Source organism: Equus caballus, chromosome 1 (assembly GCF_041296265.1).
Source record: "Equus caballus isolate H_3958 breed thoroughbred chromosome 1, TB-T2T, whole genome shotgun sequence".
Taxonomy (NCBI): Eukaryota; Metazoa; Chordata; class Mammalia; order Perissodactyla; family Equidae; genus Equus; species Equus caballus.
The window spans coordinates 186,397,412-186,469,500 of record NC_091684.1 but is presented as its reverse complement, the minus strand read 5'-3'; the positions used below and the strand labels follow the sequence as shown (position 1 = coordinate 186,469,500).

The following is a 72,089-nucleotide window of genomic DNA, read 5'->3' as shown; positions in this document are numbered from 1 at the left end:
TATTACATATGCAACATTTGAGCCTACTTTTTAAAAAAATTTGACAAGGTATCTGAAGTAATTTCTTTGAAACCATGATTTTTCTCAACATATTATTATAAAAATTTTCGAACCTACTGGAAAGATGACAGAATTTTATGGTGAACAGCCATATACCCACCCCACAGACTCTACCAACCAGACTTCAGTCTGTTTGCTTCATCTCATCTTTACTCCTCTATTCACCCCTCTAGCCATCCGTTAATCCATCTTATCTGTTTGATGCATCTCAAACATTGCACATATCACTACACTTCCTTCTAAATACTTCAGCATTTATATTTTTGACTGGAGTTTAATGTTAGTTGACATTTTTCTTTCAAGGTAAAGTTGATATACAATGAAACCCACAAATCTGAACTGTACATGCACTGAGTTTTGACAGATGCAACTCCTGTGTAACCCAAGCCCTTATCCAGGTATAGAACGTTATCCTTACCCCAGAAAGGTCCTTTCTGTTCCTTTCAATCAATCCCTAACCGCACCGCCACCTCCCCTCGTCTCGCTTTCCCTTGAACCTCGTATCGTTGGAATCACACAGTGTGGGCTCTTCTGTGTAAGGCTTATTTCTTTCAGCATAACATTTTTTGAGATTTATCCATTTTGCTGCGTGTATACACACACACACCAACAAACAAGCAGTTGTTTGTAGCTTTTCACTGCTAGTTACTATTGCATTGTAGAAATTTACCAGTTTATCTGTTTTCCTATTGATGAACACTTGGGCTGAGTCCAGTTTTTGACCATTATGAATAAATCTTCTATAAACATTCTTATACAAGTCATTTTGTGAACATACATTTTTATTTCTCATAAGTAAGCACCTAGGAGTGGAATCTCTGGGTCTAGGGTGGGTATGTATTTAGTCTTTAAGAAACTGTAAAACTTTGTCCAAACTGGTTGAACCATGTATGAGAGTTCCAATTGTTCTACATCCTTGTTAACACTTAATGTTTGTCTTTTTAATTATAGACATACCAGTGAGTATATAACGGTATTTCCTTGTGATTTTCATTGCTCTGATCACTAATGATGACGAGCATTTTTTCGTATGCTTATTGGCTGTTCATATATTTCTTTTTGTGAAGAGTCATCTAAAATCTTTTGCCCTTTTTAATTGGGTTGTTTGTCTTTTTATTGTTGAATTTAAGAGTTCTTTGTATATCCTGGGTATGCTTTGTCAGACATAGTGTTTTGTGAATATTTTCTACTGGTCTGTAGCTTTGTGTTCTTAATGGAGTTGAAAATGTAATCATTTAATATTCTCAAAAAATTCAATTCTATAAATTTTGTCATATTTGTTGAAACTCTTTTCCTAGTTTGTCCACAGCACTTCAAATGTTTTAGAGTTTTGAACTCCAAAAATACTTATGAGCAGAGGTTCTGTATTTAGACAGGCCTAAACCCTATAAATTAGCTATAGACTTGAGCAAAATAACCTCTCTCGACCTCAATTTCCTCCTCTTCATGCGTTTGTCATGAAAATAAAATGAGTTATAGAATTACAGTGCTTGACGGGGCCGGCCCACTGCTGCAGCGGTTAAGTGCGAATGTTCCACTTCAGTGGCCCCGGGACTGGGGGTTCGGATACTGAGTGTGGGCGTGACACTGCTTGGCACACCATGCTGTGGTAGGCATCCCACATAAAATAGAGGCAGATGGGCAAAGATGTTAGCTCAGGGTCAATCTTCCTCAGCCAAAAGAGGAGGATTGGCAGCAGATGTTAGCTCAGGGCTAATCTTCCTAAAAAAAAAAAAAAGAAAGATTAAAAAAAAGAATTACAGTGCTTGACATGCTATCTAGTATACAGTATGTGCTTAATAAATGTTAGACATTTATGATGATTTCTTCTATTGCTTTTGTATTTTTTAATGTTTTTGTTTTATTTGTTTTACCAATTCCAAGATAAATGAAATATTCACTTATATCTTCTAGTTTTGGGCTTCTTAAAAAATTCTAATGCATTAATCCACTTTATATAATCTTCAAAAAATTATTTTTGTCTCCTCCATTTCCATAGTCAGAGCTCATTTTATGAATCATTCAATTGATTTGATATTGATTGACTAGAAATTTCTGAACAAGGGCATATTAGTTAAATCTTGCTGTGTAACAAATTACCTCAAAACTCAGCAACTTAAAACAACGAACATTTATTATCTCACACAGCTTTTGAGAGTCAGGAACCCAAGATCATGCAGTTGGTGGTTGGGTAGTTGGGTAGTTCTGGCCCCGGTCTCTCATGAGGCTGTGATCAAGTTATCTGAAGGCTTGACTGGGGCTGGAGAATCTGCTGCCAATGTGAGTCTCGAAGAATTTGTGGACATACTTAAAACCATCAAAAACGGTAAATGGTGTTAATAGGAGGCATTCTTTCTGACCCCTATCTTTAATAAAAATACCTCTAGAATTTGTGTCATGACTCTTAGTTTGACAGAAACATTCTTTATCGTGTTAAGTACAAAATCTTTAATTCCTGTATTTCTAATAATTTCATTTTTGAATGTTTAATTTTGTCAGATTCCTTTCAATACAGTCATATTATTTTCCTCCTTTCACCTGTTCATGTGACAAATAGCTTTGATAAATTTCCTAACATTAGACCATTCTTGTATTCTCAAAATAAGCAGTGCCTGACTAAACAATTCTTAAATATGCTGCTGGCTTTGATTTGCTGAGATTGTAGTTAGAATTTTGTTTTGACATTTATGTGTGAATCCATCCTTTTATGGATCACCTATTTTCTTTTATATTCACGTCTTTTAAGCAACATAAAATTAAAATTTGATATCTGACACACAGCACAACATATACTTTAGCTATTAATATTTTCTGTGGCTTTAGGCCCAGATTTATGTTCAACATTATTTTTTGAAATATTTTTCTTTCAAAAAAAGTCATATTTTATTCGCTTCAAGGATCATGTTTTCATTGCTCATTTAGTTTTAACTCTTTAAATGGTTCAGATGTTTACTGTTAGTCCTTTCATGCACAATTTCTCCTATTTTTGAGCTATTTTTGATTCATATGTTGTTAGCTGGAGTACATTTTCAAATAAACTTTTCTAAAAGGATGGTACTCGCCTAGATGATGTTGCTCAGCAGGACAGCTCAGCAGCCCTGGGTCAGAGAGCTCCAAAGACCGATAGTAGCTTGAGGTCTTATAGCCACAAGGCTCTATGTTATCAATGGGTAACAATTGCCAAGTGAGGTTTTGCAGGATATGCAAAGCAGGTAGGTTCTAAGTGGTTAAAATTTTGCTCGTTTGGGCTATTTTTAAAATAATTGGATATGTAAAAGTTTGAGTTTAGTACTAATGGGCTTTTGAGCTAACAGGTCTCAGCCTGCAGTGAAGAAATAAACAACCTAGGGGCCAATATGCAAAGGTCATGTTTGGCTCATTTATATAACATTCTTTCTTGACTTTCCTGAACTAATTTTGTAAAGTCTGTATTCTTTGTCATATGTGGCCACTGAAGATTTGCTCAGTTACTTAGTGGTCAGCTAATGACTGGATAGAGATTTCCTTAAATGTCTGGAACCAATAAGTCTCCAGCTTTTGCTTTATTCAAATTCTCTTGTTTTTTGTTCATAATTGTGTTTTGTTTTTCTTCTACTTTACTGTCCACTCTTCTGTCTCTTTCGGTTATTATTTTTCAACTCTTCAATCTCTAAATACCCCGGGCAGGGCTCAGTTCTTGAACTTCTCTATCCATACTCACTTTATTAGTGATATCCAGTTTTAGGGCTCCAAATACCACCTATATGCTGACAACTTCCCAATTTCTATCTACAGCCTCCCTGTCTCACCTCAGTTTGACACTTGTATATCCAAATGCGTACTTAACATGTCATCTGGACATCTACCAGGCAACTCAGACTTAGCATATACATTCAAAACCAAGCTCTTGATCTCTCCCCTCACCCTCACCCATGCTTGTTCCTGACATAGTCTTCTCCACTGCAGTGAGTGTCAACTCTGTTCTTTCAGTTACTCAGACCAAAAGTGTGAAGTTGTCTTTGACTTTTCCTTCCTTGTATCATACACAGTCTGTTAGCAAATCACGTTGGCTCTGTCTTCAAGATTTATTCAGAATCCTGTCACTCTTCACCACCTCCATTGCTAGTTCCCTGGTCCAAGCCACCATCACCTTTTGTCTTGACGATCTCAACAGCCTCCTAACTAATCTCCCTGCCTCTGCCCTTGCTTTCTCCCTCTAAAGACTATTCTCAAAACAGCCAGAGTGATCCTTTAAAACTCACATCAAGTCACTCATCTATCCCAAACCTTTCAATGGCTGCCTATCCCTCTCAGTAAAGCCAAAGTTCTTTGAATGGCCTCCAAGGTCTACGTAGTCTAGTACTCTGTTACACCACTCATTTCCCAAATCTCCCCTCCTCACACTCTGTTCGGTCACACCTCCTCCTGGCTGATTCTGGGACACACCAGACGTGCTGAACTTGCGGTTTCCTCTGCCTGGAACTCTTGTCCCAGATATCATCATAGCAATTTCAGGTCTTAGCTTAATATCTTCTTATCAGTGAGGCTTTCCCTGGCTGTATTTTCAGAAAGTGACCTCCCTTTCCCCTTTCTAGGCTCTCTTTATCCTCCTTCTCTTCCTTATTTTTCTTTGTTGTTCTTGTCACCATCTACAGTTTTGTTTATGTGTTTATTCTCAGTCTCCTCACTCTAAAATGTAAGCTCCAAGAGAGCAAGGATGTCCACTGGTTACCGCTTTAACTTCACTGTCCAGAACACTGCTTGGCACATCATAGGTACTTATCTGTTTTAAAGCTGGCTTTAAAAACATGTCTTCAAGAAACTTGAATTTTAGAAAAAAAAAAACCTCCAACCCCACCCTGATCTGTGTCAGTCAGCTCCTTCTCTCTTCAGCTTGGGAGGCAACATAGCTTTATTAGTATGTGCAGGTTAGTCCCTGATTTGAGCTAAGAGCAGGTGCCCCACCTCAGTGATGCCCAGGCTCTGTGACAAGGATGTATTTAGATAGCTTTAAGATAGTACTATTTTGTGTATATTTATAGATGTACTTATATACATCTATACAGACAATCATTCCTTTAAGGTCATTGGCACTACCTTCCTACTTTTTTACAGAACGCCTTAAAATAGTTTTGTGTTTTTTTAAAGTAAACTAACAAACATTTATTTTAGAAAAATTTGAACATCAAAGAAAATATAAGAAAAAAAAGAATCACTCAGAGTCTCACTATGTAAGTACAACCATCCTTAGCATTTTATATTTCCTTACAGTCTTTGTCTATTCAAAGGATTTACTTTTTCGCATAATCCTAACAATCCCGATTTCTACATTTTTCATCTGAATCTATCACGGGTGAAGACTACATTTTCTAAGTACCGTAAATAGCTGCAACGATTTTGGGGGACTTCAGCGCAGGACTGGCAAACATTCAGCTAACCATTCTTTTAGAGGAAATCTGGATTGAGCAAATTGCTTTCCCAGAAGCCGGCTCTCTAGGGCAGCTGCTCAAGCCAGAGAGGCTAATAATTACATTGAAACCTGTACTGGATGGTCTCGTAAAAGGGTATCTGGTTTGCCATTAAAAATCGTAATTGCATTCACCTCATGCTTCCGGGAGTTGGAGCACTAAGGCTGACATTTCCCATTCCTTCCTCATACCTGTGACTGTGACTTTGCGGGGATGGGGCCTACCTCTTGGAGGGGAGTTAAGAGGGGACTCTCCAGCCGTTGTGAGTGGAATTACCACTTTAATTTAATTACGGGTTGTCTTCAATGGACCGAATGTTGTTACAGCGATTTTGTCTGTCATTTCTCCTGAAAGTTTGTGATCAGCTTGGTTAGTCGTTAGAATATTAATAGTCTCTTTCTTGATTCTAATTAAGTTACTAGTACCTAAGCAAAATAGCCATTAAGAGCTATGGAAATGTAATTGCTCCACCAACTGGTCAGCTATAATATTTTATTACAGCAATAGAAATGAAAACAATATTGTTTACCTATGGGAGAATTTATTAAAAAGTAATTACACATAAAAATAGGAGCAGGTTTCTAAAAATAAGTTATTCTTTGAAACCCACAGCTGTGAAATCAATTGCTTTTTTTCCTTCATGCTGATAAATATATTTTTTTAAACATTTTCCTTTCCAAGTTATATTCCAAAATCCAATGTTTCTTAAATTCACATCTGTGTTCCTTGTGTGAATGAGTGACTGAAGTGAACTTAAGATGGGATGTTTCCCAAAAGTATTTAATGTTAAAAAGGAACTCTTTATCAACCCCAAAGCATACCTAATTAATTAATTAATCTAAAAAGTAAAACAAAAGACCACCTAACTGTTTAGATATGTGTAGTCTTCACAGATATTGCTCATGGCAAATGTCTTTGATTTTCAATTTAAAAGAATATTTCTGATAATTGTCATTTGATCTTTTTATTTGTTTATTTATTTACCCAACACTTTATATCACTAAACCATCTGTGTAAAGAAAATGGTTCATAACGTTTTTGCTTCTTGGAGCTCTTCCCAAGCTGGACCGCTCTGAGCACCATGACAGTCCTCCATAATGGGTGAGCGACAAAGATGACTGGACTGGGCCGTGGGAATCTGAGAGGGGGGTTTCTCCTTTGCCATCGGCCTCGTCTCTGGATGTGGGAACTCATGGAACTTTTCTGGGCCTGAATTTCCTTATCCATAACTTGAGGCCCTCCTACAGATCACCCTACTTCCAGCACTAAATAATCCATGACTCCATCTTGTCCATGAATTGCAATTATACTTATGAAGGAAAAAGCATTCAATTCTTCATAAAACGTGGATACTTCAAGCCATGTATCAAGTAATGGTTATACAAGAATTTATGTCAAACATAGTAATGTGAGGAATGGTCAGGTTTATGTGTGTGCGTATGGTGGGATACATACAGCAATACACACACATATTTACACACACCACCCTTCTTCCCCAACTCACTTCCCACGATGCTGACAGTGGATTACACTATCACTTTTTTTGAGAGTTCTCTGAATGCATGTTTTTAAATGTTCAAGGCCTAGCAACTAAAGGGACATCAGAAAGTCATCTATCTCCCGGCCTCTAGAAAGCACGGTAGTTAAACCACCTTGGAAAAATTTGTGTTATCAAGTGACAAGTCATTCATTTATTCATTAATGACATATTTATTGAGCATGTACTGTCTGCCAACATCTGTGCCAGGAATAATATCCTTAAAGAAAGAGGGAAAGAATGAGGAAGAAGAGAATTCCCTAGGAAAAGGTGACAAGAATAGGACAAATTATTTTGGAGTTCACCCACTAAAATTCTGGTGTTTTAAATGCAATGGCTTTAAATGTTGACCCTGCAAAGAAAAGAACATTGAGCATGAGAATGCCTTTGGCACATTTTTGGTTACGAGAGGAGGTGGTGTTAAAGAGGTGGTGGTGGTGTTTCAAGGTGTCCAGGACACCAGGATGTTCGTCTGGAAAATAAAACGTGATAAGATGTCATTTAAACATGAGGCACTGAGTACAGTGCTAGGTCTGAGAAGTCAAATGGGAAAGTCACTCAAGGAGAAGAATAAACCTAGATAAGCCAAAAGGCAGAAAAAATCTAAGTGCCAAACACAAGGCAATTAGACCCTGAAAAACGTTGTTTCATAACAACGGAGTGTCTTAGATAGCAGGGGAGAATTCACGAAGGCTCAAGGCCCTTGATTTCCTCCTATTCTTTTGTTACCCAACCTAACACCCACAGAACGCGACTTTCGCGTCCTCTCCGCCCACACCATCCCCCAGCGCTCTTGTGTTTTCAACGCGCTGGCGGTGACTCAGCCTACGCCTCCTTTTGCTCTCAAGCCTCCCTGCACAATACACTCTCGCCACAACTTCAGGGTTCGGTTCAGCACATGATTCAGGCCGCTTCCATTTCCACGCTTCTCTTGCACCAGCTGAGGACCATCGCCTGCCTGCTCTTCTGCAGCAGCGGGGTCTGGGTGAACACAGGCCACACGGTGAATGACTGCTTTCTCTTTCTTGCTGACTTTTGGAGCATTTCTAATGTTTCCGTGGGGTCAGCTTGCCTCCGCGCAGTGCTTTCCCACGAGGTGAAATGTTAAGCAGCCATATTTCAGGAACTGCTTTTGTAGAAACAGGCACTGAGGCAGGCGTAGATCCTGCTGCAAAGGGCCTCAGGAGCCAGCACTCTTCAGGGCACCCTGGGGTTGTAGGTGGAGCTACCACGGCTGAGCCCACACGGCTCAGGGAGGTGGGCTTACGCGTCTCGCGCTTCTGGGTGTGACTGTGTATTTTTATTCAAGCTTCGCCCTTCACAGTAGTCACCGCAGGAAATGATATATGTATTCTGATGATGCTAAACATATATTTGAAATTCTTTGGTAATTTGGAGAACAAATTTGTATCAAGACAGTCAGAATCGGTTTACAATCTGCCCCACTTTCCAAAACTAATCCTACTCAACTTGTCTGACCTCTGCATGAATTTCTTTTTCTTTTTTTTTTTTAATCTTCAGTAGTTTTTATTCATTTCAGGAGGTTTTAGGCAGAAAGGCTGTAAAAAGACAAAGCTACTCTGCCATATTTCATGGAACTCTCTGCATTACATTTTTGTTGTTGTTGAGGTCATAATAGTTTATAACATTGTGAAATTTTAGGTGTATGTTATTATTTATCAGTCACTGTATATATATATGTGTGCTCTTTTATCCCTTTTGCCCACCCCCACCCCCTTCCCGCTGGTAACCACTAATCTGTTCTGTTTGTCCATGTGTTTGTTTATCTTCCACATATGAGTGAAATCATATGGTGTTTGTCTTTGTCTGGCTTATTTCACTTAACATCATACTCTCAAGGTCCATCCATGTTGCTGCAAATGGGACAATTTTGTCTTTCTTATGGCTGAGTAGTATTCCATTGTATATATACACCACATCTTCTTTATCCATGAATTTCTTTTTTCAGAAATCAAATCTATTTTCTTTGAAGATATTCAAAAGAAAGTGCTGTAGTCTTTGAATACCATTCCAAGAAGGGGTTCCAAAAGTTTGCTGAGAATTACAACACCTGAGTCTCCCAGGAATATCACTTTGACCCATCTGGATGAATTAAGTCTGGAATATTTATTTTAAGAAAATCAAGCAAACCATAATATTTGGCTTCCTGATAGAAGGTCTCATTTCTCTAAGGAGGGTCACACATCTTGGAAAAACATCCAAGTTTTCTCATTGTCTCAGAATTCCTTACACTGACATTTGATTACCAAGTAAAATGACAATTTATTTCTAATCAGATTGGTTCGTTTCCAATTTGTTTAGGAGCTTGACCTTTGAACTTTGGCAACTCGGACTAAACACTCATCTAGCATTTACTTGCCTAGGTACTACGGGAGATATATAAATGAAACCACCCATTCTCCTTCTCTCTTTTTGATGCTTGATTAACTCCTAGTCATCCTTCAAGACCCAGTTCAAATGTTACCTTCTTTAAATTTTTTCACATTATACAGGAGAAAAATCATAGAAATATCTTAAACAGATAAAATTAATATAGGATTACTATGGCAGTGATTATAGGAAAATATATGTCAGTACTGACTTCCCCCCATCTCAAAACTAGCATTTTCTATCAATGCGTGTACAATGGAAGAAAGACATCATTTCCATAAAGAATTTTTTTTTTTAAGTGAGAAAGATTAGCTCTGAGCTAACATCTGTGCCAATCTTCCTCTGTTTTGCATGTGGGATGACACCACAGCATGGCTTGGTGAATGGTATGTGGGTCCACGCTCGGGATCTGAACCTGTGAAGCCCAGGCTGCCAAAGCAGAGCATGCAAACTTAACCACTATGCCACCCAGCCAGCCCCTAAAAATAATAATTTTTTCTGGAGGCTACACAGGGCCAGGTGATGTTTCTTAAATAAAACATTAATGAGCTGTATAATAATGTTGGTTTTGTCCATTAGCTAGAATAAGTGGGATATTCCAAAATGACAACATTTGGCTGATGGATGATGTAAAATTATCTCAACAATAATTTTTTCCATTTTATTGCTAAAATTTTCAAACATAAAGTTTTAAAAATTTTACAATGAACACACATTTACCCACATCCAGATTTTACAATTAACATATTTCTATACTTTCCTTATCGTATTTTATATTCTTTTCTTTTGAATAAAATTTATACATGATGAAATGCACACATCTTCAATGTACATGCACTGAGTTTTGACAAATGCAGACACCTGTATAACCCAAACCCAACCCAAGTTAAGATATAAAATATTACCCTTACCCTAGAAAGTTCCCTGATATTCCTTCCTAGTTAATTACTGCTCTAGTCTCCATAGATTAGTTTTCAACAATGAAGTTTTTAAAAAATTCAGTGTAATTTTAATAACAAAATATTCCTCTCGTCTTAATAATAATGTACCTAAAATATTTACGTCAAATATGATGGGAACATGCTTGGAATTTACTACAGTAAGAGACTTAAGTTTTACTTTGTATTTTTGGTGGTGTATGTCAAAGAAGAACAAGATGTCATTCTTTACAAGATTACCAAGTAAAATATGTTGTCCCCATAGTGCACCATGCCTATAGATTTTATTTGTAAAAACAATTGACCCTGGGTCCTTGCAGCACGGGCTGTTTGAGTGGCCTTACATAGTTACCTTCTCTGTTGCTTGAGGCTGTCACATTAGCCCGGTCTTCCCTGGGGTGGCCAATTTGCCTCTGCCAGCACCGGGCTTTTTGCCTTCTTCCCTCAGCCTTGGAAGGGGAGGAGAGGACAACCCAAGGAGAACTGCCTATCAGCTGGGTTACATGAAGAGTTCCAGGCGAGGGAAGCGTTAATGTCGAGAAAGCTCCTCTAGCTGAAATGGAATGAGGGGAGGAGACGTGGGTGAGTGTGAGTGAGTGCTGTGGCGTGGTTTGGGGCCCGTGAAACAAAGGTGAGGCAGGTGAAGTTGGCAGCAGATAAAGGAGCAGAAAGGGAACAGGAAAAGAAAGAAAAAGATGAACACTGAGAAAACACCTGAGAGAGAGATTTCCTAGTTCTCTCTATAAAGTTATCTTCCAGTAGCTTCTGAGGATTGCCAACTGCTCGGCTCTGACTCTAAGGTGTCTCCCAATGATCTCTGTGTTCATCCTCTTCAGGCAGGACAAATCCACCAAAGCCCAGGAACTCTGGCCCCTCCTGCCGCTCTCAGGGGGCTGGGGTGACGTGACCATTCTAGCCAAAGAGCAGGACGAATAACAAAGGAACAGAAACTGTCTAGCAGTGTTTGGCACTCTATACTGGGAGGGTTCGCCTCTATGGTTGCAGGAAAAATTGCTTAGAATGAGCAAAAACATAGAATTCTGTTATACTCCCATTTCCACCAATTTCTAACTGAGCTTTGAATTGTTTGCCTTTGTAACCATTCTGTATAGACATCTTATATACAGACAGGCATAGACAATGCCAACGTCTGTATATACAATGTTATGATTGTTTAAGGAACTTACTTTTAATTTCTTACTGTGCCACTTCTAATATCTACTTTTTCAAAGATGAGAGACACTTAGGATCAAAGATGCTACTCAAAGTCATCAAACTCCGAAGTGGGATGAACTCAGAAAGCCACTCTCTTTGGACTTCCGTTACTTATTTAGCCTCTGCCTGTTGAAAATATAGTAGATCTGCCCTTGCATTAGGCAAAACTATGGGGAATGAACTGTTTCTTTTGTTTACTATTTGCTCAAAGGATACCTGATAAGAAATGTTATGCTGCGCTCAACTCAACTTCGTCAAGACTCCCCTTACCTCACCCTCTCCAACCTAGCCCCCCACCACAAAAATACTCTGACTTCCCAGCAAGTCTCCTTCTGTCTTTTCCTGCTCTGTATTTCAGACTTCCCCAAAAATAAATGGAAAGAACTGACAACTGCTCATACCCAAGTCCAAAGCTCTAGGTTAGAAGGCCCCCGGGCAGTGCAGGGCTTATGAAAGCCATCAAACTTCGCCTGAAAGTAACAGGGTGGGCCCACTGCCTGAAATATATGAAGTGCTTGAGGAAAATATGAGGAATGAATGAATGAATGAATGAGGTCCAGTGGGCACTTAACAAAAGAAAAAAAGACAATCTCTGCTCTGAAAGGGCTTATAGTCTGTTTGGAGAGATAGAAAACACTAACTGAATGGCTGAAGAATACTTATACATAATAACTTTTCAACACATATAAACTAATTTACTGCCAATTCGGCCTAGTAAGGGCAACGAGCAATACCAGAGTTAGATGAAATCAGTCACAAAAGTTTGCCCAGGGGTAGGGGATTTTGAGTTGAGTTTGAAGGTAGAGAATTGGTGAGTAGAAAGGGCAAAAAGGGGTGGCCGGGGGAGCAGAAGTAAATTGTTGAAGGCTTAGGAAGAGCAGATTTGCTTATTGGAACAAAAATTTCATTAAAGAATAATGAATAGTGAGGATGGTGAGATGAGGGACGGACAGGAAAAGGGATGTGTCTTGATACATCTTGAATATGCCTCTGTAAGCTCACAAGTTGGGGAGAATCATGCAAAAACATCATTTGAAGGGGTTGGCCCCGTGGCCGAGTGGTTAAGTTTGCGCGCTCCGCTGCAAGCGGCCCAGTGTTTCGTTGGTTCGAATCCTGGGCGCGGACATGGCACTGCTCATCAAACCACGCTGAGGCAGCATCCCACATGCCACAACTAGAAGGACCCACAACGAAGAATATACAACTATGTACTGGGTGGCTTTGGGGAGAAAAAGGAAAAAATAAAATCTTTAAAAAAAAAAAAAAAAAACATCGTTTGAAGAAAGATAAAGTTGCTACTCTGTTGATTATCATTAGGGAGGCAAGCCCAGAGCTGGAAAACCAGCTGGAAGCCTTTGGGATACGGTTAGCACCAGGGGAAGAAAGGAAGATGGACATGGAAAGAAAGTTCCACTTCTGGTCATTGAATATAGACAGCACAGGCCAGGTCGTATTTAAGCCAGATCTGAAAATTATCTCTGACCTCCAGTTTCTATCACTTCAAAACTACAAGCTTGCAGGTATGGGTTTGCAAGGAGAATGAACATAATGATGTTGAGTTTTCCTCTGTGCTTGCCAGAACTTTCTCATACCCATCAAGAAAACGACTGACTTAGGCTTTTGTCTGATCTTAACCAATCTACTTTCATTTTCCATGAGAACTGAATGGGAGATTTTCTTCCGGAGTCAACCTGTTCAAATTCTTTTTGGATTTCTCTATGATTCTTGATCAAGATTTTCAAACTGTCATTTTAATGAACTCTTAAATAATTTCAGATTTTAATATGCTGAAACTTAATGAAATAACCATTTAAAATGTGACTATATGACTACTTACTTAAACCAAAACAATGTGATCAAGAATGTTTGAAGTTATCTAAAGATTGATTTAGCCCGACATCTCTGGGCCTTTGATTAGGGCTTAGAAGAATGTTCGATTCTGGCAGTGTTACCTAGTGGTTTTGGGCCAACCAACTTGGATGTGAATCCTGGCTGCACAACTTACTGGCTATGTGACCCTCCTTACCTCTCTAAGCCTCAGTTTCTTTATCAGTAAAATGGGGAATGAAAATACTTACCTCGTGGAGCAGTTAAAGTGTGATCCCCAGACCAGCAGCATCATCGTATCCAAACCTGGGAACTTGTTAAAAATGCAAATTCTCAGGCGCCACACCAAATTTACTGAATCAGAAACTCTGTGGGCAGGCTCCAGAAATCTGTGTTTTAACAGCCTTCCAGGTGATGCTGATGCTAGTTAAAATCTGAGAACCACTATTATAGGGTACATACTTATAGGGATTATAATAAGTAAACAAGATAACACACCTAAAGTGTTTGGTGCAGGCTTGGCACAGATTAAGTGCTCCACAATTGCCAGAGATGATTATGGAGGTGCTAGTGTAGCCATCTTCACAAAGCAGCTTGGGAAGATCCTATGATACTGAGCCATCACTGAGAACACTATTCGCAGAAAAAGGAAGACTCATCTGGGTACCTCACAGGTAACCAAGCAAATGTTTGATTGTTTTCTAAAATTGCTCAAACATGAAAATCTGGCTATAATTCTTATATGAGACACAGTCATATCAACTTAAGTCTGTCAATGGTTTAGCATAGATCCTCTGAACACAAGCTAATCTGAAATCCCAGAAAACACGATGAAAATAAATCAGTTACAATAACTTTTATTGGTGATTCCAGGTTATCACTCTATCCTCGACTTCCTCTAACGTCAATTGTCAGTTTGGGATGCTTATTGAGGTTAGGACTTTGAGAAACCATGATTCGCCTGTTTCCATGGTGGTAGATAAAAGCTTAGCTTCTCTGGCTCTATTCTTTTTTCAATAAAATGTCCATCGGTCCATTGTGAACAGCATTCCTGCAGCAAGGGTAGGAGACAACCCATTAAGTAAGCAGCCCAGAAGTGAGATTTGTCTCTGATTTTGCATGAAGGATCAAGACAACATAGTATAGATGGCTTCCATGGCTCTTCTCTCCTTTTGTTCAACAGACAGTTTTGAGCTTCCCCAATGCTCCCAGGCCTGGTGCTATGGTGAACACAACAGCCCCTCATGAGTCTGACAAGTGGAGGAGACAGATATTAATCAAATAATCATATAACTAAGTTAAAATTTCAACTGTGATAAATGCTATGAAGAAGGGGTATATGGTGCGATGAAAGCCTGTAAGAATGGGATTAGACCCAATTCTTGGCTTGGGGGAGGTTTTCCTGTGGAAGTCAGTTAGAGTTGAGATCTATGATAGGCAGGATTCTAAGATGGCCCCATGACCTTGGCTCCCTGGTATTGTGCTTTTATAACCTCCTCCCCTTCAGTGTGAACAGGACCTGTGACTTGCCTCTAACCAATAGAATATGGCAAAGATGATGGGAAGTCACTCCTGTGATTAGGTTATAACATGTATTAGAGAGGTCATAGTGGAAATGAAGAGAAACAGATGAATTTGGGAAAAATTCAGAAGGTAAAATTGATGGGAGTCAGTAGTGGTTTAGAGATGAAGGTACGGAAGAGCGAAGTATCAAAGACAACTCCTTGGTTTCTGTCTTGGTCATTCTTGGGCATGGGGAACATTGAAGGATGGCCAGATCTGAGGCAAGGGTCAAAGATGATGAGTTTTGTTTGGACATGTTGAAAGTGAGCTAACTTTGAGACATACAAGATATATCAAGCAGTTGTATGGAGTATCCAGAGCTCAGAGAAAAGCTCTGAGCAGAGGATCCATATCTGCGGATCTTGTTAGTAACTGGAGTGTTAGTGGGTATGTGATTTCTTGCCCAGGGACAGCAATAAAGGGAAAAGGAAAAAGGGCTCTACTCGAACCTTGTGGGACTCCTCCAGTTAATGGCTGGTAGAGGAGGTAGAGGCCTGGTAAATAAACCAGGAAGGAGGTGCCAGAGAAAAGGGGGAAATCAGCAGTGCATAGTGACATGTGCTTGGGTGTCTCTCCAGGTGTCTGTCTTGGGTAGTGCAGGTGTCTTTGACACAAGGATTACCTGCACCTTCTACCTCCTTGATGAATCTGGAAGCACGTGTAGTCTGCCTTTCAATTTTGTTGTAACCCACCCAGCTCTACTAGTGTCCAGGACACATAGTAGGCACTGGCCAAATATCTCTTGCATTGAATCATTTCCTTGTTGTTCAAGAAAGAGTGGAATGAATACACGTAGAAGCCTAGGTCCTTCAAGCACATAAACAAACGAGCAGAGTAGAGGATATTGTTTCATTGTGTGGAAGGTAAATATACAGCTACGTGACTAAAATAGTTCAAAAGCCATTTCAGTAGTTTCTGTTGCTGAAATATGTTTAATCAAATGTTTAATCTCTTAGAGATTCAGAGAACTGATAACAAAACAGGACTTCTTGGCTGTACATTGCAATCAGGAGTTAAATATTCTTCATGCCTTTGGTGTCCCTGTTTCAGGTTCTTCAAGAAGGTGAACTCCCAGTGGAAAAGGGGCTAGGGACTATTTGTTTGCTTATTCAAAAAATGCATAAAGAACTTATTACATTCACAATCAGTCCTTTATCAAAAACTGCCGGCTGCGTACTGGATTGTGGGTCTTTTCCAGGGCGAGTTAAAACATACTGATGCCCCCTGGGTGCCAAGAGAATCTGATATAACCCTAACAGACAAAGCAAATCTAGACCTCTCAGAAAACAATGCACACTCCCCAGTCATTCTGCCACTTTTTAGAGCACTTGTGGTCGGGAACCTCAAAGAATGTGTTTGTGTTCGTTTCTTAGGGCTGCCGTTACAAATTACACAAATTACACCCAAACTACGTGGCTTAAAACAACAGAAACTTATTTAGTCGAGGGTTCTGGAGGCCAGAAGTCTGAAACCAAGGGCCAAGCTTCTTCTGAAGGCACTGGGGGGATCCTTGCTTGCTTCTTCCAGCCTCTAGTGGCTCCCGGTGTTCCTTGGCTTGTGGCGGCAAAACTCCAACCCTTCTCTGTCTTCACATGGCGCTCTCCTCTGCGTCTCCATGTCTTCTTCTTTTCTGTCTTTTACAAGGACGCTTGTCATTGGATTTAGAGCCCACCTGGATAATCCAGGATGATTTCATCTTGAGATCCCCACCTTGATTACATCTGCAAAGACCTTTATTCCAAGTCAGGTCCCATTCTGAGGATCTGAGTGAACTTAACTTTTGGGGAGTTACCGTTCAACTCACTACACTACTAAAACTTCCTAAAAGCCCATGGAGTGAGCTAGCTCAATTATTCCCATGTTATTAAAAAAAAAAATTTCCAGAATGTATTAAAAATTATCCAAAGTAACCAGGGGACTTGACTCTGAATTTTCTGAAAAGTCTGCCTGAGAAGATGATTTCCTGATGTCAGGCAAGGATCCATTTTAGGAAGTCTCTTCTAGGATGAGATTTGGTGCCTCCCAAAATGTCCTCTGACCAAATATATCTTGAAGGACTTGGAAGCCCAGCATTAGCATCACTTCTTAAGGATGTCTTAGACACATGCTCAAGCCAACTCTTCAAAAACATGTGTCTGGGAAAGACGACACATTTGTTGGCTAACGCATTAGCAGAGATTAATTTATTTGATTTATGGATTTCCCCAAATTGCCTAACTTACTACCAAATAATAAACTATATGTTTGGGAGAATCTAGTTCATGCTATCACTAATAATTTATTAAAAGAGATATAAAATCTAGTCAAGACTAACTCAGTTTATAAATTCCTCACACCTGTGAGATCCACTCATTTCTTCCTGCGTTAGGGTGTTGTCTTCCCAAGAATTAGTTCTGGCCAGAGAAAGAGCCTTGTGGTGGCCCGAGGGGGTGAGCCTGTGCTGCCTGTGATCCCCAAGAGGCCAAATAACCTACTGGCCTGCCATTGACCCTACACCAGGGGGCACAGCTGTCATCCTGTGGAGACCCAAACAACCGCAAGATGATTTAGTGTGTATTTTTCAAAGTAACCTGTCGGGTCACGAGGGAGGGATTGGCCTGAACTTGTTCTTCAGTGACTCATAAACTTTACAGCAACATCACAGCCCAGTTTGGAAGTAACAGAGCTCAGAATTTACAAAACACACCTTCACAGAAGAGTATGTAGATCCTTGCTGAGGACAACCAGTGACGAGAGTCAGTTGCAGCGGAGGAAAGAAGAAAGAATGAAACTTTCTCAAGCCGTTAAGAATGACATCGCTTGTAAAGCAAACATAGTTAGGCATCCTGGCTCCTGCTGATTGCTCATATCAGTTCACATCAGTAAGCATTTGCATGGTGGAGGGAGCGGGAATAAGTCACCACTCTGAGCTAAGGTATAGAAGATTAGATTATAGGAGAGCAGAATGTGGGACCTTAAAACTTGGTCAAAGGCATAATCTTTCTGATCCCTGTCCAATAGATTGGTCATATTGGCTCCCTAATTGGAAGGTTGAATGCAGTAAAGGCTTCAAAGAGCTAAGAGCTCCACGAAAGAGTGACGCAATTTGAACTACAAAGGCATATTAACGGTGGTCTGCTCAGTGCCTGGGGAGAGTGGGGCAAGGACGATGCTGCACTCACTCCACCATCACATTGGATTTCCAGAGGCTTCAGCTCTCATCATGTCACTTTTTGATCTAGAAATACCAAACTCTTCTACCCGACAAGTAAAGTCCAAAGATCTTTTCTTGATAACATCAATTGCTGTTAAATGTTATTAATGCACAAAATTCTAAAAGCACAGAGAAAAAATATCACCTCCAAATTCCAGCACCCAGAGAAAAACTTTGTTCCACCTTACATTTTGGCATATGTTTTTCTAGTCATTTCAAAGTACAGAAATGTACCCATTTTAAAACAACAAACAAATGGAACTTTGGGGGTCACTTTTCAATCTTTCATTCCACAATATTTAATCAGCACTAACTGTACACTGAGCACCATGGCAGACACTAAGACAACAAAGATAAATAAGACCGAGTCATTTCCTTGAGGTATTCCCCAGTCTAAAAAGAAAGTCAGACAGAAGGACAGAGGGTGGTAATTCACTCCTGTGTGAGTCTCAGGAATCAAAGATGCTAAGACTCAAGTCTTCAGAGTCCTTCTCTTGGGGCCTCTCTTCTTGATAATGTTATATAAGGTCACACACTGCTTCTCAGCACAAAGACATTTCTCCATCTTTGTTCCCATAAACCCCTAGTGTAAACAGCAAAAGCAGGACAAGTATCACCTTAGGTCAGAACGAAAACTCTGATAGGCCATAGGGCAAAGCCAGCCAGGGAAGAAATTTTAATTCTAGGTGAAAGCAACCGCCCTGAGGTCCCTCAGTGTAAGAGAAAGCCGGAGGGAAGAAGATGACAATCATATTTTAAATTTCGGGAGCATTTACAACGGGCTGGTCACAGTGCTGAAGGCTTTATACACACAATCTCATTTAAGCCTCAGAATATCATTATGGGATTGGTATTAGAGTTCTCATTTTACAGATAAAATCATTGAAGCTAGAGAAGTGAAATGGTTTTCCCAAGATCATCCAGTTAAGATGTGGCAAACTTTGCCTTGAGCCTCAAATCACTGCTCTGAACCTCAGGAAACTCACAGCTCAGAAGACGGAGCGAGTCAAGGGAAGCAGCGTGGTGCGTAGGAAGCGGTGCAAGCTTTAGAAGTATACAAACGGCATCACCCTCTGGTTCTACTCCCTCCTTGGCAAGATCCTTTAACTTTTTTGCTGGTTGGTTTTCCGATTTCTGTGCAGGGAGCCATATCTTCTTTATCACTGGGTCCTCAACATCTGCAACTTTGTCTGCCATCCTGCACTATAGGTCCTCCAAAACTGTGTTGAATGAGTGCCAGCTTAATGCATGAATTGAGGCAGGACAAGAAAACTTATTTTATTTTTAGAGGGCTGCAGTGAGGGTTGGCAGTGATGTGAGTGACGTGACTCACCTGGTGCCTGCACAGTGTAGACGCCGCATGAGCGTCGGCCTCATTATCCTACAATGAAGGCGCAGTGTGGGGCAAGGCGAACTGAATCAGCGGGCTGCTTTTTCCTTTAGTCTGAAACCTCTGTGAATTCCTCCCCTTAAGACACATTCCAGAATGTGTGAGGCCACTGAGGGGAAACAAGAGCGAGAACTAGACGAGCTCCGTTTGGGAGCCGGGCACAAATTGTCACGCTGTGATGAATTTCCTAGACTATAAAGATCCCTGCCTTGATGCACGTGCACGGCGCCAGCGGCTCCCTGAAGCATTTCAGAGCTTAACGCCCCGCCAGGCTCAGTGTTTGCATGCCCGTTTTGCTCTCCCGAGGCCCAGCGAAAGTCCTTTTTGATTCCTGCTTCATCCATAGGAAAAAAAATACATACTAGAGAAGTCCTCAGTGGAAACGGCATTGTCACCAAGCATAATAGAAACATTTTAAAGATAAATTTCTTCCGATTGCTGTGGCCTTTTATCTGACAACTCAGAGAAGGGCGTTAAAACTGATCAGCAGATTTTCTCTGCAGTACAGTATAATATCAGAGACTGGATAGAAAGAGTGATTACACTTATGTTGTCTAAAATAACATCCGGCTTTGTAAAGTGTGGTTGACTCGAAATATCACTGTTTAGCTCCTGCAAAGCTGGTTTAGTTTTTTTCTCACCTTTTCACAATAATCTCCTAGAAAACCCTCATTTTTCATTTGAATTTGGCATGGAGTCTGGCAGCAGCTCAACTGGCCTTCTCCAGGGAGGGGGCCCACTCAGCAGATGGGCCCTCCCAAGTATGGAGTCCTGGGCTCCTTGACCTTTAGAGCAAGAAGGTCTTTGGTGAAAACAACTCCTTTGGCCAAATTCTAGTGCTCCTCTATGTGGTGGTTTCAAGTCAGCTGCTGTAACTTGCTTTCAGGGCATAGGAAACTCTTCTTCATGACCCAAAGAGTTTGTTCTTTCCTTTCTGTCCTTGCTTATCCCTCCCCGAGCTCAGAGAGGAAAAGAATGACTCTCCTTTGCTCCTGGCTCAGAATGCACATCAGCCAAAGTCAGAAAGACAGTCCCCCTCCAGGGGAGCTGTCCCCAGCTCTACCGAAAGCCAACTTCTCCGGCAATTCATTGGCTGCCTCCCACACGCCCTGCCCCAGACAAACGCCACCTGGAGGAGCTCAGGGACAGAAAAATGTCGTTTCCCTTAAAGAACCCACGTGGTTTTCATGACGAGCTGAGGAGGTCTCTGTAGTTCATGGGCTTTCTCTCTTTGCCTGGCTGCTGGAAAACTCAGAGCTGGAAATTGCATTCTTTTTGCGAGGGTTTATTGATATAAATTTTTCTACTACTATTACTTCATGTTTGTCTGTTGTCTTTTAGCTTCTGTTGATGAGTCTCTGTTTTATTGGAACTCCATTTCTGGTGTAACTTACCACAATTTCTTTTTGAGAAGTAGATGAGCTATGAATAAATGGACATTTTAGAAGTGGCTATCGCCATTCCAGTCATGCTGTTGTTCTCACCTGCGCGATAGGAAAATTAACCAAGGAAAAACGATTTAGAATCATCCTCCCAATGAGCAACTTCGACCTAGAAGTTTTAGGCCTCACCAAGACCAAAATAAAGAGAATTAGTCATTCGTCCATATAGAAAAGTTCTCATCGTTGATAAACATTTACTTACAAGCTCCAAGTAAACTCATTATGCTGCCTCCTCTCTTTCCCTGCCCCTCACTTTTATAAAATATAGCATAGAGTAAAAAAGCAGCCCATTTTAGGTAGGTAAACTGAGTCACAGGTGTCAAAATAATAAGACTAAGAAAATATACTAAGTTATGGAACAGCGAACAGCTGGAAGTGTGGTCTGCGAAGTCTGGAGACAGAATTAGCTCAAAGCCTTACAACCCAGCCCAACACAAATAACTTAAAGTGGGCAACTTAAAAAATCAGGTCTCATTCCTCCTCTCTGAGGAATTTCTCTAGGAAAACAACAATATTTCAAAGGTTTTACTTTTTTTTTGAGAGGAGGTTATCAGTTCCTGTTTATGATTTAATGAAATAGTCCTAATCAGAATTTTGCCATTTAGCGGAAGGGAAGAAAAATTTGCCTTGGTGATAAGTCAAAACCAGATAATGTGATTCACCAGAAACACTCACCAAATTAGTTAAGCACAGCACATAACGAAAGACAAAAATTGTGAGACAAATTTTATCAGAGAAATTGAGGCAAAGGTCAGCATATGCAACCCAACAACTATATCTGCCATCAAGAAGTAATGCCATTTAAAGGAAATACACATAGACGTTATCTTGACCTCCTCGGGGAAGGAGGGAATTCTGAAGGAGGTAAACCGAGGCAGTGGTGGAGGCAAGAGTTGGGCAGGATAAGTACCAGCCTCCTGCATCCTGTTGTCTCACCCACAGAACCGTCCTGCCCCTTTCAGCTTAACTTCTCCAGACGTTAGAGCCAACGCTGCTGAAATCCGGCTGCTTGCTGCCGTCAACAGGAATCAATATGCCCCAGAGACATGTTAAGCGAGGTGAAGCATGTATGTTCCCGACACGAAGCCGGATTTAAGATAGTGCCGGCCACTAACCCAGCAGCATCCTCCCTTTATTTGTGCCTATATATTTGAAAAAAGGCGGGGGGCGTGGGAGACACCCAAGTTTACTTTTTTAAAACTAAATAATGTTGCCTTGTGGCACTCATATTGTATCTATTACACATTTCACTTCAAAACCTCATCTCCCCTAAACCCTCTTCAATGCGCTTGAAGTAGCACAGCCAAAGGAAAGGAATTTTCTATTTAACTAGAGCACTGACATTCTGTTACACAATTCGATCCTGTCTATTTACCTGCTCTCAAAAACACAAGGCCCTAAACACGAAACGCTGAATGCGCGGAGCCTGCGATGCCATAGGTGTCTGAATGCATGTGCCGCTTCCCTCTCACTCATCAGTGTAATTGTTGCCATGTTATTCCATTTTTTGATTAGTCTAGTCCCTCAAGCTCAATGCTTTTTTCTGGCCCAACGTTCTTCTGCTGGTTGTCATGGTGACTGAATTGTTAGAGAGGAGAAAGCCTCTGTTGTCTGTCATTGTTCTGTTGTGGTTTAGGTAACGCGGGAGGCAACACAAGTGAAGTGGATGGACCTTTTTCGCTCTGCATCATTTCATAGTATTGAAAAATCTCACATAAAAAAGGAGCAAATAGGCCCAACCAAAGAAATAACCAAGCTCTTTCTGAAGAAAAGTGCACATTATTATAAAGAGGCAAAATGGCACTAATAATGAACTGAGTAATCTGTGAAAAATGCTGCTGAATATTACATTTATTACTAGAACAATTGCTGCAACTTACACATCACATACAATACCTACCATTTTGCAATTTAGAGTAAATATAGTTTTTAACTATACAATTGTGGCATCAACTCTTTGATTCTCGAGGCTCTGCTGCTTTAACCTTATGTTCTGTTTAACCCCAAGAGAGCATGTTGGAAGCAAGGACTGACGCAGAATTAAGAGTTTGGGAGATTTTCTTTTAGTGGTAAGATAGTGTTAGGGTCAGTTTCTACTTTGGGAATGTGGAAATGATGTTTTAAAGATTAGAGCTGACTACAACAGAGAACTTTCTCTTCAAATGGTAAAAAAATGTTGTCGAAACTAACCAGAATAAATATAATCGTTCCTAAATTTAATTTTCCATTTCACAAATTTTTTAACCAGAAAATGGAGAGATGTGTCACAGATACATGATAAATTAAGGGATAGTTCATAGATAAGGACCAAACTAATAATAGTGCTTATAAAAAACTCCTCTTAACCTTCTCTCATCATTGCATTGGTAGACATATTCCTGCCCTAATCAGTAATTACTTTTATTAGTATTAGTATAATTTTTTTCACTATAAACTTTTCCATTTGTGTATTTAATTTTGGAATGATTTACTTTAATTTTTATTTAACAATTTCATTTAATTAGTTTAATGATACAGAGTTTTAAGTAGGTAACATTTGGTAAATTATAATTAAAAAATAAAAAGACTAAAAGATTTACTATGAAAAGCTTCCCTCCCACCCCTGACATTATCTAGTTCTCTCTTAATCCTCCACGTATAAACATTGTTGTTTTTTTCGTAGTTTTCCAGAATTTCTTTATGCAAGTATTAGGAAACACTAATAGAGATCCTTATTTTGCCTCTTCGCACACAAAGGGCAGCAGGCTGTTCACACCGTTCTGCACTTTTCACTTCACCCTGTATTTGGTTGTCTTTCTAGATCAGAACATAGAGAGCTTCCGTTTTCTTCTTTTTCAAGGGAATACAAGAGCATAGTATTCCATTGTATGGTTGTACTACAATTTATTTAATCAATTTCTATTGACGGACATTTAGGTTGTCCTCAAAATTTTGCTTTTATAACAAATAACTTTGTGTATTTGTCATTTTTTATGTATGCAAATATATGTGAAAGATAGAATATCGGAAGTGAAATTTCTAGGTTAAAGAGTATATTTGCGTCTGCAAATTTGATGAAAACTGTCAAATTGCCCTCTGTAGGGGTTGTTCTCATTTACACTCCCATCAACAGTGTACAAAAGTCCCTGTTTCCCCATACCTTGCCAACAAGGGGGTAATATTGAACTTTTGAAACTCTGGTCACTCTGATAGGTAAAACATAGTACGACTCTACAGTTTTTATTTAAATTTCTCTCATTAATGAGGTCAAGTATCTTTTCATATGTTTTAGAGCCAATTATATTTCTTTTCTTGTTATTCCTCTTTTGAATACTTTGCCCATATTTCTTTTATTGTGTTGATACTTTTCTTATTGATTTCTAGGAGCTCTTTATGTGTTTGAGAAATTTGCCCTGTGTTGTGTTATGAGTTGAAAATATTTTTCCCATTTGCTGTCTTTTGACTTTGCATATGGAGTTTTTTTCATGCGGAAGTTCTGTTTTTCTATGTAGTCACACAAATCTTTCACAGCTTCTGTCTGTCTTTTCTCTTCCATGCCCATTCTAAGGCTATAAAGAAACCCTCCCATGCATTTTTGTAGTACTTGTATGATTTCTTTTGTTTTTCTTTTTTTACATTTAATATTAATACTTAAACACTCTCCTTGGCTGGGGTATGAGATACAGATCCAACTTTATTTTTCCAGAGGGCTATCCAGTTACCCCATCTCAAATGATGGAAGAATCTATCTTTTCCCCCCTGCTGATTTGAGATGCTCCCTGTTCCAGACGCTAAAGTCTGTTATGTTTCTGGTCTATTTCTGGACTTCCTATTCTGTTACTTTGGCCTGTGTCTGTCCATACATGGAGTACATTTAACATAACAAGTACAAACACCGTCAACAGTGCACTACAAAAACGGTACTTAGTCTGCAAATGCGCTTAATTATATCTGTGTTTTCACACCACAAGTATTTTTTTTTCATATTTACCCACTGCTCACTCTGACTCGCCATCTAAATATATATTCCTTCCTTGATTGCCCCAGGAAGTATATCCATTATGATGTGGCACCACACATTGATTGTCACTCAAGTTCTGGGAAAACACAGCTGAGACATCACCAATTTTTCAATTAAAACTACGAATTCAAGAATATATGTGGCAGAAGGCTGTTTTCCCTTTCTGAATACGACTTCAAGGGAATAGAATGTGGGCTGTTCACAAATCTCAGTGCTCTTTCACCCAGCATCTCGGGGTGGTTTACAGCCACAGAAATCTGCTAAACGCGCCGTTCCCGCTTTCTGAGGGTGCTCCACGGTGACTTGAAAGCCTAGCCACTAAAGAGCATTTGAAAGGGCACTTACTATTTAGTACCCATAAACATACATTTTTATTTTCTCTCATACTGTTTAATGGCGCGATATTCAGCAAGGATCTGTGGTAACCAGCTGGCAGTCACCGCAGACCCGCTCCAAGAAGGAGTCCCAGCGCCTCCTCGCTCGCGCCACTCTCCCTCCCCGCAGCAGAGGGGCTGCGGCCAGTCCATCTTCGTGCCTAATATTCCCAAGCCTATTGTCCGTTCTTGGTCTAATGTAGGGCATTCTCGCAGACTGAGGGTGATTTTCAGGAAAGGTCTGTAATAATGCTCTGCGGCTGTGATCTCGAGGCTTTTGAAATCCGCTTTCCCGCTTCCACCCCACCTTCTTCCCAAGCATTTCATCCCTGGCGAGAAGATTAATGTCCTCACAACAAAAGATGACTTTCGGAGCAGAACCTGCCCAATAACCAGAAGTGGCAAGTAAAAGAGGCACGGTGCTGACCTCTCTCAGTGACATGAACAAGAAGCAAGTGGAGGAGCCTTTCGTTCTGCTTAGAAAGAGCGCAGACCTCTGGGGCAGGAAGCGCCCGGCTCCGCTCACTTCTCTGAGACCCATTGCGAAAGGTGAGCAAACCTGAACGCTCTCGCCCTCTTTCCCCAATTAGTTCAGACGGCAATCGACCTTCAAAGATATCCATTGCAGGGGCGTTTTTCTGGTGATGATGCTGTGAAAATAATTTTCTTTTTGAAGGACTTTCCTTCTATTCTCTCCCCATGGCAACTTTAGAAAATTTGATCCAACGCACACACGTGCGCGCAAACCTCTCAGGCTATCCACAAGCTCTCTAGGTGAGTGGGGACAAATGGCAGCCTATCACACAAGTGCACCCAGGGCGACTGCACAGACTCCTCTGCAGCCCCCACTGTGCCGGTAGAATTTTTTTTTTTTTTTTTTTTTTAAGTACAGGACAAGACAAGGTACCCAGAGAGCAAGTTGAGACCCAGTTGTTTGTTTGTTTGTTTGTTTAAGCAAAAAGTAGTTTGGCCAAACTGCTTTTCCAAACTGACTAGGGGGATTTCTTACTGTACCAATATCTGTATAGCAATGGAAGAAAGAATGCAATATATCTAAACCTTCAGGGCCTCTGTACATTTGTTATACAGCTGAATTGCATAGCTGATACTAGAAACCAATCGGAGAGGCAATTTGTGGAAAAGATAGTCCCAAGGGTTGAGGGAAGCATGGGTGGTTCAGGACTGTTGGGAGGGTTAGGTTGGTATTAGTCATAGCACTCAATCCTGGTGAGACTCATTTTATCAACAGAAACCTCCCCCAAATAGATGCACATCTAATCAACTCCACGTGATTAAAGAAATCCTGCACACCTCACAGCTTTTGGTAAGTATTTCAAGCATCTTGTCTTCCCGTTGCTGTCTCTTTTCTAGGGACCCTTATTTAAAAATGCTCTTTAAATTAGGAATCAATACAGAATAAAACAAAAGCTACAGTGCACTTCAGCGTAGTATAATTTCTGGGAGAGAAAAAAATGGCTGTTTCTATTTTATCTTTTCTGCCTTGACACAAGAGTGTCGTGCCGAGAATTATGCAGGGGCTCGGATGTAATGGCCATGCCAGGAATTGGAAGCAGCACCTGTGGACCAGGATTTAAATCCCGTGGACAGTTTTTCTTGATGCTTTTATAGAGCATGAATGAGGATGTAATTTAAAAATAAGCCCTGTATCCTATTTAAAAGGATAAGAAGGAGCTGGACGTGTGTAAATGTTTGGATTAAACATGACCAAAGCCTGTACCGTATTTAAATGGCTTGGCACTTTGAAAATGATGGAATCAGTCTTCATAATGGTGCAGCATCTACCTAATGGAACTAAATTTGCAATATAGGTGCATAGTGGAAAAGAAGGGCAGACAAGTGGCACTGAGATCTAAGTGAGACGGCACCAAAGAATGAGACATATTGAGTTTAATGACTGACCTTACTGGAAGCTTTCTGCTCTGACAATGAAGATGTGAATTATCCTATTATTATAAGCAGATGGATCATCTTATTAATGCACCCTAGCCTTTCACATTTTTATTTGACTTTAAATTAAATTGAACAATTTCAGTACCATCCTCCCATCCCTTAAAGGAAACAGAAGCTGATGCCCAGAAATATTTTCTGTGTAGCTTTATATATTTTTTTCTTTCCAGAGACACACTTTAAGCTCTGCCACACTATAATGCTTTGGCTTTCCTTTGGATATAGCTGAGGTGTCTTGGAAGTTTCTCTGTAAATTCCTTCAAATCCAGAGGGGCTGAAAGAGATCCTAGGAGGCTGTGCTCCTCTTAATGACTCCACGTGGAACAGCATCTTTGGAATTCTGATTTTGACACTCTCAGCCACTTGATGGCCCCTGCTACAGGGAGAGCAGATGAGCCATAATCAAATGTTTTCTGAATTCATCCCTAGTACAACTCTCCCCTTAAACCAAAATTAGGCAGTGAAGTAATATTTGTTTAGAAACACTTACCAGGCACCTGCTTAATACCATAAACGCTATCCCGGCAAAGCCTTTGCTCACAAAGGAAATATTTCACTGGAAGGTCAATATCTGCAATGACTGAAAGGAACGGAGCTGCTTCAAACTCACCGACAAAGGCTTCTGTCTCGGCCCCTATTCCACTCTCTTTTTTTTCCTTTTTGGTTTTGTTTCCTTTCAGCATATTTTAGGAACTAATCAGCTTTATAAAAGGTACCACTGTTAATCTACTGTTTGTCTTGGTCTTCACTGCAGCTCCTTAAAAGATAGAGAGCAAACAAAGCAAGAATTAAGGTCATTCCATTTAAATCCTTCAGAGAGGAAGACAAGGGCTAAGTTATTGCTGAGGACCACAGAGAGGAGCGCTGGAGGAATCCAGGATGAAAAAAACCCTCATTGTTTATTATTTGCCAGCTTCAGAGCAGCCCCCATTCCCATATTTGTGAAGGGATTACCCTCCCATCTTCAGAGATTAATGGGAAGCCCAGACAAGTCTCTGGCCCACAGTACACTCTGCTCCAAAGCACGTTCTCCAGGTCGGTGGACCTTGGAGTGCACTCACTCAGGGGACACAGAGTGTGACAGTCTCACACCTCACAGCCTAACGTGAGTCTTCCCCCAGCTGCTAGAAGCACACAAGCAAACATAACTGTCAGGGGGATGCCATGCTTGTACAGAAACAAAACTGCATCTTAGGAGGTGGGAGCTGTGCACGTGAAAATCTTAGCATGTATCAGATACAAAAGGGGGAGAAGAGCAAAAATAAAAATAATAATCCATGCAAAATCTTCACAGTGGCAGGTACTATTGGCCTCTTTCTTTCTTCTCCCATCCTGATTGCAACTCTGCTACCCATCTTTTATTTGAGACAGAAGCCAGTTGAAGTGTACTTGAATTTCTTCATTTGGTGCTCCTGTAGTTGTTCATTACACTAAAATATATTAGCCTTAAAATTTTTTAACATGGCAATGGGTTGGCATTGCTTTGCAATATTTGCAACCCAAACACTATAGCAAGGAGTCAGCGCTTGAGAAACTGGCAAGAAAATCTGACCCAAGGTCATTAAGTGAATGATGCACCGTAAAGTTTTGTCTTTAAAGAAGTAACATCAGGCAGCGGAAATGGCCATCTGTAGCCAAGATGCAGAGTCTTCATTCTCAGGGTTTAGTGAGGTTTGACATGTAGTAAATGCACAATAAGCATTTGTTGCACGAGGCAAAGTTTTGGTATTTTTGACTGCTTTAATGATAATAATAATTGTTCATGTTTATTGAGCATTTGCAATGTAAATGTGGGCTAAGAACTTTACTTATATCATCTCACTTAACCCTAACATCAGCACCATGTGATTATTGTCTCCATTTTACAGATGAGAAAAACCAAAGGTCACTGCAGTTAAGTCACACGTCCACGGCCACTAAGTAATCAGCAGGGTTGCCGGCCCACAGAGCCACATTGTCTTACTCTGGACCCTCTGTTCTTAATCCATTCTGCCGCCTCTTCAAAGCAGCATTTCTTAGTTTGAGTTTAGAAAATACTGAGTGATTGTTGCAGTTTCAATGTCATTTTATTAGATGAACAAATTGTTCTCAGAGAGAATAAGGGTGCCACTTTTAGCCAAGGAATGGGAGAAGAGGCTGCTTTCCTAGTGGCTTCAAATTTTGTCCTCAGCTCCCAGAAGAACTTAGCTGCTTACAAAATACAGTGACAACGTTGGTGGTGATTTGTTGAAAGTCACATGAACAGATCTCCTGAAAGGATTAATGGTCCTTCCTCAAGGGATATTTTACCTTCCCTAGTTACCGCACACGCACACACACACACGGTGTCAAGTTTTCCCCGGCAGGATGAGATCTGTTTGCAAAACCCTTGGCATATGGTGGGTCTGCCTGGCTTTCTGCAGTGTTTGATTATGATTGGCCTAGTTAATTCATTCCATTGTATGTTCACCCCTCTTTGGAAACTGAACAGGATTAAATTGCAATTTTAAAGCCTTAGTAAATCACCGTGTGATTTAAATTAGAATAAAGATAAACATTGAGATAGCTTTTTTGAGGAAATTCTGACAGCCTTTCTGGCCCAGCAGGAGTGTCTGTTCTCTCTTGGCCATTGGGATGCCCAGTTTCAAGTATATAGACTACTCAGTAATAAATGTAGAACCAGGATCAAAGACTAACCAGAGTGAAAAGCCATACATGAAATTGCTTCCTCTTGAATAATCCTAAAACCCCATTTTAGCAACTGCTTCAATATATTCTCCCTCCAAACTCTATTAGCTTACAAATTAGGTCAAAGTGGACTGAGTTATAGCCATGTATTTAATAACTTCCCTTCTTCTGAGGAAAATGCTGGAAATATATTTCTAAGTCAGTAGTAGTAAACCAATAGTTCCTGGAACTGAAAGCTAAGGGATGCTTGCTATTGTTTTTCAGTACCTGCTACTGAGCTAGGCAATAACTTCTAGCATGAGTTTTTTCTCAGTCTCATCTGTTCCATAGGTTGTTATACTACCATCCCTTCCAAATAAAATAAATAGATAAATAAAGTAAGTAGAAAGAATTAAGCAGGTGTTCTCGTTTGTGGAAGCTTTGGCAGTCCTATATAACTATGTTAGGAAAACTTTGAATTATCGCTGCCATTTAGCTTCCCTAATTTTAGGGCATGGCGTTTTGTTTAGAACCTTTGGAAGTTTGCTTCATGTGGCACGATTTTTGCAGCATTTTAAAATGATGACTCCAACTGTTTGAGGATGAGAAATGAGACCCCACCACCAAAACAAGCGTGTGCTATCATCACTTTTCATTTTCCAATGTAACCCTACAGATCCTGCCATGAGTTTCCCGTGATGATCACTTGGTTCGATAGTCCACGGTCAGTAAGGAAGTTTGCCTTCATTTTGTGGTGAAATTTGTCAGTCTAGTTATTAGATAAGCTTCCAGGACTTTCCCGCTGGACAGGCAGTCACCCCAAGAGGCGAGTTAAATATAAAATAAAACATATTGCTATGGTAATATAATGGCTTCCTTTAATGGACATTTTCATTTCTGAAGAAAACAGAAAATATTCTTCTAGGCTCTTTCCCCATCCAAAAGAAAGAAAAAGAAAAGAACAACAACAAAATACTGTAAATTGGACTTATGTTTATGATTTGTAGGCATCCGTGTTGTTTAAACATCACACTTAGGAAATTTTGCATTGTCAGAAAATGCCTAGTTAAAGAAAAAAAATTTTTTAAGGAAATTGTCACCAAGGTAAGACAAGCACAGAGTGCAGACAAACACTAATTTGGGGGGAAAACATTCTAACAGATATTGAACCAGCGCTTTAGGGTAGTGACAATCATGTCCTCAGAATAAAGCTTACAAAATGCATCATTATATATCAAACTGCCATTGTTTTTATTATTGAAAGATTTCCAGAGTACAGAATGGTTACTAACAATTCATCACCACGCAGCTGTATTTTGTTGGCTTTGGAAGAACAACCAATTGGCCGCATGTAAATGACTTCATAGGTGTCCCTCCAGGGAAGTGTGGAGCAAGATGGAGCCCCAAACACATGCATCTACTGCTGGCCTCAGCCCGTGAGATATCTGGAACATCTGAAACGACAGCTGTTTTAAGAGAACAGATTTATGAGCATATGAAATGTTAAAGGAAATTTTCAGCGGACAAGAGATTCTAAAGAATCCTAGCAGAGAGAAAAGCAAAACTAAGAACAAGATCAGAGGGAGAGAAACAGCCCAACCCAGGAGCAAGAGAGAAGAACATATTCAGAGAAGTCTCACCCTTAGGATAGGCCCTGGAGGGAACTTGAGGGTTCACTAAAGACCTGCTCTTGGACAGCGAAGGCTGGCAGGTGTCCCCTTTCCCCTTGTTTACACAGAGCTGCTGGCAGGAGCTGCTTTTAATCCTTGACTAAACCCTCAGAGCTTCTCTCTCAAGAAATATCCTGCCTGCAGGCTCCCTGTGTGGGTGCAAGGCCCTAAAAGAGGAGGAAGGTAGAGCGTAAGTAACCCCAGACCTTTAGAACAGACAGAGAAGGCACCTCTACCCAGGACGCAAAGGCACTACTCACCTCAGCGTCAAAATTAAGCCCCCCTACTTTTGGCAGAGGGGAGTGGTTGAAGGGGCCAGTCCACAGCCTGCGGCTCCAAGCCCACATGCCTCAGATGAAGCCTGCGGGGTCACGCAGCCTCCAGTCAGGGGTTTACAGGAGACCTGTGTCTGCTGCCTGTATTAGTGGACCTGGTCTTTCCATCATTAATTACATTAAACGAACAACTGAGGTTTACCAGATCCTGAAGGAAAACTAACAACATTAACAACAAGAACAATGACAAAAAGCTTCCCCGAAGATTAAAAATAATTAAAGGAATAAAAGAAAAGTGAAAAGAAAATTCTGATTAATGTCTTCAAAAAGACTGAAGAGACTATTGCATCCATAAGACAAAAAAAAAAAAAAAAAAAAAAAGATACAATCTAGTGCAATAAGACCAAAAAGAGAAATTTAAAAAAAGAAATGAGGTACATCGACATGAAAGGAAGAGAGAGGTTGTCGTTGTCTGTAGACATATAGTCTTCTTCCCGGACAATGGAAGGGAGTCAATGGAAACATTACGAAACTGGCAAGAATATTGAGTAAGGCAGCTGATAGAAGATTAATAAACACAAATCAATAGCTTTGCTACAAGCCAGGTGTGGAGACACTGCTGTGTGGCTGACCTAACCCTCATTCTTATCCCCTTCACCCTGGCTGCCTCCCGTGCCACTTGGAAGTGGCAGTGTGACACAGTTCTGGCTAGTGAGAAGTGGGCCAGGTCTCCTGAGGAGCTTTTTTTATCACTGGTACAGGCATCAGAATCTTCCCTTCCTTCTCCTGCTTGGCAGAATGCTGCCATGAGGCTGGAGCTGCATCGGGCGTCTTTTGAAGATAAGGCCACAAGAGGCAAAAGAGACACATCCTCTGCCGACATGAAGCTGCCAAATCAACATTGGCAGCTGCTTACCTTTGGACTTTTTGTTATATGAGTAAAATAAACTCCCGTTTCTTTAAGCGACAACTGGGTTTTCCGTTGTCTGTGGCCAGACGCATTCCTAACTGGTACATTCAGAACAGTTAGTGCAATGGGAAAAGAATCTCGTGCACAAAAGAAGCAAAAACTATAATACTAGAAATAAATACAAGAAATATGCAAGACCCATGTGAAGAAAACTCTAACAACAAAGGCTTCAAGAAAATGGATGGACCAGTTTCTGGTTGGGAAGACTTCCCATGATAAAGATTTTCATCTATAAGCTAATGCAATTCAAGTGAAATTCTAAAAGGACCTTTAATGGAACTTGACCAGCTGATTCTAAAATTCCTCTGAAGGAGAAAATGAACAAGAATAGACCTTCAAAAATGTTGAAAAAAATGAAGAATATTTGTTCTATCAGATATCAAACCTATTATGAAGTTCTATTATTTAAAATAGTGTAAACCTAGTGCAGGAATAGACTAATATAATAACAGAACAAATAGAAACTCTGAGGGGCCGGCCCAATGGCAGAGTGGTTAAGTTCACACGCTCTGCTTCAGTGGCCCAGGGTTTTGCCGGTTCAGATCCTGGGCGCAGACGTGGCACTGCTCATCAGGCCATGCTGAGCCAGTGTCCCACATGCCACAACTAGAAGGACCCACAACTAGAATATACAACTATATGCTGAGGGGCTTTGGGGAGAACGAGAAAAAAAAAAGATTGGCAACAGATGTTAGCTCAGGTGCCAACCTTTAAAAAAAATTGAAAATCTGAAAACAGACTCTTATGTCTATGGAACTTGGCATGTAATAAACGTGGCATTTCCAACCATCAGAAAAAGAACGGATATTTAATACATGGTTCTGGGCACGTAAGAATCCATTTTACAAGAACAAAATTTCTGCATATATTAAGTCACACACATAAATAAATTCCAGATGGGATAAACAGCCATATGTCATAAACCAAATCTTTAAAACATTGGAAAAAAAATGAGAATTTTTTTTATTTTATAAAGGTAAATACTGACATATATGATTGTCATAAAAACGCCATAAACAAAGTTGAAACATAAATTACAGCCTAGAAGAAAATGTTTTCAACATATATAGCAGAAAAAGAATCAATATCAATAATTATAAAGAATTCTTACAAATCAATGGAATAACACACTCAATAGGAGAATGGACAAAGATTATAAACGAGTAAGACAAGAATGAAGAAATACAAATAGCTAAAAATTATATATGAAAAGATGTTTAACCCCATTAATAAACAGGTAATTGCAAATTAAAAAACTTAGCTTTTTTGGGTTTTTTTGAGGAAGATTAGCCTGAGCTAACATCTGGCACCAGTCCTCCTCTTTTTTGCTGAGGAAGCTTGGCTCTGAGCTAACATCTGTGCCCATCTTCCTCCACTTTACATGTGGGACGCCTGCCACAGCATGGCTTGCCAAGCAGTGCGTAGGTCCACACCAGGGATCTGGGCCTGCAAACCCCAGGCTGCAGAAGCAGAGTGCATGAACTTATTGGCTGCACCACTGGGCTGGCCCCTAAAGGAGTTACTTTTTGCCATCAGATTAGCAAAATTTAGAAAGCATGTTAATACACAGTTGGGAAGGGGTATAAAATTGTATATTCTCATACACAATTGTAGAAGTGAATGGCTATAATCTTTTGAGGAGAGGCTGTCAGCTATATCTCTACAGTACTGAAGATACACTGCATTTGGACCTAGCGATAGCGTAAATACTCTTAGCTCTATCATTCATTTTACCATCACAGTCAATGTCCTTAAAGGAACATTCTACAGCCACTTTCTCATCCCCCATTCACTCTGACTTTCAGTAGTGTGACTTATTACCTTCCCCCACCCTCAATTCTGCTGGCACTCTCCTGGAACTCTCCTGGTAGGAGTCATAAATAACCACCTAATTGTCAGACACAATGAAATCTTTTAAGTCTGCCTCCTACTTGTCCTTGTAAGATCTGATGCTGTGGACCATTCTTTCCTCGATATTATTTCTTCCTTTGGCTTCTAAGACTCTTCACTCTTGTTTGTCCTTCTAACTCTAAATCTCCTTTGCTCACTCCTCTTTCTTTGACTGATCCTTCAAAGTTGGTGTTCCCCAAGGATTGTGCCTGGCCTTCTCTTTCTTACTCTACGTGATTGCTTTGGGTGAGTACAACCTATGGGTTTAATTTCTATTTATAGGTTTAAGATTCTAAAATAACCAATATTTTTAGTCTAATCACCCTAACTGAACTCTAGATCCTTATTTATACCTCTCTTCTAATGTCTCCACCAGAATATTCCACAGATATTGCAACAATCTCAGAAGCATGTGTGTCTCTCTCTAGTCTCTGTCTTGATAAAAACTCTACTATCCATCCAGTCACCATAGCCACAGACTCTCCTCCTGGGAGTCATCTGAGATTCTTTGCCATCCCTCACTCTCATATTCAATTTGTCAAAGAAGCCCTATGGATTCTTCTTTAAATCCTCTCATCTCCACCTGCTTCTCCATATCCTCATTACTACTGCATTATGTTACGCCTCATCGTCTAATTGAGAAGTCCTTAACCTGGAATTCACGGATTTGCATGAATCCACAGATGGACTTCAAGAGATCTGTGGGCCGCCTGATAGTACATGTAAAATGTGTGTCATGCATATGTGTTTTCGGGGATCTGAGGCCCCGAAAAGGTTAAGAGCAATTAGCTTAGTCTGGTTGTGGTCACAGTCTCCTACTTATTCTTCCTGCTTCTGTTCTCAATCTTCTAACCTACCTTCCGTCCGACCTCCATAACGTCTTCCCAAAATAGGAATCCGGTCATGGCACTGCCGTAAAAATGCTGTAATATCTTACCATCTTAAGGTAAAACCCAAACCCATTTGTAAGGCCCTCTGTGGGCTGGCTCCTGCTAACTTCTGCAGCCTTTTTGATATCCGTGGTCTTTCCTCCTTACATCTCAACTCCAACCCATGATAAATTTTTAATACTTAAGTTGTCCCTAACTTCTTGGTTGTGCTACTTCTTTACCTTTGCTCATATTGCTTTCTTTGCCAGGATGATCTTCTTCACAAAGCCTTTCTTGTGCTCCTTTTGCCTCCAAGCCCCTCAGACCATCCAGCCCGGATAGAATTGACCACTTCTTCCTCTAAGCCCAGAGAACGCATTATATAGAGCTTTATCGTAATCCCCGTATTCCCTCATACTATTAACTCGAGGTTACAGGTCAACTCATGTACTGGACTATACACTCCCTGAGGGCAGGGACAGTGTCTTGTTCTGTCCCCTTCGGCAAATAACACAGTGCTTGGCCCATCAGGCTACTCCATAAATGTTGATTGAATGATTTTAAAGGGGATACCAGTCTGGTTGTTTGATCATCATTAACTCCCTTTCATGTTAAAAAGAAAAGAAGTGGAGGGGCTTGCCCTGTGGTGCAGTGGTTAAGTTTGCACATTCTGCTTTGGTGGCTTGGGGTTTGCCCATTCGGATCCCGGGTGCAGACCTATGCACTGCTTGTCAAGCCATGCTGTGGTAGGCGTCCCACATATAAAGTAGAGGAAGAGGGGCACAGATGTGAGCTCAGGGCCAGTCTTCCTCAGCAAAAAAAGGAGGATTGGTGGTAGATGTTAGCTCAGGGCTAATCTTCCTCAAAAAAAAAAAAAAAAAGAAGTAGAAAAGGGATGGAAAGAGAAAGCATCTCAGGTAATAGAATGTGATTGGAAAAGTTTGCTAGGTGTAAACAGAATCTTATGAATATCAAAACCTCATTGCAAAGGCCAAGAATGCTAAAATAATGTGAAACAAGGAAACCGATGGAGAAATTTTCAACTTTTACTGGGATCTCAACATAGCTTTCTATTGCCTTCATTCAAATATTAATTTTATAAGATTCATTTCTCAAAAACTTGGAGTAATGTTAAAAGATGTACTAGCTCAAGGTCTATCCTAGAAGTAGAATCAAGACATCAGTATTTTGAGTATACCAATCAACTCACTGAAGATAAGACAACAGAAAATAGGAATAAAATAAGCAGTTTTAACATTTAAGATATAAAAATAAAGCAGTCAATTCTGATCCCAAGACTTTGACATGTTGCAGGCACGATCACAACTATCAAAATGACTTTACGTATAAATATTGAAAAATAACATGGACTCCTCCAGATTTTGTATTGTGTTGCATTTGTGTGTGGTCAAGTGTTGAAGGCAGGAAGGGAAATGAAGAAAGATGAAAGAAAATATGCCATATATGTACCTGAGCGGGGGAAAGAATTTCTAAAAAATACACCAAGTTCTTGAAAAGGAAGTTTCCTACTTGCTTCAGTGAAATAACAAGCTAACATAAAGAAGGCATTATCATTGCATCATGCAAATATTGACTGACTTAACTAATCAGGGCCGTACATCCACCGCCTCTTTTTTCCTGGAGTCTGCAGCGACAGCTTTGTGTACTCTGTAGTCTCTTGTGCCTGAGCCAACAACTGATAGAGTATTAGATCAAAGCCTCGATACACAGATGCCGGGCAATTTGGTATTAAACAAGCGATAAGAGTACAAAAGAAGTCTCAATATACTTTCACCACAATTTGAACAGCAAATAGTTAATTAGGTTGATAATAGATGTCAACATTTCATATGATGTCACTGTTCTAGAAGGTATAAACTTCTCCCCGAGATGGAAAACTAAATTATTTTATTTTTTGAAAGAGGCAAAGATGAATACCGTTTCATTATTTATGATTTCCTCATCTGAAGCATTTGGTTAAACATAGTTTTAATTATTTCTTCAAGGTTTTTTTTGAATAAAGGGACAGAATATAATTTTTATCTGCATAATTTAAGTGAGGTGTTTAAAAGGAGCGAGTAAAGTTTGCATTCAATGCAAATAATCAAGGCCTGAATTCATTAAGGGTTACGAAGATGCTGCTATTTCCAGGTTTTTTTGAGGTTTCTTATGTGCGTGATTTATAAAATATCTTACCCACTCATTCCAAAAAAACAAAAACCGATGTCATGAAATATGAAACATTTATATCTTCATGATATTTTTTATCTAAATGAAAATAATCAACTATTTAATCAATGTAAACAACTAAATCAAACATCGGGAAAATTAAATACTTTAAAAAATGTTTTCTATGTAAGCATCATAGAAACAGGTCAAAGGTATGAAATGTTCTAAAGTATATTTCTTTAGTTAAGAAATATATGAAGGTTATTAGAGAGACCACGTATCTTCCCAAGTCTCTGGTATGAAGTGGTAGGTAAATAATAAATGCCTTCCCATTGCCAAATGAATTACCAAACTCTCAGAGCAAAGTTTACAAGTTGCTTTATATGTGTGTGCCAACAAAACAAGACGGACGAAAAAACAACCCCAAACCTCTACAGCCAGATCATGATAGGGGAGTTGAAAATAAACAGCACAGAGATCATAGAGTTGATAGGACTTCACCAAATAAATGAAGTGTCACTAACTTTAGTTGGAACGACCACATAGTAAACCTCTGGAACACTATTCCCTTTTCCAGTTTTGTAATAAAATCAGTGTATATTAACCGTGCCATCTACTGCTTAGCAGTAACACTACAATGCCCCAAAGTGGCCAAGGAATTCAAGGTGGCTATTCTTATTCTCAGGAGGGGCATCATCATTGGGGCTGGTGCCTGGTGCTATTCTGAGGGCACTACGAAATATGTTAAGTGTAAATACTCATTGACTAATTGCTTTCTTTATTATTATTATTTCTTAGAAGCCAGATTTGCTTCCAAATAGTGATTCATGGGAACAACAACATAGTGAAACAGTTTTGGAGTAAAGGTGGGGGGCTGAGTTCTTGTTCTCCCACGGTGTGGCCTCATTTTCTGGTTAGCCTTCACAATCCTGCCTGACATAGTGTCAGCAAGGGGGTCTTTCTTTCAGGGAAAAACGCACATCATGTGAGCTCCAGGGTGAAGGCATCTGAATCCTCTTCAAAACCCTTTCCAAATACTTTTCGAACGTACTGAGATTTCTTTAGTTGAGAGTACAAATAGTTATTTAAAAGCTCTCTAACAGGTAAATAAAATTATTTTGATGAAAACTAAAATATATAGGCAATCGGCTTATTTAATCTAGAGAATTCCAATATCTGGGTAAGTTAGGAAATATTTCCGTTTGTTCATAGTCTTGTAGGTAGAGTCCAAATCCGAAGAGAATGGAAAAACATCCCCCCCCCGATGAAATTCACATCTGAAAATTTTTTAACTTCGTGGCATCATGTACTGAGAAGAACACGATATTACTTAAAGTGGCATTCCTGCCAAAAATATATAACCTGGATCGAATCATGAGGAAACATCAGGTAAACCCAAATTAAGAGAATTTCTACAAAAGAAAGAAAATCGGCCTGTAGTTTTTGAAAATGTCAGTCGTGCAAGACAAAGAAAGGACTGTTCCAGATTCAAAGAGATTGAACAGACACGACAACTAAACGCAATGTGTGATCCTGGACTGGATCCTGGAGCAGGGCAAAAAATTGACATAGAAAATATTTCTGAGCAGCTGGCAAATTTAAATATGGTGGACTATTTATTAGATAACAGCATGGAATCAATGTAAGTTTCTTGAATTTGATAAATCTCTCGTTACGTAAGAAAACATCATTGTACTTAGGAAATGTGTTTCTGAACAAACTCGAATGTTTCAAAACAATTATTTTATATGAATTTATATGTGTACATATGAATGGTAAAACAAAAGAGGCAAAATGGTAACAACTCGTGAATCTGAGTGAAGGGGAAACAGGAGTAGCTTTGTACTGTTCCTGCAACTTTCCTGTAAGTTTAAAATTATTTCAAAATAAAAAAGGAAAAGAAGAAATAATGGTAGATACATTTTCTTCCATTTTAAAAGATAAATTTTAAAGCCAGGAGAGACTGAAGAAAACCTTTTAGCTCAAGCATTTTACTGTATTTATGAGGAAATTTCAGCCTAACGTGCTAAGGAGAACTTGTTAAGGTCCCAGAAGCAACAGAAGAGCTCATATCTCCTGAGTCCTCATCCGGTATCCTTTCTAGTGGACCACACGGACTCTATGAAAAGATGACAGGTCACAATTGCCTAAGTGCCATTTCAACAAGCTAAGTCATTGCTGCCTAAACCTCCCAAGTGCGTCATGGTACAAACAATTCATCCACAAACACGCAGTGCCAGCAGCTTGCTGGGCATAAGGAGACAACTGTGAGGAGCCTGGAGCTTTCCTTAGGGAACTCAGAGATGGTGGGGAGGCCACAGCGCACACATAACCCAAGCTGCGGCCTTTGATCTTATTTTAAACCTGAAATTACATGGAACGGGGTCAACTCTTGGGTTAAAAAAACAGTTATAGGGATTTTCTATAGACAATACATTTTGTGGGTTCTCATGTCTTTTGTTACATGATAAAAGATGATGGAGTCAAAAGTACAAATGCTGGGCCTCTTAGACTCCAGCATGAACACCCCTCTCCAGACTCTAGGTTTTCTTACGCTGCACAATCAAAGCTCATTAGAAGATAAGATGAATGAGCCTATTTTCCACATTAAAGGGCCAGCAGTTACAGAGAAAGAAAAGAGAGTCAGGAGAAAAAAGAGAGGGAAAAAAATGTATATCAAGAAATAAGGGAGAAGTAAGAGAGTCCCTTTAAGTAATCTAATAGTAATGTTTTAAAAAATTACTGATTAAACAGTGAATTAAAAATAATAAAATACTTTTTAATGTATAGTCACTTTTTGTCTATACCATAATAGCATATGTTTTTGTTACTTATCACAGCGTCTAGTGAGGTCTCCCTTATTTTCATATTAGTTTATCCATTGGAAAGGCAATAATTAAGTGTCAAAGGAAAGTGACTGTTTTCATAATGCTCAAATGTCTGATTAGTTTAGTCAAAATTTGGCCAATTAACCAAAGCTTCATCTGTATTTGCTTCAGCAGCACTAACGTTCAAAGCCACCTACTACCAAACGATTTGAAGGACAATCCCCGAACGCTAAGTGACTTTTTTTCCTCCTGAATTGGCTAAAACTTTAATCAACATACTAATTAAAGAATGTCAAAGCATTAGGCTGGATCGGACCCATGTCTCAGCCCACCAGGGGGTCAGCCGACAACCAAGAAGCTTGGATGTGTCGTGGAAGTGACTGTTGGTGCCCCTCAGGGCCCTCACCTCCCACCTACATTTCACAGTCTTCGAGGATCTTCCGTCTATGACTGTGTTTAAACCTGAAAAATAACAGAGATGACAGTGCCAGGCAGAATTCCCAGAAGCATCAAGTTATCACGTCTGAAGTACCTCCTGAAAGCCAAGTCGTCATGGCAGAGGCAGGATAACAGGTGGTCAAGAGAGTGGACAGGGGGTCAGACCACCTTGGGTTGGGTCCTGGCTCTGCCATCTACTATTCTCTCTGTCTCAGTTTCCTCATCTGGAAAATGGGGTCACAAGGTGACCTAGATCATGAGTCTGGGACATAGAAGCTGGCGAATACATCAGCTACTACTATGCAAAGTTTACTACCAATTTAAAATTTCCTTTTGCACGTGTTTTACAAGACCCTTTCACGCACACCAATGCTTCTTAAAGTAAGATCCATGGACCTTTTGCGTCAGGTGCCTGGATTTGTTAAAATGCAGATTCCTGGGCCATAACCCCAGACTGAATAAGAATCTTGGTGGAGGCGGGGAGGGACAGGGCCCTGGACACTGCATTGAATATTTGACTCAGGAGTTTGAGAACTAGAATATTATTCACTTATAGCACACACTCCGCTTATTTTGCTCATTTCTAATTTAATTTATTGCCTCACAAACCACAGTGCATAATGATAAGGAGACAAAATGTAAATAAATCATCCTTGCCAAGGAGTATGTGTGACACACTCAGACCTCACAACGGAGCCCTGGCTGGCACACATTCAGATGGTAGACCGATTAGAGGAACATCCATTAAACCTGTTCCCTAGGTTTCTGAGAGGCTCTGCATTGGGCTGTTTTGGCAGTGTTTACTGCCAAAAATGGCATTCCTTCTCAAAAAATAAACTGTGCTGCCCACAAAGTAGAAAGCTAGTGTGAGAAATGTGAGGTTGCTCGTCCCCACAGGATGGAAACAGAATAGCATGCACTACAGAAACCCAGAGCCTGCTCTCTGGCTCCTCTGGCGCACTTTTCATGTATCTTGCAAATAAGCTTCATTCATTCATTGATTCATTCACTCATTCAGTGTGTTTCTTGAGCACCTCCTATATGCAAGGCACTAGTCTTTTGCATGGTGGATGCCCTAAATTTGTTGGTCCAACCCTTCTGCCACCGCGTTTGTAAATTCAACTTCAGTTCTATATGAGTAGTTTGTGGGAATAGGAAGGTGGTGAGTAAAAAAGTACAGAATATTTTTTAAAAGCATTGGCAGAACTGAAATAGACTGACATGAAAATCTGTTGTGATAATATATACTCTCTCGTGGGTTCTCATCCTTCTCCTTAATCGTAAAGAAAGAGAATAGAGGCGCCTGGTGCTGCCTGGAGGGGTACACACCTGCACCTTCAGAGGCTGTGGCCTGACAGCATCCTCAGGCAGGAATGCGGAGGAGAGAACGCCAGGGGGATGTGCCATTATGTCTGACCTTTCCACATTTTGACTGTATTCTCCTGCTGGATTTCCCTCATTCCGAAAAACAAAAACTCATGAGACTATTCCTGTTAGTCAGAAAAAACAGTCTATTCAGCCCCAAATTCTGACTCTGACAATGGCACCAAGGGATGTTTGGAGGGACACCTGATGTTGACCTCAAAAGTGAGGAATAGACCCCACGTGCCCTAACTAAGTTCTTGTTGAGGGTAAGTTTAACTTGTTTTTAGGGAATGGTTTGCTCAGTCTACAAGAAATAATATCAGGCTTTGGCCATTTGCTTGTGATTTTCCTGAGGTAAACTCACTTGTCTGAGCTTAGAGTGCATTGTGTTTGTTCCTTCAAAAACATGAAATTGTGGTGGTTTCATTGATAGGATGATTTAGATTCCATTTACTGCAAACATTAAGTACTTTTCCTGTTTACTTTTTTCAGCTGGATTTGTAGCTGTCACTGCAAATCACCACTGTGGCCAAATAGACTGACTGTGCTTTGCAATAAAGGACAAACCACAGCCCAGGGAACTTGAGGTTCTACAGATTTCAGAAAACACACTGGAGAGGCCCAATTTCCCTTCTATCTCAATTTCTGAACTCTCCTGACAAATTTGTTCCGGAATTAATAGCAAAATTCCAGAAGGGCATGCTGTATTAACTTTGGTTGGAAATAAGAGGGTTAAAGATTGTGTAAGAAAAGCCAGTTTCAGTATTTCGTTACCAAATAATTCTGCCGGGTGGTATTTATAATCCAGACCACCTTGTGCTCTGAATTAAGCCCATAGTTTTTCACCCCTTTCAAATTCATAGATCAGTCTTTATCTGACATCAATTTCACAGTTTTCTCTTTCCAATTTTTCCTTAAAAATTGGCAGCCATTGCTTCCTCTCATCACCTCATGGTGTATCACACAATCATTTCTCGACATGTGGCAGCTTCAGCCATTTGTGCTCCTTGTTTTATTATTTTTCTTTAGGGGATTATTTCACTTTCATACATCTCAGTTTGCTCATTTCTTTATTAATGACTAAGGTATTTAGTGGGATTTTCATTTGTACGTAGTCAGCCAACTCTCTGGTTTTGTGAGAAGAGTATAGGAGAAAAATAAGATTTTATTAGATAAGCTGATAAAATTATAGAATTGAGTTTCCACATTTAAAAAGTGAGGTTCTCTTCATAGTAACAAAATGAGATTTTCTAAAATTTGCACTTGAAAAATAAAAGAAGTTGGCAATTTAATTAGTTTATTAAAGATAAGATTGAGACCTTCACCAACAAACTCTGGTGGGGCCTTGACATATGTAACTGGGAAGATATGACCGAGAGTCTGTCTCTATTATTATTAGCTAATTATTAGCTGCTCATTGCCAGTGTGGAGAATATAATTGACCTGCTCAGGTAAGTCACGTCTTCCCCAGTATTCACCAGTCAAATCGTACCCAGTTGCTTGGAGCCCGACTCAAATCCCCGTTTTCCATGAAACCTTCCTCAGTTAGCCCAGGCAGCAGGCTTTCTCCATCCTTCGCATTGGTATATTGGCACCTATTTGTAAAGTGTTCACACACTCAAGAGAGGCCTAGAGGAGACCAACATGGAAGAGTTTGTGAGGAATCATGCCAGAAAGAAAGATGGCTACATAGAAGTCCCCATTCTCAGAAAAACAGCCTCAAAATATGCCATCACTTTCAGTCCTAGGAGTCAAACCTTCACTATGGAGAACAGAGAACTGTGATAAAGAAAACGTTTACAAGGCACAAATTTCTGAACCCAAGATTACCTTAGTTTAGCAATGGATCTACATAGCTTGCTTGATTTCTTTTCCTCTCCTTCATCCTGTTGAAGACAGGTCTTTCTGTGGTCTATTTGGAAATCTTACTTTCTCCCTTATCGTGTCCTTCCCCCATTTCATCCCCAAGGAAGAAGACAAAGAAGGGGCTACCAGCACCCACTCTTTTTCTCCTGATCCATAGAGAGTTCACAGTTATTTTGTCATGCCCTTGTGAAGCAGTGACTGACAGAAGGAATCTGGTCCTGCACACCTTCATACATTTCTCTCCTGGAGACTGGATACAACAGAGGCATGCCCCATGGACTGTGAAAGCATATGTGAAAAGACTGACAATGGAAACTGAGATTTCCTAGCCTGGGGTATGGAAGATCAAAGAGTAATTTAATAATAAACTTCAAATATTGAAAAAATACATTTAGATCATGATTCTCCATCAATATTAAAGATGGACTAAAAAGAAAGAACCTGAACAGTGGAATAAGAAAGTAAAGTTCGATGCAGTGATTTTCATAGCTGAAATAGAAATAAATTACCCAAGGAGGCAGCACATTCTTCATTGTTGATGCTCAATGGGATGGATTTTCATTGGCTGGAAATAGTTTCAAAAGAGCAGAGTAACATGCAAGACAAAATTTTTAGCTTAAAATCTGTGACTCTCTGATGACAGACTAATCAAAACTTTAACATCTAGTTCAACATATCATGATCACAACTTTAATTCTAAAGCTGAGATTAGGAATAAAAGCATAATTACCTCCCTCCCAAATGGAGTTAGTCTGTATATCAAGCCTTTGGCTTTGATATAACTGGGAGTGTCAACTGATTCTGTCTTTAGCAAGTTGAACACAAGTACCTTCTATTATCTGTTACCTAGTACCTCTGTTGTTTATTCTTTATACAAGATAGAAAGCAAAGGAGAATGCTTTTGAATATATTCATGTGAAATTCTTTTGGACACCAACCAAATACTCACCTTCATATAACAATGAAATTAATTGTAGCATGGTCTTAGTAAGCACATTTTGTGAAATGCAAGGAGTAAATCATTATAGAAAAGAAATGATGGTTGCTATAAGACTAGTGTATATAAAGTTCCAGTTAATGGTTTTTGAATAAGTTTGGCCAACGATTGTATTCAACATTTTAAAAATTTGCATATTATGAATTAGCAAATAGTTTGTCTAAAAAGTCCTGGCATTTATTATTTTTATTTTCTTCTGTTACATAAGTAATAAGGTTTATTGTTAAACTTGGAGAATACAAGAAAGTATAGCAAGTAAAAGAAAAATCATTCATATTCCTACCACTCAGAGGTAACTACTGTTAACGTTGTGGAGCCAATTTCCTCCCAGTCTTGGAAACCATGTTTTATCAGCAGGGTGTTTTTCTTTCCTTTTTAACTCTCTCCTCTCTTTTTTTCCCCATGAGTTGAACATCCATATCATTACATTTCCTACCAAAACGTTATTTTTAAAGTCTGCAAGACGTCATCAAAGGGATGAACTACAAGATAATCTTTCATTATTATATTGTTAGGATTTAGTCAATCCTAATCAAGAGTCGAGACAGAAACCTCTCTACCTGTGATAGGCAGAAAAACATTTAACACCAGGAACTAGGCTCTTATAAAATTGTAGAAGGTGGATCTGGGCTGGGTCCTAGGAATGACTCCTAGAACACCACCACAGAACTGACGCCTGTGGGGACTCAGGAGACCCCTGCTGGGATTGCTGACTTCAGGAACACACTGCCATTGTAGTGATCCAAGAAGCAGGACCATTGCCACCACAGCCACAGCTGCCCATGTTACTCCTCAAATGAGTGATGGACACGGGAGCGCTTCTTCAGGAGAAGCCAGTGTTTCCACTACCATGTTTGCCAACAGAAAACAAAAAGAAACCCCTGGGTCAACAGGAAGCCGTACTCTGCTTTACTTCTACTCTCTGCGTATCATGCGAGTGAGTCTAGTTGGGAGAACCTAATTTGCATACGGATCCTGGAGGTAAGGGATACTGGGCTGCGTTGGTTTTAGCTTTCCAGTCTCTGCAGAGCAGAGGGGCCACAAGAACGAGGTTGGAAGGATACAGAGTCCTCGCCCACGATGTCTACCACAACTACTGTCATTAAGGCTGTGAGGAATGTCTTTGACGTGGATCTTTGTCCACATTGCTGTTTACTTCCTTGTAGTAGATTCCTGGAGGTGAAATTACTAAGCCAAAGAATAGAAACTTTTTACACTCTTGAGATATAGATTGTGAAACTGCTTTTCAGAAAAGTCACGTCACCATATAGGCAAGATGTGAAAGTGCTCATATCACCACACCCTTACCCATCTTGACTATTAAATCTCTTTTTAAAATCTTCAAGATCACCATCAATGATGGAAATCTGATCCTTGTGTTAGTAAGAAAAAACAAGACTCTCTCTAGGATATCCAAGGGAATTATTAGATTATGTATCCCTAAACAGCCATTACGAATGAAGTCCTCAGCAACGACATAGCTAATCATATTGTTTGCCTTCAGAAAAGACACTTTACAGAGAGCCTGTGCAAGGCCTTGAAGTAGCAGGCCGCTGGCGTGGGATGGAAGCAGAGGCTGTGCAGTAACGGTAATTGCTGAGGTGAAAGGCTAGGGAGGGGGCATAGATATTTGAAGCTGTTTTCCCTGATGGAAACAAACGGCAGTGTCAAGGTGTCCACTGGGCCTTCTTTATCCATTCACCTGTCATTTCCACCTCTAAGTCACACCTGTTAGACAAACAGTTGAAACAAAAACAGTCTCTTGCTAGGCAAATACAGCTTCACAGAGTCCCTCTGGGTGTCCCAGTTCTGTTCAGACTGTAGCCTGAAGCCCTTCCGAAATACAAATCCTGCAGCTGCGTTCTTGGAACCTATGACCACTTCTACTCCTCTCACAGTAAGAGCAGAAATAAAAAAGATTCCTTAAAGAACCCTCACCTCCAGCCCTGGGTGGATTCCAATGGCTACAACCATATGCATGCATAGAACTAACACCAGTGTCCTGAAAAATGACCATAATTGTCATCTCTATGTAGCGTGGGTTCATTTCGGTCCATGAAAACCCCTCAGGTTCGCTTGCTCGTGCAGTGTCTCTCTCTCAAACTTTCTCTTGTTTTCTGTACTCTCTTCTTCTCTTGCTAATCACTGGCTGATCCCCTCAATCAGAAGTCCACCTCCGGATCAATCAGAGGTCACTCCTTCCCAAAGGAAGGTCGACCATTGCTTCTGAGCTGAGGACTTGCAGGAGGCTGTTTAGGTAGAACAGCGGTTCTCAAAGTGTGGCCCTGGATCAGCAGCAGCAGCATCTGGAACTTGTGAGAAAAGCAAATTCTCAGGCCCCACAACAGGCCTATTGAATCAGAAACTAGTTGTGACCCAGTTACCTGTGTTTTAACAAGGCATCCAGGTGATTCTTATGCACACTAAAGTTTAAGAACTACTGGGCTAGCAGACATTGGGGTGGGTGGCACTATGACAGCTACACATGGGATAGCATCCCGGGGGAAATAATTTGGCTTGGATTATGTAACATGGTAGTGGGCCCAGGCAAAGTCATTTTATAAGAGAACAAAATGCAGCAAATTGTATGGCTTTATGTAGTTCTGGTCAACACATTCTCACCAAAAAGGAAAAAAAGGTTTGACATTCAAGAGCCAAGGCTTGTAGCAATGCAAACAGAGGAACAGAGTTTAGAAAAACATAATAACGTGAAGTTCCATTTTTGAGATTTGTAAAAGGAGATGCCACTGGGATTTTTAAAGGGAAGATAGCAGCTGTCTTTAATGTTTCACTCTCTGATGCGGTAGGAAGAACCCCAGACTGGGGGTCTGAGGATCTGGGTTCTAGCCTCAACTCTTCTGTTCATTTATTTTGTGATCTTGGGCAAATCAGGATCTCAGTTTCTTCATGTGTAAAATGAGTGTTAACTACATCTTCTCTAAGGTCACTTTCAGTTCTAGAATTGAACTATCATCCCATGACAAATCCTATTATCTTTGAGATGGACATAAAACTACCTGATGGCTCCCTTGTGGGGCACTGGAGTTGGCCACCCCAAGATATGTCTCTGTGGCATGAGGATTATTTTGGGCTGGTTACTTTTAAAAACTGCAGACATGAAAGAAACTCTGAAAAGTAGAATTTACTTACCCTTTGTTAAGAGACATTTACATTGTAAAGGAAATCTCTATCTGTAAAGGTGTCTCCCTCTCTGTACCAGGAAGAAGAGGGGATGACCTTATCTCTAGAAACTCTTATCAGTGTGGAAGGCAAGGACTCAAGTCTGCATAATAACCTGACTCTTGTTTACTGTACTTGTGGGATCATTTCCCATAACTGACTCTCCCCACCCCCAACATCCTCCTTTGTCTTTAGCTGAAGATGATATTTAAGGTGATGGCTTCAGCCATTTTGGTGAGTTGCTCAGTTTTCCTGAGCCTCTCCCATGTATGCATGTTACAAAGCTCTGTTTAATTTTCTCCTGTTATTCTGTCTCATGTGAATTTAATTCGTTCTCCGGCCAGAAGAACCCAGAGCGGGTGGAGGAAATGCCTTCCTCCCCGACAGTTTGGCGACTTGGATGGGATAAAATTTTACTGGCTTGACACTGCTCACTCCTGGACTGCTGCAGCCGAGAGGTCCTGGACCCCTGACAAGAGCCAGCAAGAGGTAAGCGTTCTTACCACGTCAGTCTCCTGGATCTCTGCCTGCAGGGTCCAGTAGAAGCAAGAGTGGTGAGTTTTTTTGCTCTTCTAAATTTAGATTAGCAGGAGAAAATCTTGGTGAGGCTAGCTTCTTGGATTCAGTGACTCTAGGATTTGGTTGAGTATTCGTTAATTGTAGATCCTTTTCCTCCCAGAGATAGTACTTTTCCTTGTCTCTGTCTTTTTGTTGTTTGTCATACGACATAGGCATCTCTATAAGCCTGTTGTCTGGGCCTTTTGTCTTGTTCTATGTCTTGAGAGCTTGGTTTTATGACCCTTCTGGTCTCCGCCATCCAGAGGATGCATGTACCAGCACACATCTTGGCGGCCAGTAGACTGGGGTTCTGGGACACACTCTCTTTGTCCAGCTGTTTCAGCTCTCAGGGTAGTTTGTCATAAGGGGTCCCAATTTATATGGGGCCTTTGTCATCATCTCAACCTTTGTTGCTTACTGTGCAATGAAGGCCTTTACTTTCTTAGACTATTTTTGGGAGTGAACTTTCTGGATCTCTTTTGGAGACGCCTCTTGCATCCATGTTTAAGATTATTGGTTGAGTCGCTGTTAAGAAATTGGGCTTTGTTTGATTTTCTCCTGTTATTCTGTCTCATGTGACCTTAATTCATTCTCCAGTCAGAAGAACCCAGAGTGGGTAGAGGAAATGTCTTCTTCCCCTACAGCCTCCAGCCTTGAGATGGAGACCTCCAAGTGGACATCAGGGCATGGATTGTAAAGAGTTCCTTTGGTGTGAAGCCATGACTATCAGAAAGAAGACTTTTTAGGAAGCAGGACAAGGTAGTAGCAGGAAAGGAAAGACTGGGGGTAACCTGAGTTGTTAGGAAAGCCTGGGCAGTGCCCAGAAAAGAGAGAAAAAGGAAATTGCAGACATAAGGAGTCCCAGTCTAAGCTTTACAGCTAGAGATTCAACTCACTAGATAAAACCCAGAGGCTCCTCCAAAAGAAGATGGAGGGAGCAGGAGACGAGCAACATAATTAAGTGAAAAAACACAAAAAAGTCAAGCATCGACTATTTCAGTCCTAGCAAAGCAAATAGCTTTCTGCTAGGGAACTCTGAACAATTCACACATTCTCTGAGCCAGTGTTTCTTCCTTTCAAAAAACAGGAAGTCAAGGTCAAAAGGAGATAACCAAAGTCACATTTCTAGCACAGTTCTTGGCACAAAGTATCCCCCTTTCTTTGCCTCCCAACCAGCTCCACAAAAAAAAGTGACTTGTCCAATGCCACAAGGCATACCCAGGACCCAATGCCAGCCTCAGGACTCACAGGACGCCTTTCAAACAGCACCAGTCTACACCCATTTTACATTCCTTTTTTTTCTCCACTTGACTCAAAACATCAACCTTATCTGATCCCTGTTTTGGTTTAGAAACAAAACACGCACAAATAAATTTGACCTTATTGGTACCATATAAAGTAGTAACGCATACGCTGGCTTTTCTCAGCACCAACCTGGCTTCCTAAGGGAAAAAAATCATATGTCTATCTCATGTGCATCATTGTCCATTGTAGGAAGAAGCAAATTTTATTAGTGTTTATTGTTTATGTCAAGGTTTGAGACGACTTTTTCAAAGGCTGAATTTTCTCAGAGAAGTTTGCCTGGATTACCAATTCTAAAAAGCTGTTATGCATTTAGTTTAATCTCTTGCCTGAGAGAATAATTTCTGCACAGATAAAAGCATAAGTGAAAAGCAGCTATTGTGTGTGCACAGTAGCATATTTTTTAAACCCTGTCCTATTAAGAAAGAGAGGATAACAACAAAAGGTACCCTAAGAATCAAGGTCCATACTTTGCATTACTAGGAGTCACGCCGTTAAATCAATGCATGCTGGGTGGGAACTTCTCGCCTAATGTGTGTACAATTTCATAGGTTCCTCGACTACAGAGCAAAATGCACAGGTACTGTGAGCTTTCTTAAGTCTATAATTCTTTAATAGCTTTTGCTTTCAATGTTTCCCTCCCCACTTGTTCAGTAAATGGTTCATTTTATATTGAAAGTCAAAGATAATTGAGCTCAAAAGTGCTGACCTGGTATTCTTTCTTAAAGGGTTAATGACCAATAGGCAACAAGTTGATATTAAAGTAATGGAGGTGGAGGGGGAGGAAGTGTTGGGCTACACTTTAAAATTTTTCCATTTGGGGGAGATTAATTGACTTATGACTGGTGGTGTCTGAACCAAAATCAATGCTACTATATAATATTAGAAACTAGACTCTGACAGGAGAGGTGTAATCTCTCTCTAGGCTCTATCTTAAGGGGGTCATTGGGAACTGGGAGAGGTTCAATATCAAGCAACAAAGCTGATTAAATGATAGCAAAAAGGCAGAGCCCAAAAGCCTTTATAATGAGGATGGACATTTAATGTTCCTATTTCTACTCAGGAAAGGAAATAGCACGGCCATGGTATTTCCTAAATTTGGTTGGGAAAACTGGCTAAACTAAAAGAATGGAGAGGTATAAATTTGACACAAGAAAAGGAAAGAGTAATCAAGGTAGCAAAAAATTACAGAGGAGAGGTAAGAAAAGAGAGAGCCAGAGACTCCTACTGGAAGAAGAGGGGCCGTCAAGGTTTTCAAATGAGAGAGAACATGTTCATCTTGAAACTGCACGCACTTCCCCACTTGTCAAATGGAATTTGCAGAATCATGTCAAACATTTCCACAAATGCCTGCAAATGCAGATCTGGAAAGTGGTGTCTTGTCCAAACCAAACCCCTAAAGGGGTTTCTCTTCTCATATTCTTCTCGGTGGAACATCTAGTTATAACCAGTGCAGAGCTGCAGAGTCGGAGAGCTGAAGAAGCTCCAAGGAGCAGGCTGAGTGCCTTAGCCAAGGCAGCTGTGATGACAGTCAGTCTTCAGTGGCTGGGTTACCCACCAGGCCAGGTAAATCCTTAAAGAGACACGCACATGTTCGTTGTAGAAGGAAGGGGAAGAAATCACTCAAGGCCAAAGTGGGGAGTTTGAGCTTTGTGTTTAATTAGGATATTTATCTGTAAAGCCCTGAGAACTGAAATGAGATTGCTTTTGCTTTACTCTCCTTAAAAAGCACTCTTTACTCTTTACTAAGAGCTTATTTAAAGAAAAAAGAAATATGGACTAGGTAATTCAAGAGAAGAATTCTGCCTGTCAACACTCTTCAAGCACAGACCAGTGCTGTTGTCCACCTGGGGCCGGTTGGATCTAAGATTCCCATATGTGTGTTCAACATGGTACATATTTTGCAGCTCAAGGTGGTTCTGGGAATGAAGGAATTTACCAAGCATGACTTGGAACTGGAACATACGAAAGGAAGTTATGAGCCCTGGGGCCATCTTTAGTTCTATTCTTGTCCTTGGTTCTGTCCTTTACACCTATTCTTGCATTAAAGGTTCTATCCCTTAATTTCTCCACTGGAAAAAAATATGGTGTAATTCCCTCTCCTGTCTAACTTACAGAGATGCTGCGAGATTTAATGAGCCATTACTCATGAAAGCCTTCGAACTCTTGCTAAAAAGGCACTAGATAAATTCAATATTATTGTTACTATCTTCATTATTCACACTTTTCCTCTGTCCAAGACCTACATATAACATGTTATTATTGTCACTTTAGGTTAATAGAAGCTTTGTCCTTTTTTCCCTCACTCTTAGCACCCAACGCGGTAATAACAAAATGCTTGTATATTTCCAACATTTTTCCTACCAATTGCCATTAGGCTATTTCAGGACTATATTTCATTCACTAGATCACATACAACAGTATTAGTGTGACATAAACCAAAAAACACACTAATCCACTAATGAAAATAAAATTATAGTACTTATTTTCTCCCATCTATGATCCAAAAGGTAATTTTTAAGAATAATGTGCTGATTACAGATACCCGAGAATATGGATTTTTTTCTTTTTTGAGCACAGTTTCTCAAAGCATCTTTCTTTTGGAATCTGGTACAGATCATCTAGATTTTTTTCTTCTACATGAGACAACGTGTTCATCACCAAGCTCTCAATTTTTTAAAATTAAAACTTTAGTAACCAGAACAAATGTTTTATTAAGCATGAAAAGTGCGCAAACACTTCTGTTGGAAGGAATTTAACCAAGTTGCCAGGGAGAAGTGAGTGCACATCTCTATCATATATCAAATAGCAGTTCTGCAACCACCAGAGGGCCGGTTTCTCAGAGCTGGTCTGAACCACATTCACCAGAATCTCCAGGGAGCTTGTTAAGGGCAGATACCCAGGCCCTAACTCACACCTGCTGAACTCAAACCTGTGTTGGGGCCAGATCTAACAAATCAAAATATAAATACACAAATAAAAAATGCCCTAGTTGGGGCCTAGGAGTTTATAGTTTAATAAGCACTCCAGATGGGTCTTAAGCACACCAAAGTTTGAAAGCCACTGGCCTAGGAAATGCAGATTCGAAATTGCAGTGAACTGTCACTGCACACACTCCAGAATGGGTAAAATTCAAAAGGACTGACAACACTAACTGTTGCTGAGGATATACAGCAACTGGGATTCTCGTATGCTGGTTGTGAGAGTATAAAACGGTACAAGCACTTTGTAAAAGATCTGACAATTTCTTATAAAACCAAACATATACCTACCTTATCACTCAGCAATTCCACTCCTAAGTATTTACCCAAGAGAAATGAAAATATTATGTTCACACAAAGACTTGCACAAGAATATTTATAGCAGCTTTATTCATAATAGCCCAGGTATTTGTGCATAGCAGAATGGGCCAACAAACTGTGATATGTTCATTCAGTGGCAATATGACTTGGCAATAAAGGGAATGGAGTATCGATGTAGGCAACACAGGGATGAATCTCAAAAACATGCTAAGAGAAAGAAGCCTTATGCAAGAGTATATACTGTCTGATTTCATTTACTTGAAGTTCTAGAACAAGCCAAATTGTTCTATGGTGAAAAAAATTGAAGCAATGGTTTCCTCTGGTAGAGAGCAAGTGGGGTTTAACTGGGGAGGGGTATGAGAGAACCTTCTGGGATGATGGTAATGTTCTGTATCCTGCTAAGCATTTGAGTTACAAAGATGTCTGCAGTTGTTAAAATTCATTGAGTAGTACACTTAAGAGTTGTGTATTTCATTCTTTGTAAATTTTACCTGAAAAGAAAAAATGTAAACCAATATTCACTTTTGGTTTGCAACGTATGTACTGAAGTATTTGAGGAGAAGTATACTGATGTCTGAAACTTACTTTGAAACGCATCCAAAAAAATAACATGGATAGAAGATTGAGTGCACGCATGCATGCACGCACATACACACATGATAAGACAAACATAGTAAAATATTAATGGTAAGACCTAGATGGTGGGTATATGAATGTTTACTACAAAATTCTTTTACTTTCTATGTTTGAAATTTTTCAAAATTAAATATTGGAGGAAAAAATTCCCTGACCTAGAGGAACCACAGTTTTCTGACTGGGGACACCAATTTTGAGGAGGCTTATTCTATCTCTGCATTTAGACATTTAGGCACCTCTCACCAAGACTCACTCAGGAGAAAAGAGTCATTCTGATCCCTCTCCGCACCTCCAGGCACCTACACAGATCAGGGAAGCTGAGACTCACCCTCTGTGGGAAGAACTCGTCCTTGCTGTCCCAGTGCTCCTGTCACCCTCTTCTGAATACCAAGTGAGTTTGAGCCTCCTTTTCCTTGCTGCCTTGGACTTCCTGCACTTCCTTTGGTTTCTACTGAGGAACTCTTTTTTTCGCTTGTCTAAATCATGACGTAGAAGGGGTTCTTCGAAAGCTTGAAACTTCACTTTTATCATAGTGACCAGCTTGTGCTCAACACACGTATGAATGGTGCTGTTTCAGGAGAGATGACACATAGCTCACACTGCAGCTTTTGGCTCCGGTAGCTCCCAACTCTTTGTTCTCAAGTAGAATCACAGTGTTGGTGCTGGTGCCAAAGGTCTCTCAGATAGTCACTCAGGGAACTGCTTTGGTGAAGCATCCTTTGTACACACTTTGTACACACTCTGGTGAACGCAAGGCGATGAGAGTTTGATCTTTAAGTTCTGTTTGTGATTTGTCTTACCTTGTTTCTCTCTTTCAGGTTAGGCATAATTAGCTGGCAGTTGCCAGCAAGATCCTAGCAATTATCAGACAGGCTGCTACCTTCTCACTCTGTAATAGGCACACTGTGGTGATCCATTAAGCAAAGAGGGTTCTTGAATCTCAAAAGAATCGCTTCTTCCTGAATTGAGACTCAGGTAGGTCTGTTTGTTTAGTTGAGGTTCTGATCTATCATTGTGGACTAAAAGACTACTTTAGTGGGTGGGAGGTAGAAAAAGTGCAAGTGTACAACCAGGACTGCTGAAGGTCAAGTTAATGTTTTTCTATCTTCAGAGGATGCAGCCCTGGTTTAAGAGAGGCTAGCACAGAGAGGAGGGTGGTCTTATTTGAGAGATTTCTCATTTTCTGCTTACATTTACAATATTTACACTTTAGCTTTCCACCTAATTACAAAAGTATTACATGCTCAATGCAGAACATTTGGAAAACACAGTAAAGCACAAAGCAAAAATAACAAAAGTTATCTATCATACCGCAACTCAAGATAAGCATCATTGTTCTTTGGATATATGTCATTGGATATATGTCATATATTTTCTTTGTTTTGTTTCAGTTATTGCTATCTAATACCTATTTCTACACATAAGAATTATTAACTATTTGCATTTATTATTTCCTGATCCAGGAAGTAATCAAGGAAACTTAAGTCCCCAGACTACCTATGTGCATGATTTTTTTATTGGGTATTATTTTTATTGACTGTAAAGTAATAAATTCTGTAAATATTCAAATAATTGAAAAATATGCTTAGCAGGAAAAGTATATGCCCTATAGTCCCACTCTGCAGTGATATCATCATTATCTGAATGACATATGTCTTTTCAACTCTCTCTTTCTGCTTATGAAATCATACATACATAATTTTTATAAAAAATGAGATTAGGCTATACATATTGTTCTATAATTAGCTTGTGAGTGGACATTTAGATTATTTTAAATTCCTGGCTATTATAAATAATGCTGTAATGGCTCTCTTGGGACAGAATTAAATTGCATGTATATCAGCCTGAGTAGGATATCTGCTATAACAATCAGCCTCAACATCACAGCTTCTTAAGACAAAATAATTTATGGCTTGTTCACATCACAGTCTAATATGGGTTAGTAAGAATGGTTGTGACGGGCTCTGCTTCACACAGTCATTCAGGGACTCAGGCTCCTTCCTCCTGTGACTCCACTCTTCTTTTGCTCCTTTCCTTCCCCTGCATTCAGCCCTTTGTTGGGAAAATCAAGAGAGCATAGAGAAGGCCCACACATCCACTCACAATCACCTCAACCTGGAGGCATCACTACCTACATCACTTCCCGTCATATTCCATTGGAATAACTAAGCCGCATGTCTCTATCTACATGCAAATCCAGGTCACAGCAGGAAGGAAAGAAGAGCACAGGTACTGAAGAGCACTCACAGTTCTTGTGACAAGTTTGCTAAACTTTCCCTGTGGGATACATTCATAAACACGGAATTGCTCAGTCCAAAGTTATGAACCCTTTACTTGTGATAATGTCAAACTATTCTCCCATGAAAACCAAGCCAACTTATTTTCTCCCCACAGAGTATTAAGAGTGTCTCTTATCCCACATTTTGTCAATACAAGGCATTTTCATTGTTTTAAGCATTTGTCAACTTGAAAGGTGAAGAGTATTCGAGCTTTTATTTTGAATTTCTTTATTTATCAGTGAGGGTGTGTATCTTTTCGTGTTTTAAATCATTTACATTTCTTTTGCTAAATGCCTGTTCCTGTTCTTGGGCATTTTTCTCTTGGATTGTTTATCTGTTGATTTATAATAGCCATTTATGAATTATATTAACTTTTATTGTATATCTTGCAAATATTTCCACAGTAGTTAATATTTTACATTGACTTTATGGGATCATTTACTATACTGAATTTTAATATTATAGATGTCATTAAATGTGTGAGTTTTTCCATTTATGGTTTCTGACTTTACTGTCATATTTAGAAAGACCTTTCCAAATAAAAGCTTATAAAAATACTCACTAATATTTTCTTGTAGTACTTTTATGATTTTATTTTCTATACTTGAAACAGTCAACAGTCTTTCTACAAAACTTGGAAAACAATAGAAAGGACAATAGAAAAAAGAAAAATCACTGGCAACCACCACCCAAAGATAATCAGGGTAAACATTTGGTGTATGTCTCTTGGCCTATTTTTACCAGTGTGCAGGACCACCCAGGTGAAAAGACGATATTCATACACCATTTTATGTTCCAGAAAAGTCTTAAGGAAACTAAACTAAGTATATGCTGTGAATATGCCTTTTAAAAATTTTGGAACATTTCCTTGGCTTTTTTAAAACCTAAAAAATATTTATTACATTGTAGAAATAGACAGAAAAATAATTCAGCTGACAATGTGCATGAATGTAAAGTTGTAAGTAGAAAGTTTTGTTATCAGCGATGTTGTAAGAGTAGGAGAAAATAAATTCAAAACAAGAACCGTGCATCTGACTTTGTTAGTGAACAGCTTATCCTCACTAAGACAGAAGTTTTTCTATTCTGATTCCAAACACCTTTTGACAAACCTTTTATTGTTAAGTACTCTTTCATATCTATTTAAAAATGAGGCGATACATACAAATGCTTAAATAGCTACTAAAGCAATGTTGGAATTTGTTAGGAGATGACACCTAGAAGCAGTTATATATTCTTTATATATTTGTAATAATTATATGCCTTGTGTAAGCATCTTTGCAAGTTTTTGTAAATTTCTCCAGGTAATTTATTTAATGGAATACTGCCATCGGATATATTTCCTTTTCCCAACATTCCCGGGAGTCCCTGAAATATAGAAACATTCTTAACAAAGTTCTTTTCCCTGATGTAATAAATGGAATTTTGTATATTATGCGATGACACTGAGGATATAGATGACAGGCAGTGAAGCCTCAGCCTGCAAAGCTCACTCCGCTGCCCTCCCAGGGCCCTCACTGTCTTGAGAGGAGGCCTGAGGTGCCCCAGGGGGTGTGCTTGCCTCTGAGAGCAGCCTTTGTCTCCCTAGGCCTCAACTGCTTTCCTGAAATGGGAGAAGTCGCCAGGAGTTCCTTCTCACCCTCCCTGGCCTCATTGAACTTCCATCTCTTCTCCGTGGACGCTAGTTTCACGGTGACTTAACTTCGCGATTGCCTTCTTTTCTGGCTTGTGAGAAGCCGCACACAGGTTAGACAACTGTCGCTGCCTGTCTAGCCTGTCCTCCACACAGAGCTGAGGAGAGAGAGAAACCACAAACTCTCTTCTTCTACCCCTGACTTCTCCTGCCTCAGCTAGAATCCCCTTCCTTAACAACTGGGCCCTCCAGCCTGTCTATTACTTTATTAAATCTTCTGTCAAATCACTTTATTCAAAACATTATGTAAACATTTTTAGAGAACTTAGCTATAACTTAAAAAACAACTTTTTAAGCTGACAGACGTTTTTGTTCGTTGCTCCAGGAGAGCAGCAGAATTCCTCTTGAAGCGCAAACTGCTCTGTTGTTTGGGAAAGCATCCAGTGAGCGTTTTGAACTGAGCGAGGGTAAACCCCAGGAGAGTCTGGATGGGAGAAAGAAGGCCTAAGCGAGAGCCAAATTTCTCTGCATCATAAAGTTAGAGGAATTTCTGAATAGGTTCCTTCAACCACTGCAGGGCTGAGGAGGAGCAGACCATGAAACAGGACTGGAAACAGAGTCCAGAGAGCAGGCCTCTGAAACGCACAGGGAGAGGGCTGCCAACAAGGCGTCCTCAAGGTAGAGACTGGTGACAGTGACAGGGAGAACTTTCGCAGCGGTGCTGCCCAGGATTCACTTTTAAGTGGTTCCATGTTTTGAGCTATAATTCCTCTGTATTATGCATATAAAACAAGAAAATTTAATAAAGCACTGCTACCCGCAACAACATTGTCAAGAAGAAAGTGATGGGGCCATGCTTGGAAGCAAAGCAGACTACAATGGCCTGGGGCAGCCTGTAGGAGCCACGGGCAGATGGAGAGAAGAAATTGGGAAAAGTGAGAAGCAAGAGTTTGGAGCAAGAAAAAGTGGGAAGAACTAAGTGTCAACTCCAGAATCTGCAGAGGAACTGGAGAACACCTTGGACTTCCCACAATATATACGATGGTTATTAAAGAAAAGGGCGACCTCAGAAGGATAGGGGAGTTAAGGACTTTGGGTTATATGGATAATCGTTCTGTGGATCATTATATTTTCTCACTGCTTAAAAAACAATAAGCTTGAGTATTTAACGGCAATGACCTGCACCAGAGAAGTGGGCACAGAAAGTGAGGAGGGGCTGTGTCCCTGTAGTTTGTCCCATTAAACCATGGCAGTGAAGGCAGAAAGCCTCACAAATAATCACTATATTAATGATGAGAAAAAGTTCAACAGAAAGTAATTGTGCAACATGCAGAATTTGTGTAACACCCAAAGACTTTACTGAATTGGTTCATTTCAATATTGTCATTTGTTACTTTATTCCTTTGCAGGATATTTGTAGGCATAGCCACCCCACACCCCATTTCTACACTAGTTTAGAACAGCCTTGCAGGCAATACTTGGCCCACTTTCAGAAATTTCTTTGGCAAAACCTATAATGTACACTCACTTTCAAGCAGGAAGGAATGGTTTATTCAGCAGGAATATCAAGGCCAGGGTTCCAATACAAACTCCCTCTTCGGGTTTCTCAGTACCTAAGGTGTCTTAAATTTTTTTTTTTTTTAGTGAGGAAGATTGGCCCTGAGCGAACATCTGCACCAACCTTCTTCTATTTTGTATGTGGGACGCCACCACAGCATAGCTTGATAAGCATTGTGTAGGTCCACTCTTAGTATCTGAACCCACGAACCTGGGCTGCCGAAGCAGAGTACGTGAACTTAACCACTATGCCACCAGGCTAGCCCAAAGATGTCTTATTTTTTACACTTAGGCATAAAATACTGGGGGCAGGATGAATTGGTGATGTTCCAGGAAAAAAACGAGGGGATTAGTAGTTTTTTCTCCAGAGCAAACTAGGATTCATAACTGAAAGAGGAATGGGGAGAAAAGGAAAAAAAGTGATCTGGGACCTGATGTGTACTTCTTTCATCCTACTTCTACTCTGCCTCTGAGAGAAGATTGTTCTGGAAAAATCACCTGGAGGCACCAGATCAAAGGCTGAGCAGAACGGGCGTCAGGCTTAAGACTTTGCACTGAGAGGGAACACTCGACCACGTTGATAAGTATTCCTTCTTAATCTGCTGAGTTTCTTTAGAAATGACATTTCAGCTTCTGTTGTGGCCTCCTTATCTCATGGTCATCGCATCTTTGATATTTCACCAAAAGGTATAATTATACTGCATCATTATACCATTTTATCTCTTGAGACCTTTATACCGTTCTATGGAAAAAAGGACAATCTAATCACTCGTGGCATTATGTATATATGCAGGTATTTATCTCATTTTCTTACTCTTACCTCCTTGATACTACCAAACTGCTATTTGCTACCTAGATTTGTCTTATGTCATTGGTTCTTTTCTTTCTAGATGAATTCAATGTAATTATGAGAATGAAGATTTTTCTGAAGTGAGGAAATCCCTCCAAAGTCATCATCACAGTTGCCAAACTTGAAACTTGTTTAATCCTGTAACAAAACCATAATAATGATGCTTGATCTCAGAAAGTATCCTTCAGAGGATATAATCAAGATAAATTACAATGTAAATTTACTAGTAGGTGTCCTTAGTTTTCAATGAGGTTTCTTCAGTGATCTCAAAGACATGTTAAATATAGTTGTAAGTCCAAGATCATAGAATCAATTGGCAGATAAGTCATAACTCTAAGAAGTGGGCTCTTCCTCCCACTTTCTTGCTGCTCTATCCATCAAATAATTTAATAATTCATAAAAGAAGATGTTTGTGATGGTACTTTGCTAGGCATGGTCTACGTGATTTTGAGTTTGAAATGTTTTAACAGGAATCTTCACTTGAGTTTTTGCACCTGGGATGGGGATTATTTAAGACATCTCGTAGAAAGTACCATGGTACCTATGTTTCTGCCCAGTGTGGGAATGTGATTTCAGATGGGATCGAAATCAAGTAATGGCTCTTGAGCTTCTACTTCCAGCCATGATGAGGTGACACATACTGGACTAGTATCAGTCAAAACAATTACAAAACTGGACAAAATATGTAAGGCACCTGAATTCAGGCCCTGGCTAACAAGCAATGTAAGACTGTGATTCTTGAGAGAAGGGAAATGCATGAGGTGAGCTGCACAATTGTCCCAGCTCTCTGCCTGGAGACAGTTTCCCAATCATGGTCCAGTGACCTGGAGTCTGAGCAAAGCATGGTGGTTTTGTTGAGATGAGGAGGCAGAGATCAGAGTTCAGGGAAGCTGAAGCAGTTAGAACCTGTGGAGAAGAAAGCAGCGCAGAGAAGGGACCCCAGAAACCCATAGGATCTCCTGAAAATCCATGGCTGAGAGCTGGATTGAACATGTGCAGGGTGAGGCAACCTGAGCCTTTAGATATCAACTGCTACGGAGTTGAAAGTGGAAACAAGATACCAGAGATTGAGCAGTGCTTGGGAAAGAACAGTGGCAGGGGATGTCAGAGTCCTGGCCCTGCCAGAGTGAAGAATTTATTAACACCTTATGAAAACTCCTGACATCTGAGACCCCACACAGTCTACCTCTTAGGAACAAGGGACCCAGAGAGAGAGCTGCTCTAGACCCACACTAACAAAGCCTGAAACCAAACGCCAAAAAGATTCGTAGGGAAGACACAGCTTGAAGAGTGAGTACTGCTAAGTTAGAAGAGCTTGGGAAATGCCTCGGGCTTTCCACAGATCTACACTAGCAATGCCAGACACCAGGATCATGCAAGTTAAAGGGATCAGCCGGTAAACGAACTTCCTGCTTAAACAAGAATCAACCCTCTTCAGAGGAAGATTACAGAATCTAGAATTTCTATAATGTATTATCCACAATGTCCAATATTTAATCAAAAAATCAACAGACATACAAATAATTAAAGGAAAGTTATGTTAAAAGAATCAAAAATTTGATCTTGAGTGATTAAATAAGTATCAGCAGAGAAATGGAGACTACAAACACAATCAAATGAAAATTTTAGAACTGAAAAGTACAGAAACTGAAATATAAAATTGATGGGCTTAATAGCACATCAGAGTTAGCAGAACAAAGAGTCAGTGACCTAGATACAAATTAATAGAAATTATCTAACCCAAAGAATAGAGAGAAATAAGATTGAAGAAAAATAAACATTTAAAAAAAAACAAGATACCACTACACACCAGTAGAATGGCCAAAATACGGAACATTGACAACACCAAATGCTGGCAAGGATAAAGAACAATAGGAACTCTCTCACACGGCTGACAGGAATGCAAAATGGTACAGCCGTCTCGGAAGACAGTTTGGCAGTTTCTTACAAAATGAAACCTGTTCTTACTGTAAGATCTAGAAGTCACACTCCTTGTATTTACCCAAAACTGTTGAAAACTTACATTCACATAAAAACCTGCACCTGGATGTTTATAGCAGCTTTGTTTGTAATTGTCAAAACTTGGAAGCAACCAAGATATCCTTCAGGAGGTAAATGGATAATAAATAAACTGTGATACTTCCAGACAATAGAATATTACTCAGTGTTAAAAAGAAATGAGCTATCAAGCCATGAAAAGACATGGAGGAAACTTATATGCATATTACTAAGTGAAAGAAGCCAATCTGAAAAGGCTACACACTGTATGATTCCAAGTACGTGACATTCGGGAAAAGGCAAAAGTATGAAGACAGGAAAAAAAGATCAGTGGTTGCAGGGATTAGGGTGGAGGGAGGGATAAACAGGTCGAGCAGAGTATCTTTAGGGCAGTGAAACTACTCTGTATGATGCCATAATGGTGGTTACATGTCATTACAAATTTCTTCAAACCCACAGAACGTATAGCACCAAGAGTGAACCATAATGTAAACTGCAGACTTCAAGTGTTATGATGTGTCAATATAGCTTCATCAATTGTGACAAATTTACTGTTCTGGTGGGGGATGTTGATAATGGGAGAGGCTGTGCATGTAGGGGGGAAGAGAACATATGAGAAATCTTGGTACCTGCTGCTCAATTTTGCTGTGAACTTAAAACTGCTCTAAAAAATAAAGTTCATTAAAAAAATTAAAATAAAAATAAATAAAGGAAGAGGCTCAGGGACTGTGAGACAATATCAAGCAGCCTAGCAGGAGAGTAATTGAGTCCCAGAAGAAGAAGAGGATAACGTAGGGACAAAACAATTTGAAGAAATAATGGCCTAAAACTCCCCACAATTGAAGAAAAATACTGACTTAACAGAAACGAGAATGTCAATGAATCCGCAAAGGGTAAACACAGAGAAAACCAGACCAGGGCACATCATAGCCAAACTGCTGAAAACCAAAGACAAAGAGAAAATCTTGAAAGCACTCAGAGAAAAAAGGCACTTTCTATAAAGGGAAACAAAATAAGAATTATCATTGGCTTCTCATCAGAAACAATAGAGGACAGAAGACAATGAAATGACTTCTTTTGAGTGCTGAAAGAAAAAAAAACCTGTCTACACAGAATTCCATATCCATCAAAAATAGCCTTCACAAACAAGAATTAAATAATGGCACTTGCTGAAGAACAAAAACTGAGAGGATTTGTTTCCAGTCTACCTGTACTACCTGAAGGATGTCTTTCAGGTCAAAGAGAAACTTGGGGGGCTGGCCTGGTGGCACAGCAGTTAAGTTCAAACATTCCACTTTGGTGGCCCAGAGTTTGCCAGTTCAGATCCCAGGTGCAGACCTATGCACTGCTTATCCAGCCATGCTGTGGTAGGCATCCCACATATTAAATAGAGGAATATGGGCAAGGATGTCAGCTCAGGGCCTGTCTTCTTCAGCAAGAAGAGGAGGATTGGTGGCATATGTTAGCTCAGGGCTAATCTTCCTCAAAAAAAAAAAAAGAGAGAGAGAGAGAGAAACTTGGATCTACAAGAGAAAAGAAGACCAATAGAAATAGTAAATAAGAGAACATGGGCAGCTGAAATATGAAGAGTTGGACAAATTTCCACAGGACCATGTTCAAGATAGAGATCATCATGGAATTGATGTTCCCACAAGACTTTTAATTTCAAGTTCATCTCTACCTAAGAGTTAACTGTCTTAATATCTGGCCCTTGGAATCAGGATGGTGCTAAAAGTTTAGCTGGAAAGTTTTTAATTTTTTTTTATTTATTTATTTTGAGGAAGATTAGCCCTGACCTAACATCTGCTGTCAATCCTCCTCTTTTTGCTGAGGAAGACTGGCCCTGAGCTAACATCCATGCCCATCTTCCTCTACTTTATATGTGGGACGCCTACCACAGCATGGTGTGCCAAGCGGTGCCGTGTCCGCACCCGGGATCCGAACCGGTGAAGCCCGGGCCGCTGAAGGAGCACATGCGCACTTAACCACTGCGCCACCGGGCCGGCCCCTGGAAAGTTTTTAAATTAAAGCATTCTTTTCTACGTTGTTTGGGAACTTACCATTTACTTTAATTTAACTTAACATTGAACATGATGAGTTTAGAGTCTAGTTTCACAGTTTATCTGCTTTCATTTGGCCAATAGAACAGGGTTGTAATTCAGAGTTAATTGTCGACTGCTTCCACAAACACTTAGTGCAAGACTCTGACTCATCTAATGTGTGTAGAGTTTTATACTGCCCATCTCAGTACATTTTTGAGGATTCTTCTATAAGCTTGAAATAGTCATAAGATATTTTGACTTATGAAGAGAAATGTAGTTACTAGGACAGAAACAGATTTTCCTCTAACATATTTTCATATAGCAAGCACAAAATTAATCAAAGTTTAGTAGAATCTAATAAAAGGGCCCATTGTAAGAGTTGAATATTTTTTTTTCATTTTTAAAAGCACCCACTATTTGTTTTGTTTCATTTTTTCATCCTGATAATTCCAGAATAATTTTTCTGTTCTGGCAAAAAGATAGGTGGAAGCCTAAGAACTATTTATTAAGGATGTAACCCTGCTTACACAAAAAACTCAAAGCAAATCCTAAGCTTTTTTAATATTACTGAGAGCCAATTCTTTAATGATGAGCATGGAGGTGTTTTGCTGCTAAGGCAAATCAAAATCAAATGTCATCGACTGAGATGGCTAGGAGGCTATCTGAGATGGGAGAATGGAAGAACTGGCAGGAATCCTAAATTACCGGGTTAATGCAGTGTTGGGGGGTGGGGAGGAGACTGTGTTAGACCGATCGGATACTGAAGCAGGCAAAATGGAGCACTGGAAATGCGTGGGGTACCAATGTCATCAGACAATCCAAATGCATACTTTATGAGCCACTATAAATGCAGTACTTAAAATGAAGTATTTAAGGTGTAGTTGGAAGGCTATGGGGTGATCATTTGAAAACAAGGGGCATTAAGCAAATGTTCAGAATTGGCGGGGGTGGGGAGGGCAGTGAGAAACCTCTTCAGATATTACCATAATTTTCTATAAATTTCTAGTGGCTCTGGTAGTTGCAGAGTTATTTACATATTTTTACGCTCTGGAAATTAAATGATACCATTTTTTATTTTCCTGTTAATTTAAGAAAAGAACTAATCAAAGATCATTAGAAATTTTTTGAACTAGACACTGATACAAATTTTAAAATTCTAATTACTAAAGATCAAAATCAAAATCCTCTATATTTTTAGTTGGCAGAGTAGATGAGCACAATAAATAGCTTATACATTTTCATGGCTTCGTACATTAACTAAAAACACTAAAAAAATGTCTAACCATCTATAGTTTTAAATATATTTACATGTCCAATGCCGCCCTGGAAACCCACTAAAACACAAACTCAGATTGCAATCCAGTTACAATGCAAGCCAGGCACAAAAGCCTTCTAATGATCTTTGATTAGTTCTTTATTAAATTCATCAAGGGAGCAAAGAAAATTTAATAATCTTCACCAGTTGTCATCTTTCTGATTAGAGTTTTGATTAGAACTTTCAGCTTTTATTTTTCTCCTTGCTAGCCTTCGCCAGAGCTTTGCTACGGCTTCTAGCTGGAGAGGAAGAACGAGGCAGATGGAACATGTCAAATACCCCACATTTGTTAACATCTCCTGGGAAGGCAGACCACGGTTTATTGAGGAGAAAGTCAAAAGTTCCCTGTGTATCCCGTCCCCACCACCTAGCCAGCCTCTTCATGTGACAAAACATTTCTTGAACAGTGAATCTTTCTGCATTTGGCAGCTTCTTATCCAGGAATGTATTTTGCTTGCCTTTGACAATTATTTTCCCCAATTTTGAATCCCCATGATTCAAAAATCATGAAACTAATTTTTCCATCCTGTTAAATTTACAAATAAAAATCCTATTGGGGGTTGGTTAGTGAGACTGTACACATTTCATGTGTGAAAGCAATGGGATTATAGGAGCTGCCATCCATGGGTATTTGAGAAGTGCCATTAGATTGTTCAGAATAAAGGACTCCGAAAGGTCACTCAGTCTTGGATAAAACGAGTGAGAACAACAATGATGTTTACATTTTTCTTCCTCATACAGCATGTAGGAGAATAATGACATTCAGATTTCTGTATAGCACATTTCTTTCTAGTATTCACAAATATCGCCTCAACTATTTTTCTACCATTGCTGAAAAGCAGCAAATGTGTAGCTATTATCATCTCCATTTCCTATTATATATTATATCATGCTATTTTAGAGCCTTCTCCCTAAAAGAAGGGCAGCTAGGTGTTGTGTTTATAATCACACTCAGTCACCATTAGACCTCAGCACCAGAGAGTGATAATAGGAAAGAAGGTAAAAATAAATAATAAAAATGTAAACACAGGAAATTCTTAACCTAAAAAAGGGTTGTGTTCCAAAAGTTCATTTATTAAGCTATTGTGTGGAACTCAAAAGTCTATATTTCCATAGAAAGAATATTGTAATTGGTGGTGAGGTTCCTAGGCTAGCCCATCATAGCCTATTTATTCATGTAGTCGAAAGTACAAGGACTACCAAAATTACAGCAGCAGAAAACTATTCAGTTGGAAATATTTGGTATTTTAACTATATAGAAGGTTAAATAAACTTTTATAAAATAACCCAGTGGCAAATCTCTTCATAACCACAAGTCAGTGCTTTGGACACTGGTAACACTTGATGCCGTGGCAACCACCCAAGATCCAGGAAGCTCACCATCACAAACTCACAAGCCCACAACCCCAGGGCCATCAGAAGGAACTGACTGACAACTCGTCAAACAGGCGACTTTCCTTTTATTTCCCAAAGCCAATAGACACTGGGCAAAGGAAACTTGGTGTCAAAAATTCTTTGATCCAGGATCCCAGGGAAAGCTTTCCTCTTCACTCCAAACACGGTACAGGTTTCTGATTCCAATGGGCTCTTTCCAGTTGATTAAACTCGAGGTTATTATCAAAATATACCAGGTGCATACAGAGCTGAACAGAATACTAAAAATACTAACTTTGAGACCTAACAACTTCTAATTTAAATGCAAAACGTGAAAAAACATAATGTATATTATATTAAGATTAGGGTGTATTTAAAGGGTGTCAAAACTAATACCTACTTTCGTCAACTCCAGTGAGCAAATGAAAATGTAACTGAAAGGAATTGGTTGAACCAATTGTGAGACTAATTGGAGTTCTTGTTCAAAATACTGGACTGAGGTTGTTCTTTCCCTGCTGCTACTGAGAAATTGGCTTGAACTCAGTCATTCAATACGTATTAAGAACCTTCTATTTGCAAACAAAAAAAACCTACACTTTCCCAAAATGAAATAAGCACAGATAACACCCTCCCCAGCATCGGAAAATCTCTAGCCATTTGAAGCCACAAACATAACGCTGAACATCTCAAAAGACACTTCCCATCCCCAGTGTATGCATCATTTCCAGGCACAGTTCAACATTCTAGACCTTATGGGACTAGATTTTTTCTTATCTCTACAACAGCAGTTAATGCATAATACCATAAATATTTGTTGTAAATCTAATTCATCCACTTGCCTATGACCTCTTAAAGGACAAGGACTGTGTTCTATTTATTGTTGCATCTTCAGTGCCTTGCATAGTGCCTGGACCAGAGTAGCAGATCCATAAGTGGAGAAGCAGCAGCAATGTTCTTCCTAGCCCTTTACGTCTCGTTCATGGGCACAGAGCTCCAGCAGCTGCAATGCTTTCCTCTCCCATCCAGCTCTGCTTGATTTTGTGCAGAAACTGGGAGGGCAAGGAAGTGCTGTTTATTGCTCCCCCAAACCCAACCAGGTCCACAGGCGGAAAGATGGAGAGAGCAAATAAACAGATTAAACTGCCTCACATTCCTACTTCACTTTACATAGCCCTTGAATGTATATTCACCAACTAGAGAAAGAGAGAAAATACTTCTAAACTTCAAAAAGCTATTCTGGTCAAAGCAGATGCCAGAAATAGACAAAAGAGTTTGGGAGATTCTGATTATATCTGAATCCATTTGCTCCCCTCTCTCACGAAAGAATTTGTGTACTTACACACACACACACACACACACACACACACAACAATACTCATTAGAGATCTAAGACACCATTAGTAATGGTAATACATATTCATAAATGTTTTTTAAAGTGTATCATTTATGCAATCGACATAAATAGGCCTTTGAGTACTATTCTAATCTTATATTACAATTATATATTTAGGACACATTACCCACAGATCTAAAAATTCAAAAGAAAATCTTAAAATGCACTAAGACTGCCTCACAGCTGAGTTTTAAAATGTTGCCCCTCAGACTCAACTTGTAAAATTGGAAGATCTCTGACTGAATCAAGCGACGGGTTCAGGCCCCGCTGCTAATCCACTTCCGTGATTTGTAATAGCCTTCTTGTTCTCTGTGTCTGTTTCTTACTGCAGAAAACAGGAGTCAACTAGATAGTTTCTTAGGTCTCTGTTTTAGCTCTGAAGTTTTATAATTCTAATATAATTATGGTAATTGTAATTTTTTTACTGCCCACCCAAGCTATTATTAAAACCCTCTACCTTCCTTTCTTTTTGTTTTAAATCTCTGAGTTTCTGCTAACATCCTTTCACTCCAGGGGACAGAGATTTAGTTATGCTGTCTATAAAGTTCTGGAAGGACTCTAGCTCCAGCATGTAATCAAGGTGATAACAAAGAATTTCTGCAGCCATGTAAAAAGTAGGAAAAAAATAATATAATGAAATATCAGAGTCAACAGCTTTTAATTAAACTACCAATAACAGGTTTTAATGCAAGGAATGTAAGGGCGTGATGATTTACTAAAGAAGAGGGGGCGTCCTTTTGTATAGGTAATAACAATAGAAATGGAACCAACAGGTGGTTAATTCCACTTTCCAGAACATAGACAACATGTATGAAACTGGCCGGACCAAAAAAGTGGTCTCTTCAGCCACAGTCTTACAGAGAAGATATCATGATAGAAAATAAGCCATTCAGTAGTAACAGTTCTGAGCATGGGGTGCAAAAATCTTGTTGGCAGGAGTTTTACCTTCAAGCTACCAGCCTCACTGGAACTTCAGAATTGTACAATTCACATGCCTGGGAACGTGCGGACCATCAGCAGGGGAGGCAGGGGGTGTCTTCTTTTCAAGAAAGCACGAAATTTTTTTAAGGTACATTATGAAATGGCTTGGCAGAAGCTTGGCGTGTAAATACTAAGGTTGGCGTATTCTTTGTTGTAGCTCTACAGAACGTTAAGCACTGTATTTTTAAAATCTTAACATTTTAGAGTGCTTAAAATAAGTACTCTTCCCATTTAATTGGAGCCTTTTTTCCCCTCTGATGGGCAGACTGTGAGGTTTCCTAAGTGCTTTCCCTGAGTCTCAGAATCAAAGAGGTTTGATTGGTTCTTTCCTTCCCCAGCTTATTTTATTGTGTTGGATGATGACTTGGCTTTTCATGTAACCCTGAGAGAAAGGAATTTGTTTACACTCCCCTGGGCTTGGGGAGGGGCCTTGGGTCTCCCAGGAAGAAGGCAGCTTTGGTTAACATTGAGAAGCTGGGATTTGGAAGTAAAGTTGCATAATGAGACCACATTCTACACAAGACTGAACACAACTGGCAGAGTCAACCAACTCTGAGCATCTGATGGGGGAATTAAAATTGGTTCAATCTTCTTTGTGAATAAAATTGTATTCTTTTCCCTGTGGTTCTGGAGGCCCAGTTAGAATAAGCCATTTATAATGACATAATTAATCATGGCCTCTGTAGAAGTTATGCATTAACATCTTTTCACCAAAGTGCAAATAAGGCAAGAGACCTAACGAAACACAAGGAAATGGGCTGGCTAGCTTCTTCCATTCTCTGTAATTTATCAGAAAGCGACTAAGCTTTCAATATAAAATATATTGGTGATATAGTAATAGGATTAATCATCTGACAAAGAGGAGAAAAAGTATTGAAATAACTTTGCACTCAGCATTGCTGGATTTCAAATGGTCTCTCTTTTCCTGAGGCTCTTGCTCTAACATGTAGGATTAACCCTCTCAGCCACAGACCTCATCAGCCATGAAAGTCTTCTACCCACAGGGACAAAAGATATGGTATATCCTCTATCATCCACCTTAGAATTCACGGCCAGAGCATCTGAACTGCCTGTCCTAACCCGACTGGTCAGTCACCTTAAAGTTCAGATGGTGTTTTTCCCAATGACAACTCTACCAGGAGAATTGCAATTTTAACCTTCCAGAACAGGCAACAATGTTTACATTTCTGTCTATGTTAACTCTTGAGTAGAAGAGCAGAAGTTTAGAAAACCACCAGAAAATTGGCAATCTCACCATAGTTGCCTCACGGTATTCACTATTAGATAAGATGAATATTATCATAGTTTCTCTTTCTGCCTGACAAGTGAATACGACAATTAAACCAAAAATAAAAGTACATTCCCTAGTAACCAAAGAAAGGTTTTGGGGATGATTGCAATGATGCAGGAAATATCTCCTAGATGGATTAAGTGCAAAAAGCTGGATGCAGAACAACATACACAGTATGAGTCCACTGACATAAAAACTATGAAAATGCAGATATTTTCATTTGGAAAGATACACACCAAACACTCTGGCTTGGAAAGGGTACTTTTGTTTTGTCAGGGATATTTGAATTTTTGAGAAACAAAATGGATTAATATGTTGCTTTCATTAAAACAAAATCAACTTATCACACATAGCCCTAAAAATTCAGACACGGCCAAGTCTTAATAACTCATACACAGTTTGCTCCACTTTGGCAGGATCACGTTTAGCCATTACACTCTCTGTAGCATATTTTATTGAAAAGGCATCAAGGACTTAGGCTGTCTGAAGTCAAAAGGGATTTGTGAGCATGCTGTTGCTTTACAGTGCCTGGAATACTCTAGTATACCACCCAACATTACATCATGCATGCACTAGACATTGGAAGGATGAATGGACAGACAGATGGCTGGATGAACAGATGGATGGACAAAGCAGTAATACTCAGACATTTTGAACTTAGCATTCATCTTGGCTGACTGATAAGAGAAACATACACACATTGCGAGCAATTTTGATTTTTGCAGTAGGTTTAGAATTGCTGGTTTTTACAATGCCTCTGCCTGCATTGGAGAGAGAATTTCTCATCCTCTTCACTGACAACTTCTCAACATTTGATGTGTTCCACGAATCACAAAACCACTAAGCAAGTTTTCAAGAGTTTTCAAAAGCAATAAGCCTCACCAAATGTGAAAGTTTCATCCATGGTTCCTCCACTGCCCCAAGCGACGAGTTCCATTATCTTCCTGCAGCAGATATTCAAAGACTCCATTAATTGCGACAAAAACCAAAAAGGGAAAAGAAATAGATCAGGAAACACTTGTCTCATAGAAGTGCTCATTAACTGCCTCAGCTGAAACTACGGTTGAGATACA

At 39.8% G+C, this 72,089-nt stretch overlaps 2 long non-coding RNA genes across 3 annotated transcripts; one reads left to right on the top strand and one right to left on the bottom strand.

The window, feature by feature from the left end:
• Positions 1-14,256: 14,256 nt before the first annotated feature.
• On the bottom strand, positions 14,257-22,588 carry LOC111769160 (uncharacterized). Of its 2 annotated transcripts, none has more exons than XR_011441003.1 (3): positions 22,379-22,588; positions 19,505-21,045; positions 14,257-14,665 (listed from the first exon to the last, which is right to left on the bottom strand). It is a non-coding gene; the product is annotated as an uncharacterized lncRNA (long non-coding RNA). The 2 variants fall into 2 exon arrangements; XR_011441002.1 differs by having other exon boundaries at positions 19,158-21,045; positions 22,379-22,583.
• Positions 22,589-25,867: 3,279 nt separating this feature from the next.
• On the top strand, positions 25,868-67,263 carry LOC138925167 (uncharacterized). Its single transcript, XR_011441005.1, has 8 exons — positions 25,868-26,151; positions 26,627-26,701; positions 44,435-46,309; positions 48,853-48,997; positions 54,602-54,697; positions 55,125-55,281; positions 59,860-60,565; positions 66,187-67,263. It is a non-coding gene; the product is annotated as an uncharacterized lncRNA (long non-coding RNA).
• Positions 67,264-72,089: the final 4,826 nt, after the last annotated feature.